This window comes from Neoarius graeffei, chromosome 10 (assembly GCF_027579695.1).
Source record: "Neoarius graeffei isolate fNeoGra1 chromosome 10, fNeoGra1.pri, whole genome shotgun sequence".
Taxonomy (NCBI): domain Eukaryota; kingdom Metazoa; phylum Chordata; class Actinopteri; order Siluriformes; family Ariidae; genus Neoarius; species Neoarius graeffei.
Window position 1 is genome coordinate 61,320,237 of NC_083578.1, and position 72,089 is coordinate 61,392,325.

Sequence of the window (72,089 nt, forward strand, 5' to 3'; positions counted from 1 at the left end):
TAGGAGCACTTGGAACCATTTCCAAAGATTTTAGATGTTGGCAAGAAACACTGGGAATCCCTGATATTACAGGGAGTATGCAAGTATCAGCTCTTTTGGGAATGGCACACATTCTCAGGAAGGTCTTAAGTCTCTAAGCTTCGGGGAGGAGCTGAGACTAGGCAAATAACACCCAGCAGTAACACCAAAGAGCTGGAGAGAATTATTTAATAATAATAATAATAATAATCATCATCATCCAAAGTCCTAGACCTGGGGGGAAAACACCTTTTGTTGCAGCACTGTTAGTTAAAAAGAAATCTGCAAATCTGACAAGGCTTTTTTAAAGAGTGTGTTGCTGTTCAACTCCATCATGATTTTCTGGAGCACTTAGAAAGAGTACTTTAGTTCAGGAGGGTAGTTGAGATTGAAGGCACACTTTAGGCCAAATACCATGACAGCAGCTAATGCAGCATTGTCCAGATTGTGCAGTACCATCTGGCCTTCCAGGACAATCCCAATGTCATCTGGTTTGTTAGTGGCATCATGTTTGACAACATATATTCCCACTGTGGTCTCCTCAATGGATCTCTGGATGAGGGCTTCATATTCTGTCTGAGTGCACAGTCACAAAAAGAACCAAATGAGATCAAATAAAAGCACATTAAATATATGCATTGGAAATATTATACTGAATGTCTGCATTAATAATATACCAGTTTCTAACCAGTTGAGTTACCTAGTATCCAGTAAACACCACAAAGTTTCTGTTTCTTCTGAGAGGTGCCTAAGGGTCTCAAAATTGCCCACATGCAAAAAAACATTTTCATTAAAATGAAAACCACCTTCAGGTTTTCAATTTAAAAAAAAAGTCAATGTCCTGCATGATTTTCTTATCAAGACTGACATTGCAATTTAGTATTTGCTGCAAGGATTTTAATGTGCATCCTGGACCAATTTCGGGTTTTTTTTATATGAAAGTATGTCCCTTTACACACTCATCCAGAAGGGTAATTTTGCACAAGGCCATCTGTCTACAGCAGAAAAAAAATAAAATAACAAAACACGTATGGAAAAATCCCCAGGGAGTCTGGAGCCAGATTTGTGACGTTACCTGCGGAACCGCCAGCAGGCTGCGAGAGCTTGCACGGTTTAAGTGCACAGCCTATGTAGACCAAGTTTAGCAGCTAGCGATTTTGCATTGAAATATGGAATTGTCACCTGAACGCAATGTTACTTCACCTTTGGATGAAGAATATAATGAGATGTCAGAATTATTTCTTACCCTGGCAACAGTCAACTTGTGAACTGCCGATTTTCTTGGTCAGTTTTCTCAGATCTGTTTTGGTCCTCGGCTTCCAGGTCCTCGGCAAGGGCTCCCATTTCTCTCTCATTGTCCGGTCTTTTGGAAAACAATGAGTACTAATCCCATCAAGATTGGTGTTGCTGCACCCTCCTATGATACATCTGTTAACCATTTTAATAATTACATGATAACATTGGGGGCGGCACGGTGGTGTAGTGGTTAGCGCTGTCGCCTCACAGCAAGAAGGTCCTGGGTTCGAGCCCCGGGGCCGGCGAGGGCCTTTCTGTGTGGAGTTTGCATGTTCTCCCCGTGTCCGCGTGGGTTTCCTCCGGGTGCTCCGGTTTCCCCCACAGTCCAAAGACATGCAGGTTAGGTTAACTGGTGACTCTAAATTGACCGTAGGTGTGAATGTGAGTGTGAATGGTTGTCTGTGTCTATGTGTCAGCCCTGTGATGACCTGGCGACTTGTCCAGGGTGTACCCCGCCTTTCGCCCGTAGTCAGCTGGGATAGGCTCCAGCTTGCCTGCGACCCTGTAGAAGGATAAAGCGGCTAGAGATAATGAGATGAGATGATAACATTGAAGAAATTTGCAGAAAAGCACCAGGTCATTTTCTCATAAACAAACCAGCGCTGACGTGGGATTCAGAGGGAGGCGTCCCGCACGTGACGTCATGAAAATCAATGTTGGCCGGGAAATCCAAATGGCAAGTTTTTTCAAAGGCAGACGAATTCGCCTCAAATGGCTTGATTTCAACTGAATTTTTCTGGTATTGCGCAAGGTAAAAAAATTGCGCAAAATGTGACCGATATTTGACCAAAGTTTAATATAAAATAGGAGAATTACATTGATCTTGCTCCTGAATTTACCCGTGATATGCACTTTAATGGGACATACTGAAAGGTGTGTTTCTATGTAAATAGAGAAGAAGCCTTTATTTGTCAAATATACTTGAGAGCACAGTGAAATTCTTTCTCTGCATTTAACTCACCTGAAGCAGTGAACACACATATACTCAGAGCAGTGAATGAAACCCGCTAGAAGGGAATAGAATACATATATACATTTAGGTCCATATATGTTTGGACACTGACACAAATTTTGGGTTTTTTTTACCTGTTTACTGAAACATATTCAAGTTATAGTTATATAATGGACATGGACATAAAGTCCAGACTTCCAGCTTTCATTTGAGGGTATCCACATTAAAATTGGATGAAGGGTTTAGGAGTTTCAGGTCCTTAACATGTGCCACCCTGTTTTTAAAGGGATCAAAAGTAATTGGACAATTGACTCAAAGGCTATTTCATGGGCAGGTGTGGGCAATTCCTTCGTTATGTCATTCTCAATTAAGCAGATAAAAGGCCTGGAGTTGATTTGAGGTGTGGTGCTTGTATTTGGAAGATTTTGCTGTGAAGAAAACATGCGGTCAGAGGAGCTCTCCATGCAGGTGAAACAAGCCATCCTTAAGCTGCGAAAACAGAAAAAAAAACATCCAAGAAATTGCTACAATATTAAGAGTGGCAAAATCTACAGTTTGGTACATCCTCAGAAAGAAAGCACTGGTGAATTCATCAATGCAAAAAGACCTGGACGCCCACAGAAGACAACAGTGGTGGATGATCACAGAATAATTTCCATGGTGAAGAGAAACCCCTTCACAACAGCCAACCAAGTGAACAACACTCTCCAGGAGGTAGGCGTATCAATATCCAAATCTACCATAAAGAGAAGACTGCATGAAAGTAAATACAGAGGGTTCACTGCATGGTGCAAGCCACTCATAAGCCTCAAGAATAAAAAGGCTAGATTGGACTTTGCTAAAAGAACATCTAAAAAAGCCAGCACAGTTCTGGAAGATCATTCTTTGGACAGATGAAACCAAGATCAACCTCAACCAGAATGATGGAAAGAAAAAAGTATGGCAAAGGTGTGGTACAGCTCATGATCCAAAGCATACCACATCATCTGTAAAACACGGCGGAGGCAGTGTGATGGCTTGGGCATGCATGGCTGCCAGTGGCACTGGGTCACTAGCGTTTATTGATGATGTGACACAGGACAGAAGCAGCCGGATGAATTCTGAGGTATTCAGAGACATACTGTGTGCTCAAATCGAGCCAAATGCAGCCAAACTGATTGGTCGGCGTTTCATAATACAGATGGACAATGACCCAAAACATAAAGCCAAAGCAACCCAGGAGTTTATTAAAGCAAAGAAGTGGAATATTCTTGAATGGCCAAGTCAATCACCTGATCTCAACCCAATTGAGCATGCATTTCACTTGTTAAAGACTAAACTTCAGACAGAAAGGCCCACAAACAAACAGCAACTGAAAACAGCTGCAGTAAAGGCCTGGCAGAGCATTAAAAAGGAGGAAACACAGCGTCTGGTGATGTCCATGAGTTCAAGACTTCAGGCAGTCATTGCCAACAAAGGGTTTTCAACCAAGTATTAGAAATGAACATTTTATTTACAATTATTTAATTTGTCCAATTACTTTTGAGCCCCTGAAATGAAGGGATTGTGTTTAAAAAAATGCTTTAGTTCCTCACATTTTTATGCAATCATTTTGTTCAACCCACTGAATTAAAGCTGAAAGTCTGAACTTCAACTGCATCTGAATTGTTTTGTTCAAAATTCATTGTGGTAATGTACAGAACGAAAATTAGAAAAATGTTGTCTCTGTCCAAATATTTATGGACCTAACTGTATGTTATTTACCAGCTGGAAGGTCTGTATCGTGAAATACCGTGACCGAGGTCTTGAAAGTACTGACCGAGGCCCTCTGGGCCGAGGTCAGTATTCAAGGCCGAGGTCACGGTATTTCACCATACAGACCGACCTTAAGCTGGTAAATAATATATTTATTTTTTTCTTTACCAAATTCTAACAGGGCGGCACGGTGGTGTAGTGGTTAGCGCTGTCGCCTCACAGCAAGAAGGTCCTGGGTTCGAACCCCGGGTCCGGCGAGGGCCTTTCTGTGTGGAGTTTGCATGTTCTCCCCGTGTCCGCGTGGGTTTCCTCCGGGTGCTCCGGTTTCCCCCACAGTCCAAAGACATGCAGGTTAGGTTAACTGGTGACTCTAAATTGACCGTAGGTGTGAATGTGAGTGTGAATGGTTGTCTGTGTCTATGTGTTGCCCTGTGATGACCTGGCGACTTGTCCAGGGTGTACCCCGCCTTTCGCCCGTAGTCAGCTGGGATAGGCTCCAGCTTGCCTGCGACCCTGTATAAGGATAAAGCGGCTAGAGATAATGAGATGAGATGAGAATGAAATTCTAACAGAAAACGAGAGCACCCGAACGGGAAAACCGAGTCGAGCCGCCATTTTGAATCCTCATTCACGGCTGAAATGCAAATTGCTTCCTCCTTGGTATACAAGTGCACTTCCATGGCAGGAAATAAACTACATTTTGCCCCTGTGTAGTCCCCTATTTATACAAATAGAAGTCATTCAGGATTCAGCCATGTTTTTGCTGGGCGTTAGCAAGTTACAGGTTTTTAGCTTTCTCCTAAAATGTTTTATTTTATTTCTTCCTCCTCAGGGTAGTAAAACTGGCTTTCGCTGTGAACACTGTCGTTATTGCTATCCATGCTGTAAAATTAATGCTATTCTCCTGAGAAATGTGAAAATAAATGTTGACAAAAATTGTTACTATGTTTGTTGTTGTTGTGAACGAGCAAGTCGCCAGAGGTCCATAACTGGGGTCTGTATCGTAGGATACGGACCCGCTCACCAGCCAATCAGAGCGTGGGATTTGATGAAAACCAGACTGCGAAAAAAATAATTAACAATTATTTGCTGAAGGTGATGTGAATACGGTGAATAATAACCAAATACCTATCCAAAAATAAACAAACAAGCAAAAATCCCTTTATTTTATTATTCCCACTTGTCGGTGAAGCCTTAGAAAAAATATTTTATCTCCTGCTTGTGACATAGCTCTCTCAAATGATTTAAAATTAAGTTTAAAATTATATAAAATGCAAAGGCATTTGAATAATACGAAAATATTTTCCTACACAGCATTCAACTTATTTTTAGACTCATTTTATTTAACCAACTGCTTTAGTGAAGCTTTACAGCGATCATTTTATTTCCTGCTCATGTAAATCTCAGCTAGCACACGAAAATGTTTATCTGAATCCGACAGATCCTGAAGCTCCTTATCTCACAGCTTAACATGACTTAATGAAGTGCTATTTACACATTTCGAGAAATGTTAACACAATATTCATCTCATCTCATTATCTCTAGCCGCTTTATCCTTCTACAGGGTCGCAGGCAAGCTGGAGCCTATCCCAGCTGACTACGGGCGAAAGGCAGGGTACACCCTGGACAAGTCGCCAGGTCATCACAGGGCTGACACATAGACACAGACAACCATTCACACTCACATTCACACCTACGGTCAATTTAGAGTCACCAGTTAACCTAACCTGCATGTCTTTGGACTGTGGGGGAAACCGGAGCACCCGGAGGAAACCCACGCGGACACAGGGAGAACATGCAAACTCCACACAGAAAGGCCCTTGCCGGCCCCGGGGCTCGAACCCAGGACCTTCTTGCTGTGAGGCGACAGCGCTAACCACTACACCACCGTGCCGCCCACAATATTCATATGAAACAATATTCATGGGCATTGGTACAGCTAATGCTAGAGAGTGGTAGATAACGTTCGCATTAACTTTGATTTGTTAATCATTAAGGTTGCTTGATGTAACCAGAGGCGATTCTAGAGTCTGTTGTGGCCCCAAGCAAAAATTTCCAGGGGGCCCTTCTGACCAGTGTTCATCACCAATATGTTATAAATAATCTGACACCAACGAAAAATGTATGAAACCAAAGTTTTTTAAATTCCAAATGTGAAAATACAATGGTAAAGAACAATAAAAACAATAAAAAACAAAATAAATAAGCCCTCGGGCCCCGACTCTCAGGGGGCCCCTGGGCCAGGGGGCCCCAAGTAGTTGCCTGCCTTGCCTGTTCACAAGCTGTGCGTCTGGATGTAACTGGCAGATAAAAACCTCGGATCAGTAAAAACAATGCGTCTAAAGTGACTACCTCTAACTCTCACCGATATTTGATAAGACTGAATTACCTTTAAGTTGTAGAAAGCTCTCCAGATCCACAGTCCAACTCGAGTCAAAACAGGAGTGAAAAGATGGCGAGCTGTAATGCCTCTGTTTTCCCAGGAGGCGGAGTTTCCAGACAAAACACAACGACTTCCTTTGTTCTTAACATGATTTAGACGTACAGATTTTACATTTCTCAAGATTAAAATATTTCTAGAAGATTAACATATGTTCAGAAGATCATGTCTTTATATACAGAAAGCATATATGTAAATCAAACAACCCTGAAAAAACTCTTCTCCCATTTTTTCAGTGTGACTCTGTATTTGTTGGTTGAAACCTATTAACTGATGGTTTGCTAGAAAGGCATTGTTATTGGGTTTTTTTTAAATATGTAATAAAAATGTTCATTTTTGAAATAGTAAGAAGTAGGAAATTAATGATGATTAACACTAAAGAGTATGTGACAAATCAAACTGGTTAAAAGAAGTGTTGCGTTTGTGTGGAAATCGAGATAAGAGATTTAAAATGTAATCTATTTTAAACAATGATAAATTGTGGTATGACTTGTATGTTTTGTTTTATCAGTAGTTTCCATGTAAACATAGTGCCATGTTTGGATACCTGTGACTTTATTTTCCACATACAGTGGATTGTTAATAATCATTCTGGTAAGAAAGAATATTATTCCACTGAACATTTAACCTTTAAGCCTGCAATAATACAATATCCACTATAACCTATTAACATGTAATTAGTACATAATGTAGTTATTTTCATTGTACCTATGTAATTTCTAAGCTAATTTAAGAAGAGAAAATAATCACATCACATCACATCACATTATCTCTAGTCGCTTTATCCTTCTACAGGGTCGCAGGCAAGCTGGAGCCTATCCCAGCTGACTACGGGCGAAAGGCGGGGTACACCCTGGACAAGTCGCCAGGTCATCACAGGGCTGACACATAGACACAGACAACCATTCACACCTACGGTCAATTTAGAGTCACCAGTTAACCTAACCTGCATGTCTTTGGACTGTGGGGGAAACCGGAGCACCCGGAGGAAACCCACGCGGACACGGGGAGAACATGCAAACTCCACACAGAAAGGCCCTCGCCGGCCCCGGGGCTCGAACCCAGGACCTTCTTGCTGTGAGGCGACAGCGCTAACCACTACACCACCATGCCGCAGAAAATAATCAAAGGAGCAGAATTTTTAATACGTGTGACTTTTATTTCAACACTTCTTGAACCATGTAATGAATAAAATGGGCATGTACACTTTATTTAATAATAATAAGAAGAAGTAGAAGAAGAAGAAGAATGAAGCATAGAGAGGCACCTGGCAACAGACTGCACACCCTGCCCAACTGGCAACCAACAATGTCACACCGAATACAGCACTACCCCCAGGTGGCAACCTCCCAAGGAAAGAGTTGGTCACCTTTAACCGGATGCAAACCGGGGTAGGCTGCTTCAATACCAACATGGACCGATGGGGTCTGCGCCCATCTGCAGCCTGCCCCTGCGGGTCACCTACGCAGACCATAGCGCACATCCTCAGTGAATGCCCCACCCTTGGCCTGCCCGCAGATGTCGACCTCACGATCCCTAAGCGGTCCATGGTGAACTGGTTGCAGCACCTTTCTTATACCTAATACAGCTGTCTTCTCATAATAATAATAATAATAATAGGGCGGCACGGTGGTGTAGTGGTTAGCGCTGTCACCTCACAGCAAGAAGGTCCGGGTTCGAGCCCCGTGGCCGGCGAGGGCCTTTCTGTGCGGAGTTTGCATGTTCTCCCCATGTCCACGTGGGTTTCCTCTGGGTGCTCCGGTTTCCCCCACAGTCCAAAGACATGCAGGTTAGGTTAACTGGTGACTCTAAATTGACCGTAGGTGTGAATGTGAGTGTGAATGGTTGTCTGTGTCTATGTGTCTGCCCTGTGATGACCTGGCGACTTGTCCAGGGTGTACCCCGCCTTTCGCCCGTAGTCAGCTGGGATAGGCTCCAGCTTGCCTGCGACCCTGTAGAAGGATAAAGCGGCTAGAGATAATGAGATGAGATGAATAATAATGAAGAAGAAGCTTCATGTCCTTTGAAGTCTATTCTACAAGTCTCTGTGACTTTGTTAGAAGGCCGAACACCTTTCTTCCAAAATATAATCCCTGAGTTGTAGTTTTAATGATGGTGGCGGTGAACACGTTGGCCAAAATTTCCCATAGATATTCATTTGGGTTAATTGACATTTTTACATGCATCACACCATTCAGTGAGATCTTGTGCCCTGTGGATGGGAGTATTATTTTCATGGAAGATACCACTCCCTTCAGGTTAAAATTGTTTTATCATAGGGTAAAGGTGATCATTCAGAAAAAAACCGTGTTAATTTGCAGTGGCGTTTCCTTCTAAGGGAAATAGTGGCTCTAAACAATGCCAGTAAAATGCCTCCACAGCATAACAGTGTATGCCACACATGTACTTGCCCAACTGTCAAGAATATGGCAAAGGAAAAAAAAAAGAAAAAAGAAAAAAAAAATCACCTGACTATATGATTTCCATTCCATATCGCTGTAGACCTACGTTCTTCCCCACTGAACTTACATTTTCTATTTGTCTTTGTGATTAGTTTTATGTATTACAGACTATACTATATAGTAGTTGGGGACAAACTATTGTTGCTGCCAGTCTGATCATGTCCTGCGTTGCCATTCTCAGTCACCTGAAGAACAGTCACTTACACCTTTTCCTCTTTCCATTTTAACTCAGGTCTGTCATGCTCCGCCCCGGACATCCACTCCGGAGATTATGGATCTCTCACGCCAGCGCCGATCCGGATCCAGGACAGGAATCCCTTCTCACCCGTATTCACTTCCTGGTTTTCACTGCTGTGTATAAATAAGCCCTCAGACTTTGCCAGAACACCTCCTTTGCTTCTTTAGTCGTTTCTATGCCTCTCTTACTGTTCATGGGTCTCTCTAGTGACTTTCTTGTTCATGGTTTTTGCACTAGCATTCTTCTGGTTCATGGTGTTTTTTGCACTAGCATTCTTCTGGTTCATGGTGTTTTTTGCACTAAGGGTTATTTCAGATTCATGGTTTCTTGCACTAAGGGTCTTTTCTTGTTCATGTTTTTTTGCACCAGTGTTTTTGTCTTTGCCGGTCATGTTTTTGTCAAGTTGTTTGTCTTATTTTGTCTGGACTGTTTTTGCCATTTGTTTTTTGTCCTGTTTGTTTACCTTTTTGCCACGCCCTTTCTTCTGTGAATTAAATCCAATTATTTATTGGATTACTGTCTGTGTTGTGTTTGTGGATCCTAACTTCACCATACCTCCACCCACCCTAACAATACGTTTTAGCCAACATGGATCCAGCGGAACTTGCCCATCTGACAACGGCCATCCAGCAGAAGAGGACTCTTCTCGAGACCCACCAACAAGACCTACAACAAATTACCCAGAACCTCGCCACCCTGTCCAACACACTCAACCTTCTCACGACACAGATGCAGCACTGTCAAGCCATGCCTACCCTTGCTCAGCCGTCTCCTACTTCAGCTCCTGCCACTGCCTTTCTCCATGAACCGAGACTTCCAGTGCCTCAGCCCTACGATGGAGAACCAGGTACTTGCAGATCGTTTTTGTCTCAATGTTCATTGACCCTAGAGCTGCAACCTCTGGCCTTCCCCACAGAACGCTCCCAGGTAGCATATACAATAACACTCCTCACTGGCAAGGCCAGAGAGTGGGGAACAGCGGTCTGGGATGCCAATGCACCCTTTTGTTCCAGTTTCAAAGATTTCTCCAAGGAGATTAGGCGAACTTTCGACTGTCCTCTGTCCGGCCAGGAGGCGGCCAGAGAGCTCATGGAGTTGTGGCAGGGGTCCCAGTCTACCTCTGATTACGCCATTGAGTTCTGGATGTTGGCGGCTTCATGCGGTTGGAACGAGAACTCCCAGATCGACACGTTCCTGCACGGCTTGTCTGACGCAATCAAGGACGAATTGGTATCGTGGGAACTGCCGTCAGACCTATCCAGCCTCATGGACCTCATCAACCGCATCGACGCTCGGATCCAGCAACAGAAGAGAGAGAAGAATTGCCCCAGACTCACCACCTCTCCACCTCCCGCCACGTCCATCGAACCCATGCAGGTAGACTGGGTTCGGGTGTCAGCGGAAGAACGCCATTGCCAGTGGAGCATGGGGGCCTGCTTCTACTGCGGTCAGCTGGGACACATCTGCCGAGTCTGCCCGCTAAAAGGATGAGCCCACCAGTGAATCAAGGGGCCCTGGTGGGCAACGCTCAGAACCAGTCCCCTGCTAATCACCTGTTACTTCCTGTCATCATTATCCATGACAACCAGCATCACCACCTCCAGGCCCTTGTCGACTCAGGGATGGACAGGAACCTGATCTGCTCCGCCACTGCCAAGCATCTGGGAATCCCGCTACTTGCTCTTGACGTCCCTCTCACTGTCCTGACACTCAATGGCACTGGCTTGACCAGCATCACCCACCTTACTGCCCTGCTTACCTGAAGGATTTCTAGTAACCACTCAGAAACCATCCAGCTTCATGTTATGAACAACCCCCACATACCCATCGTCCTAGGATTATCATGGTTAATGCAGCACAATCCCCACCTTAACTGGACTAATAACACCATCCTAGGCTGGAGTTCTTCCTGCCTGGCCTCCTGTCTGAACTTCACTCTACCTCCCGCCAAACCATCACAGCCTTCAGCCAGCGAGTTTCCCGACCTCTCACATGTGCCTCTGGAATATCTGGACCTTAAGCTAGTTTTCAGTAAGACCCGAGCAGTGTCCCTCCCTCCTCACAGACCCTACGACTGTGGTATTGACCTCCTGCCTGGGACAGTGCCACCCAAGGGACACCTCTACTCTCTTTCTCCTGCTGAAAGACAAGCCATGGAAAAGTGCATCACTGAGTCACTAGCAGCTGGGATTATCTGCCCTTCCTCCTCCCCAGCAGGGGCAGGGTTCTTCATCGAAAAGGACAAGTCACTCCGCCCCTGCATTGACTATCGGAGTCTTAACAGCATCACGGACAAGAACCGCTACCCACTACCGCTCATGACTACGGCCTTTGAACTATTCCAGGGAGCCAAGATATTTACCAAGCTAGATCTATGCAATGCATACCATCTCATCAGGATCAGGGAGGTGGACGAGTGGAAGACACCCTTTAACACCACCACTGGTCACTACGAGTACCTCGTGGTCCCTTTTGGCCTGACCAACACGCCCGCAGTCTTCCAGGCACTTGTTAACAACGTCTTAAGGGACTTCCTAAACATCTTCATTTTCATGTACCTGGATGACATCCTAATCTTCTCCCGCTCCCTGGAGGAACATCGAGGTCACATCCGGCAGGTCTTCCAGCGCCTGCTAGAGAACAAGTTGTTCGTCAAGGCAGAAAAGTGAATTTCACCAGAGCTCTGTCTCATTTCTGGGATTCATCATTTCCCCAGCAACGATCCAGATGGACCCCCTCAAGCTCGAGGCAGTTGCTGATTGGCCCACTCTATCTTTGAGACGAGAGCTCCAGCGCTTCCTAGGATTCGCCAACTTCTACAGGTGCTTCATTCGCAATTTCAGCACGGTGACCGGACGTCTCTCAGCCCTAACCTTGACCAAGACCCAACTCAAGTGGGGGGAGGAAGCAGAGAAAGCCTTTTCCATGCTCAAGCACAGGTTTACCACAGCACCCATTTCTCACCATACCCGATCCAACCAAGCAGTTTATTGTCGATGCTTCTGAGTCAGGGGTCAGAGCTATACTTTCCCAGAGGGCCAGTGATGACACAGTCCACCCATGCTCCTACTCCCATCGGCTATGATACAGTAAAACAGGCTTGCCCGAAAAGGGGTAGAGGACTATTACAGTATGTGTTCCCTATCACCTTCAATTTCACTACCATTATACAAACACAATTGCTTGACGTCTGTGATATTCATTCCCCTCTCATGTAGGACCTGTTTACACGTATATGGATATTTTTGTAAACGTACAGTAAACATCAAGCGAGCCACTCCAACATTCTCTCCCCCTTGATCTGCTCAAACTCTATGCAAAATATTGTCAATAAAACATAAAATAAGGTGTGGCAAAGAACAATATCATTTAACAAGCATACAAGGAACTTACAAAGAGCAAATAAAGGACAGCTTCTTTACTGTGATATTGGACTGGTGCAGTAGACATGTGGGAAAGGGAAAATGTGAAAAGGGATATGGGACCTACTGATTAGGGACTTGGTTACACGTATGTGGATATTTTTAAACGCTGATATTTTTTTTTACCTGTTTACATAAAAACACGGCATGTGGATAAAAATAAAAACGCCATTGTGACAGGTGTGTTTCAGAAATCTCCACTTAAAACTCCTACTTTAAAAATATCCACTTTAGGGAGCTAAAACTCTGTTTATGTGTAACAAAAGGCCCAAACAGATACGTTTACAAAAATATCCATATACGTGTAAACAGGTCCTACATGAGAGAGGAATGAATATCACAGACGTCAAGCAATTGTGTTTGTATAATGGTAGTGAAATTGAAGGTGATAGGGAACACATACTGTAATAGTCCTCTACCCCTTTTCGGGCAAGCCTGTTTTACTGTATGTTAACTAATATCAGCCAATCATCAGGCTCAGAAATGAATGAAATAATTTAAAGGAAGAGACCACCATATTTCTATAATGAAATGCATGTAATGGTTGTTAAATGCATCTTGCTGGGTTGAGACAACAAGTCGAGGGTATACAGTCCTGTGATGTTTCACACAATTCCAACCTACTACAAACAATGGCAAGTTTGGATAGCAGCTAGAAGCTAGTTGCGTTACAGCTGGATCCCTCAACACTGGAAGTTGTGAAGACCTGGCGAGTTTGCTCTGAGCATTTCACAGAGGAGGACTATAAGGAACCTGGAAAACATCTGAATGACATGGCAACACCGTCAATCCAATGCAATGGCGTGAACGCTCAACATTGTAAGTGTCCAGGGAAAACTTGGAAGAGCTTGGTCATATCTAACATTAGCCCAAAAAAATGCCACCCACTTTGCTGAGCCTAGCTACATTCTAACAACTTTGGGGGGCGCGTCTAACTGACTGGGGGCACGCACAGAGCTCAGAGAGCTACCTATCAGCCTGTCTCAGTTCAGAGAAGAACATGTTTATAGAAATACGGCGGTCTGTTCCTTTAAGGCATGTAGACATGGTCAATAAGATTATCTGAATAGTTGTGCCACGGTTAGTAGTTCCTTGACATAGTGGACCCAAGTGAAATTTCACCTGAGTGGATAGCCGAATTCCTGAACTGCCTCTTGGAAGAAGGCTAGGTTTGTTTCAGATCGATTATTGTCTGCAGCTCTCAGGTACATTATCTGTTGACAAGATGGACGCAAGTTTAGAAAAAAAAAAAGTTCAACCATAGCTTTTGACATAAACAAGCAGGTAAGCAAACACAATGTGTCTCAAATTGCCTTTTTTGTTTTCAAATTTATGTAAATACATGGCATTAATGTAAATACATGGCAAAGCCAATATTCTATGACCATACTTGGATTACCATAAAACGGCATGGATGATTGGACTTTTGTGCTGTACTCACCTTACGGGAAAAGCCATCTATGCAGCCAAAGATGACAATATTGTATCTGGGGGAACAACATGAAAAGACATGCAGTAACACTTCGCATTTTTGTAAACCAAGATACATGCTCAAAATAAATAATGTACACACACACTACAAGATGTTCAGCTTTATGTATTTGAGGATACTGTAGTAGCTAGTAAAAATGTTATTACAATAATGTTACTTGTTAAACCTAGGACAGTTAAGAACATAATACCATACTTTACTTCATGTTCTGAATTTAATGTTTGTTCTGTCTTTGTGTATGCACAAAACAGTGAGACACGTAATTTTGATTCCTTTGTATAACAATAAAGCTGACTTTCACAATTGAGTTAGCTGACTTACCTTATGAGCTTATGATTTGTGTCCATATGCACAAGGTACATAGGGCAGGGAACTGAATAAGTTCTCCTTACAACACACCCCATTTGGGTCATTCTGCATAGTGTCCCTAGACTGTCCACACAATGCATAGCAGCCTTAACACGACTCCATTGGATTCGGTACCCTTGTGCCGCCAGAGTCCCCTTGACCAGCCTGTATCCTGCATGTGGCATTGTCTCCTTTATGGCAGAAACACGCTCATCCAGCTCAGCATCTGTGCAAGTGCTGTACAGTTCTCTGACAGAAATGTTGTACTCAGACATCCTTCTGTACAATGTAGCACGACACAACCCCATCAATCCAGCTATGGTATTCAGTGGTAACCCAATGTCTAGAAGGTGCTTCAAATGATCAGGACAAATGGAGATTTTAGGTCGACCAGCTGTACTTCGGCTTTCAAATTGCACTGGTGCTACAGGGTGGTGCTGATGTTCCCTTAGCATCAGGGCATTGACCAATGCCCTCAAACAGTCAGTTATTTCCTGGGACACTGGAATATGGTGGGATATGATGTCCAGGAAAACCATTTCCTGTGTACACACAAACCGCAGGTAGTCTTCATCCATGTCTGTTTGCTGAAGAACAAGTGTGACCCTGGTCAACAGTCTGTCCAAAACATGCTGTCTCAATAATTCCTACAAAGAAAAATCAAACATAAGATGGCATGCATGCATAATCTCTAAAATTAAAGAAAATAATAAACCCCCCAAAAGCATATCCTAAAGTATTCACTCCCTAATACTCTGTTATTAAACGTACCAGCCCCCTAAGCCCTAAGTAAATGCACCTACTGTATTTATGCATTTGATTTATAATCATGTGTGGGCAATAAAGTATAGAGGAGGTTGGAACATCCCTCTTTTTATATTAAATCCAGAGAGAATAAGCTTTTATACGTTAATGGTACTCCAGAGATAGCTTTTAGAAAAGTGAATAGTTTTGGCGCCTATGAATCTATGATTACAATGTTTGCTGCATACTGTGGACTGTCTGTTTATTAGATAATGCTGTTTTTGTCTCAATCCTCAAAGCTTAAATCTGTCTGAAATCCATAAAGCCATCGATCGACTGGAAGCCATTTTCATATACGCAATCTGCATTTGGCTACGTAGACCATACATTTCCACTGTAGCCTACATAAACGTCATTTCATTTGGTTGTTTCATTTGTAGTCGACTAGCCTGCTAGCAATGTGATAGCCTGTGTGTGACAACCCTTATGGAATAACTGCACTACACTCTCTTTTTGCATTTGCGTTTTTGTGTCAACATATTGTAGGCTATTCAGTAATAGGCTACTGTACTTTTTACTGTACATTTCTTTATAAGGGAAATGAAACAAACACACATTGCCAAAAGTACTAGCGAGTCAGTAGACTACTTGCAAAGTCAGTCTAAAGTACTTAACAATCTCTGACTACTTGATCATGTCAAAATATTCGACTCACCCAGGCATTCATTTCTGTTTCCATTTCGTCCTTGAGGTTAACGTGATGTTATTGCTTCCATATTTCGCTCCATTAAAATTTTTCTGGTAGACCTCTGGTAGTACCACAGCCGCCTTGGTAGTACAGTAGTTGTTTGCAGGTAGCCGAACCGGAGTGAACTTCGGTAAAGTAGAAACACCGCCCTCTACTGGAGGGGGGTGCAAGCCTCTGGCGTGTGGACTGAGACCTTTGCGTATGCGGATCGGATTGGAAAAGTGCGAAATGAATGTCTCAAAATTACGCAAGCGGAAGTAAGGATTCATCCGCGTGTTGGGTGATCTGCAAATGCAGATTCATCACTTCACACAAAGAACGCAGGAGTCGCAAACGAAATTTCAGTATAGATTCACATGCAAAACCTGATACATGCGTGCAAATCCCAATTTACAAGTCACGAATTTTGTACTTGCGTTTGCATATTATATCATTCGCGTGGATCACGGTGTCTGCGAGTACGGATAATAAAGAAACAAAAATCTCTCCATAAAATTCCTTTCATTTGCCTTGGAGATATTGTGTTCACAAGGTTTTCGGACAGACATTTGACCTCACAGTGACCTTGACTTTAGACCTTTTGACCTCAAAATCTAATCAGTTTATCTTTGTCCCCAAATGCACAAATGGTGAAAGTTTGGTGAAATTCCTTTCATTTGCTTTGGAGATAGTGTTCACAAGGTTCTTGGACAGACATTTGACCTCACAGTGACCTTGACCTTAGACCATTTGATCTCAAAATCTATTCGTTTCATCTTTGCCCCAAAGTGCACAAATGGTGAGTTTGGTGAAATTTCTTTCATTAGTCTTTGAGATATGGTGTTCACAAAGTTTGGGGATGGACATTTGACCTCACAGTAATCTTGACCTGTGACCTTTTAACCTCAAAATCTAATCAGCTCATGTTTGTTGCCAAATGCACAAATGGTGAAAGTTTGGTGAAATTCCTTCCATTTGCCTTGGAGATAGTGTGTTCACAAGGTTTTCGGACAGACATTTGACCTCACAGTGACCTAAATCTAATCAGTTCATGTTTGCCCCAAAGTGCACAAATGGTGAAAGTTTGGTGAAATTCCTTTCATTAGTCTTTGAGATATCGTGTTCACAAGGTTTCGGGACGGACGCACACACGGACGGACACACGGACAACCCGAAAACATAATGCCTCCTGCACCTTCAGGTGGCGGAGGCATAATAAAAAATAAGTAAAAAGATAAAGAATAAAAATAAATGAAGAGTACATATGCTTCTCTTCTATAACAAAATATACCTGAGTATTATTATCTGTGCTTATCATCCCCTCAGCATAACAAAATGTAACTTAGAGCAGCTAAATTGAATAACAGTAAGACAGTGAGCAGCAAACTCCAGTCTGTCTCGGTTAAAGGTGTATACCGTATAGACAGGTGAGATGTTTATAACCTTCAGGTAGTTGGGAACCGTTCAGTCCCATTAGCAAAGGCTCTTCCTACAATGAAATACGCCGTCTTTCCTTGTTCACATGCCTTGGCCCCCAGGGGCCACAGCTGCATCCGTCTCTCTCGGACGGTCGGTGACAGGTCCTCAGCAAAGTGCAGATCCTTGTTCTGCAGGAATGTGGACTTCTTTGCAGCTTTCCAGATTGCATTGCGGTAGAAACGGTTGGTAAACTGGAGAATAATCCCTCAAGGCTTGGAGACATCTTTCCTTGGCTGGCCGAGTCAACGCACTGTATCAATTACATCAGGAAATTTCGCTTTATACTCCAGCAGGATCGTCTGACAGATGTGTATCACCTCTGTGCGGGTGTCTTGCTCCTTACACTCAGCCACTCCATACAGACGCAGGTTCCAGCGTCATGAGTAGTTCTCCAGCTCAGTTACTCATTGTTCCAGAAGAGTCACTTTTTTCTCCTTCTCGCAGGCTCAAGCATCAACTTGTGTCAGCTTCCCCTTTACCTCCCGAATCTCAGTGCAGGCAAAATCAACTGTTTTCTTAAGCCCCTCTATCTTCAATGTATTGTCAGATATCAGCTTCTCCATATTTTTTTCCAGACTATCAAGTCTGGTGTTTAAGATGTCTGAAATTTTCTGCACTATGCCCCCGCTATCCATATCCAGGGAGCACTGCGATTTCAGCTTTTTCGCTGCAGGGGGTTTGGATGGCGTTATGGCTGGTGTAATAGGAAGAGGGGGAAGCTCTGAGTCCACAGGGGAAATCACAGGTGTATCTGCCATGCAGTAGTCATGTAGGTTGTGCACACGCGGATTTTCCCTCGCTATCGGTGCCTCCATGCTGCCGTTGTGATGCACTAGCTTAGTAACATAATTAGCTGAAACTTTCTTTCTCAATGTATGTCGTTATATGGCAACAGTTCTTCACGACATAAAGTCACTACCAAGTTAACACTACGGTATGTACTCACCACTGCTCTAGGGTACCTTAAGTAATATGAGGTATAATAACTATGCTTCACTGAATTGTAAGTTTGACGGTGCTCAGCTCCCGAACAAACATGCACTCACGCCGCCATCTTGGCTCCCTAGTTGCTTTGTATATACACCATCATGGCGGACGCTCATGACATAGCACATTTTGATCACGTGGTTGCAAGCATAGACGTCCTATTATTACGTAGACAGAGCATCCAACGTAAATTCTAAAAGCGCTGACGAGACGCGGGGCCGCCATCTTGGAGTGGTGATACGCTGCACTCAGTGTAATGCACTGGCAGCGCTGGCTCACATTTTTTTGTCATACATGTAGCAATGATAAAGGATAGCGGCGGGGTTATTATTCATAGTTGGCTTCACGTTAATAGAATATCCTGATATCAAGTGAACAGACGTCGGAGATTGTTGAAGTTGAGGAAATGGTGATTAATATCCTACAAAAAATGTGTGAATACTAAATACATTAGATATAAACAGCTTAACGTTTTTCTATCGGCTACAACCACCAATCTGTTGCAATGGATAGGGTAAATTCAGGTAAAGTGGGACACTTTTTTTTAAATAAAATGCGGTTTTAACAATCTAAATCCATTATAATGATTCGAATGTGTGTACATTTTCTTTAAATAGCTTGTTAAGAACATATCAAAGGGGAAATTAATCTAGTCAGTGAATTTATAAGAGCCTTTTACATCCTTCAACACAATCTTTGTATCTTTTTAACCGTCAAACAATAACCGTTTATTGCAACACGCCTCATCTGTTATAAATAGTTGTGTATGAGGAACAATTTGTTCGCTCACTTCTCTCGAAAAGATCATCGAATGAGATGGCGAAGTGTAATCTTGTAGCATTTCCTCTACTGTTATTTACAGGTTACTTTAACCGACAAACTTTTTTTTTTTGAAACCGAGAAAAATTTGACAGGTTAACGTAGGTTAACAGCCCTACCCCTAACACAATCTAGACCTTGGGTGGCCAACCCGCGGCTCGCAAGCCGCATGCGGCTCTTTGCCCGGTGTCATGCGGCTCTTACGTTCATATCGAAGTTTGTGTTTGTGGGGTTTTTTTTATGTGCGTGTGCGCTTTGCTTGAGTTCAGTATGGTATTTTCGTCAAATGCATCTTCGCTTTGCTTGGGTATATTACGGTATTTTCAGGTCATGTCAAATGCGCATGTGCGTGAGATAATCGCTAAGTTTTTGGGCAAGGTGTATCTTGTGTCAAGTAGCCTCTCAAAATGGCAATGAAAAAATGCACAGCAAAACGAAAATATGAAGACGAACATAGGACATTTTTAACAGAGTGGGAGAGTTTATACTTTTTTGTTGAATGTAATGGCAAGCCATTCTGCCTTATATGTCAGTTGTCATTAGCTCATTTCAAAGCTTCCCACCTCCCTGAATAAGCAAGGAGCCAGATATGCAACACTAATTGAAAACCTGCACGAAAGCTTTGTAACCCGGTTCCGTGATATACAACTGAAAAGGCCACAGATTACGTTCCTCGTCGACCCATTCAATGCAGAGACGGACTGTTTGAAAGCCCCGCTTGTCACAGATGAGGCTGCGGCTGAGTTGGAGATGATCGATCTTCGTGAGGAAGACCAACTGAAACCTGTTTTGAGGGAAGGCACCATTGAGTTTTGGAAAAGTGTGCCATTGGAAAAATACCCGAATGTGAAACGGGCTGCGCTTAAGATACTGTCAATGTTTGGGTCAACATACATCTGCGAGTCTGTGTTCTCTACCATGAAACATGTGAAGTCAAAGCATCATTCTGTTCTGACTGAAACCCATGTGAAAGAACTGCTTCGAGTGGCAACGACGGAATACAAGCCAGATTTGAAGAGGATTGTTCAAGGCAAGGAATGTCAGAAGTCCCACTAAGCAACATGCATAGTAAGTGCACACAATATTGATTGTTGTAAATGACTGGCCTGTGGTATTAGTACTGACTGAAGGAGTAAATTTCTCTCATGTTGCCGTGTGACATTTACTATTAATCTGGCTGAGCAAAGGTGCGTGAGCGTGTGTGTGTGTGAGAGAGAGCGGGGGGGGGGGGGCGATGTTCATGTGCGGTCATGTGTATGGTGTGGCTTTTTTTTAGTAATGCCATGAGTCCCACTAAGCAGCATGCATAGTAAGTGCACACAATGTTCATTGTTAAAAATGACTGGCCTCAGCCTGTGGTCTTAGTACTGTAGGAGTAAATATGTTGGTGTGTGACATTTACTATTAATCTGGCTGAGCAGAGGTGTGTGTGTGAGAGAGAGAGAGAGAGAGAGAGAGAGAGAGAGAGAGAGAGAGAGGAAGGGATGGGTGATGTTCGTGTGCCCATGTGTATGATGTGGCTCTTTGTGGTAACACAGTAAAAAATGTGGCTCTTGGTCTCCAACTGGTTGGCCACCCCTGATCTAGACTGTACATTTATACCCGTTGGCGTTCACAATCATCATAATTTCTTCATCATTTATTTCGACTTTATCATATTTAATTTCATTCATGTCTATTATTGTCATACTCTTATGTATTAGACTAGTGCTACCTGATGACGATTTAAGTCTCTTAGCTCCTTCTCAGCTCTGGTAATATACTATTTAAAAACAAGAACAAATAGTACGGTAATGTTAAATCTTACTTGTGAAAAGTAATCCCCCTGCGTCTGTTTGAAATGGTTCGCTTGTTTGAGGAGGAGTACGCTGAGCACCAGCCTGGCATCTTGTCTCTTGTCTTCTTCTTCAGTCGTGTAGTATGGTGCAGTATCTCGCGCTTATCTCACCACTCCAAGATGGCGACTGTATTTCTCGCGTCAGAACAGCCAACGCTCCGTCAAGTCATCTATGGACCCTTTTCACGTGACGTCACGACAAACGCGGCCGCCATTTTGGACGTGTACTACCAGTAGTTTACCACAGCCAACATTGAGGAATGGCAGCAAAGAAAGTTTTTACTTTCAGCAAGACTTCCATCATGCCACTATATTGTTGTGCACCTGGATGTAGCAACCATCAACAAACAAGGCAAGGGTTATCATTTTATCGGATCCCGACGGAGAAGATGGATAGCGGCCATTAACAGATTGGCAGCCCTCGGCATACCAACGCTTGTGTAGTGACCACTTTGTTGGAGGTAAGACGAATAAAATTAGCCAGAAAAGGCATTACATTGCTGTTAACATTCTGTGGCGGTGAGTGTGTAACCGAATAGGCTAAAATAACCCATTGTAACCTCTTTGTTCTTCTGTAGTAGCTATTGTTGACTAGCTAATGTCAACAAGTAGCTGGTATGTTACTGTAGCAATGTTTACGTTCAGTCATTTGGATGACTGTTAAAACCTTTCAGTCTCAAGTTTTTCCTTTACTGGATTTACTAGTTTACTGTAATTATGATCCGGCAGCTATTTACACCGGATCCAGTATAAATAGCTGCCGGAGCCAACGTCCGAGGTTCCGGAGCGCGCTCCGGCTTACTCTCCCTCAAATTAAGCAGCGCGCGCCGGCTTGCTCCCGGAGTGCTCCGGCTGAGGTTCCCCTCAAATTAAGCAGCGCGCGCCGGCTTGCTCCCGGAGTGCTCCGGCCGAGGTTCCCCTCAAATTAAGCAGCGCGCGCCGGCTTGCTCCCGGAGTGCTCCGGCCGAGGTTCCGGAGCACACTCCGGCTGAGGTTTCCCTCAAATTAAGCAGCGCGCTCCGGCTTGCTCCGGAGCAAGCCGGAGCGCGCTCCGTAACCTCGGCCGGAGCACTCCTGGAGCAAGCCGGAGCGCGCTCCGGAACCTCGGCCGGAGCACTCCTGGAGCAAGCCGGAGCGCGCTCCGGAACCTCGGACGTTGGCGTGTATGTGTATGGCGATGGGTTTTTAATGACATAGGTATACAGATCATGTGGGCCGAAGTCAGGTAAAGACGAGGGCTTCGTGTACTTCCGTACGTCAGTGAACAATCCTGGTGGAAGCAGGTAAACGTCGTTCTCTAAGCCTGCTAACCTCAATTTTTGCAAATACCTCTCCCTCTGCTCGCCCTGTAAATGCCCTACGTCGCTGGATAGTGAAGGTGTTTTCTGCATCTCGCTCCTTTTTCTTTTATGTTTTTCGTTTGTCGCCTTCCTCGCATTCAAACTGATTCGAGCCGAAGTCCACTACATGTCCAAAATGGCGGTCGTGTTTACGAAGGTCACGTGACTGAAAAGGGTCTATAGACTGTTCTTCTTTTGTAATTGTGTTGGTGGTAGCTGATATTCAAGTTGAGTGTATTACTGCCACCTACTTTTTGGGTGGAGAACTACTGGTTTGAGAGTGCGCTGTTGAATTGCGTCCGTATGGGAACAACTGCATACAGACATAGTTCTGCAAAAAAGTTGTTGACAAATCTCTGTTGGGGGTGGCTGGAGGGGTGGCCAGAGATTAATGGCTCCACCCCTGGCCTCACCTGATCATTGCCTGCTCTTTGACCTTGATATTCCTTGACGATTTGGGTTTGTTTGCCTGAATACAGTGTTTCTCAACCACCGGGCCACGGCCCATTAGTGGGCCATGAAGCGCCATCTAGTGGGCAGTGAATTTTTTTTCAAGTTGAAGCTAATTTTCAATTTTTAGGGTACCATTCTTAAATGTGGGTTGCATCCGACGTCACATCCGCCTCATTAAGCTACAGTCACACTGCAGCTCACGATGCTTTGCGATGGGTTACCAATGAAAATGAGATATTTTGATGGCGACATACATGCGAGCTAAAAGTTGTGGTCACACAGCAAGTGTGTGACCACAACTTTTAGCTGGCGCAGCAGTCTGGCGCAGCTCGAGCGGCCAGGCACGCTGACAGAGTGCTTTGGGCGTGCACTTGGGACCCAGTCATTATGGAGAACACCTGATACTGATTTGAGTGCAATCACCACGCACAGATACAGAAGCTGTTTTCACAGAGGCTTTGTAAAGTATTATCACTATCACATTTGTTTCTAGCCATGTTTATAACACTGTTTAAATACTCTGCTTTCTGTTTTGCTTTTGAAAAAAAAAAACTTGTAAGATGGCTCTGGACACTTATAGTAATGCATCTATGGCTGAGGACTACAGTTAACTTGCTAACTTTAGGACTGCAGTTATCATGAACAGTTTTGCACTCAAGTTTCCATCAATGAACAGTTTATAACTTCAACAAAACAGACTTCATGTTAAAACTATAATGAATTTCCTGGTTACACAGTTATACTTTGTGACTATATAGGACACAGTTATAGAAGCAAGTTATTTATAATCACACTATCTGTTATCACCCAGATGAGTATGGGTTCCCTTTTGAGTCTGGTTCCTCTTGAGGTTACAACGTAGGTGTGAATACGCCATAAGTCTCACACTATTAGTAAGTTCTAAAACTTCTGCGTACTTTGTGAATCCATTCTCCATGCTGAAATTATTTCTGTACACCAATTTATATTTAAATAAATGTATTTTGCACATCCTAGCTGATCTCTTCTCGTTTACTGCAAAATTCAAAACAAATAGGAATAAAGAAAAACATCTCTTAACATGACTGTATTGTGTCAAAGAGTTTAGCACTGGACCACAAATCCAGACAATAGTATCCCCCCCCCCCCCCCCCCCCATTGTAAAGTATGCCAGAAAAAAATACATAAAATGAAAATAAAAGAAAATGGAATCACAGCCAAAAACCACTTGCCAGTGGTATGTATGTATGTATACATATGCATCTATTGTGTATGTATACATACAAACAAACATCACTTGGAGAGCACAATCAACATTCACGTCATCATAATGGCTTGCTTTCCTACCACTATAAAATAAAAGAGGAAAAAATGGCTTTTTCTGCAACTCCATTGAAGACAAATTTGCCAATCTGATAAGGCATGTTCATGCAAGAGGTACATTTTGGAACACAGGAAACAACCTTCTGACAACAACACATTATACATTCTATATATAAACACTGCATAAAGTATGCCTAAAGGAAGTGCAAGCGAGTTGCATAAGTGCTTGTTCAAAGTCCAGGACAATCCCATTGTCCTCTGGTTTACCTATGGCATCTCTTCTCAGCTATGAAATTAAAGACAAATAAAGGCTTGCTTTCCCAGCACAATATTTCACAGGAAAGAATGTACAAAAGAAGAAGAAGAAGAAGAGTAACAAGAAGAAAACATACTTGCTATCATTCGAAACAGCATGGAAAATTGGAGAACAGTTCTAACTGCTGGTAGGAGGTAATTAGGAGAAGTTAATATAAAACGTGAAATATTTCAGGGAGACTCTTTTTCCCCACTTTTATTCATCATTGTCATCATCATGTTGCCCTTGACACTCATTCTGAAAAAGATGAATGATGAGTACAAACTCAGTAAGAGTTGCCGACCTATCAATCATTTGTTATTTATGGATGAGCTGAGCAAAGAACAACTGGAAGAGCTGGTGGATAAAGTCCACAAATTATTTCAGGACATAAGGATGGCGTTTGGACTTGACAAATGCGCTGTTATTGAACTGAAACAAGGAAAACAGGTAGCTAGAACAGGGATTGAACTCCCAGACAATACTCAGATGAGACAGATTGATGAAGCCAGTTACATGTACCTGGGAATTCTTCAACTTAATCAAGTCCAGAACAACCAGATGAAAACAAAGATCAGGGAGGAGTATTTACGGCATATAAAGAAGTTATGTAAGTCCAAGTTGAATGGGGGGAATCTGGTGATGGGTATTAATGCTTGGGCTTTGGCAGTGGTAAGATATGGTGCTGGGATTGTTGAGTGGACAAAGGAAGAACTTGCAAATCTAGATTGGAAGACTCGAAAGATTATGTCCATGACTGGCAGTCTGCACACTAGGGGCAATCTTGCTAGATTGTATTTACTGAGAAAGGAGGGCGGTAGAGAATTGATGAATATTACTGAGTGTGTAGAGAAGGAATGTAAGAGCCTTTATGCCTACCTCAAGGATAGCAAGGAATGGATGCTGCAAGCTGCACTGGAGGAGAAAGTAACTGTCGAGACGGAATCACTAGTCGACTACCAGAAGAGGGTCTATGAGGAGAAGGTCAGCAAGTGGAAAGATAAACCATTACATGGAGAGTTTATGAAGGACATTGAAGAAGTGGCAGATTCAGAATCTTGGAGATGGTTGAGTAATGGATTTCTGAAGAAGGAAACAGAAGGAATGCTTCTTGCAGTGCAGGAGCAAGCATTAAGAACAAATGTTGTTAAATGCAATATAGACAAAACATCTGACTCCCCAATTTGTAGACTCTGTGGCCAAACCTCTGAGAGTGTGCAACATGTAGCTAATGGATGCTCGAAACCGGCTCAACAGGAGTATAAATGTCGCCATGACAAGGTTGCTCTGAGAGTTCAGTGGGAACTAAGCAGAAACCACAGGCTGCAATGTGCTGAGAAATGGTATGAACATTGACCAATGCCTTTGATTGAAAACAATGATGTGAAACTGATGTGGGACAATACCATCATAACTGATCGGAAAATTAATCATAACCATCCCGACATCGTGTTGGTTTTGAAGGAGCGCAAATGGATCATGATAGATGTGGCAGTGCTGGACAACAAAAACATCAAAACAACTGTCAATTGGAAGATAGAAAGGTACCAAGATCTTGTATTTGAAGTTCAGTGAATACATCAGGTAGAAACGATTGTGGTACCAATAGTCATAGGAGCACTTGGAACCATTTCCAAAGATTTTAGATGCTGGCAAGAAACACTGGGAATCCCTGATATTACAGGGAGTGTGCAAGTATCAGCTCTTTTGGGAATGGCACACATTCTCAAGAAGGTCCTAAGTCTCTAAGCTTCAGGGAGGAGCTGAGACTAGGCAAATAACACCCAGCAGTAACACCAAAGAGCTGGAGAGAATTATTTAATAATAATAATAATAATAATAATAATACAAAGTCCTAGACCTGGGGGAAAAAACACCTTTTGTTGCAGCACTGTTAGTTAAAAAGAAATCTGCAAATCTGACAAGGCTTTTTTAGAGAGTGTGTTGCTGTTCAACTCCTTCATGATTTTCTGGAGCACTTTGAAAGAGTACTTTAGTTCAGGAGGGTAGCTGAGATTGAAGGCACACTTTAGGCCAAATACCATGACAGCAGCTAATGTAGCATTGTCCAGATTGTGCAGTACCATCTGGCCTTCCAGGACAATCCCAATGTTGTCTGGTTTGTTGGTAGCATCATGTTTGACAACATATATTCCCACTGTGGTCTCCTCAATGGATCTCTGGATGAGGGCTTCATATTCTGTCTGAGTGCACAGTCACAAAAAGAACCAAATGAGATCAAATAAAAGCACATTAAATATATGCATTGGAAATATTATACTGAATGTCTGCATTAATAATATACCAGTTTCTAACCAGTTGAGTTACCTAGTATCCAATAAACACCACAAAGTTTCTGTTTCTTCTGAGAGGTGCCTAAGGGTCTCAAAATCGCCCACATGCAAAAAAACATTTTCTTTAAAATGACAACCATCTTCAGGTTTTCAATTAAAAAAAAAGTCAATGTCCTGCATGATTTTCTTATCAAGACTGACATTGCAATTTAGTATTTGCTGCAAGGATTTTAATGTGCATAGCCTGGACCAATTTCGGGTTTTTTTATATGAAAGTATGTCCCTTTACACACTCATCCAGAAGGGTAATTTTGCACAAGGCCATCTGTCTACAGCAGAAAAAAATAAAATAACAAAACAAATATGGAAAAATCCCAAGGGAGTCTGGAGCCAGATTTGTGACATTACCTGCGGAACCGCCAGCGCTTGCACGGTTTAAGTGCACAGCCTGTGTAGACCAAGTTTAGCAGCTAGCGATTTTGCATTGAAATATGGAATTGTCACCTGAGCGCAATGTTACTTCACCTTTGGATGAAGAATATAATGAGATGTCAGAATTATTTCTTACCCTGGCAACAGTCAACTTGTGAATTGCCGATTTTCTTGGTCAGTTTTCTCGGATCTGCTTTGGTCCTCGGCTTCCGGGTCCTCGGCAAGGGCTCCCATTTCTCTCTTATTGTCCGGTCTTTTGGAAAACAATGTGTTCTGGCCCTACCAGCAGTTCTTATGTTAAAGTATGCAGAGACTTTTATTTTGCCTATTGTTTACACCCCACACTGTAGCTGCAGGAAATCTGTAGAGAGGAGAAGAAGAAAAAGTTAGACAGCATGGTTATAAGCAGCATGGAAGTTTGTTGTTGTGCTCCCCCTTCTGTGTAGTTGTTCAAAGGCATTCTCTTTTCACAATTTTCCATATAAAGAGTCAACTTCACCCTCGGTGTCCCGGACTTATTGTGTGGAGTTGTTTAGCTTGCTGGATAGCTGAATTAGGACATTCTGTGAAGCCAGTACACAATGAGTACTAATCCCATCAAGATTGGTGTTGCTACACCCTCCTATGATACATCTGTTAACCATTTTAATAATTACATGATAACATTGAAGAAATTTGCAGAAAAGCACCAGGTCATTTTCTCATACACAAACCAGTGCTGACGTAGGATTCAGAGGGAGGCGTCCCGCACGTGAAGTCATGAAAATCAGTGTTTGCCGGGAAATCCAAATGGCAAGTTTTTTCAAAGGCAGACAAATTCGCCTCAAATGGCTTGATTTCAACTGAATTTTTCTGGTATTGCGCAAGGTAAAAAAATTGCACAAAATGCAAAATGTGACAGATATTTGACCAAAGTTTAATATAAAATAGGAGAATTACATTGATCTTGCTCCTGAATTTACCCGTGATATGCACTTTAATGGGACATACTGAAAGTTGTGTTTCTATGTAAGTAGAGAAGAAGCCTTTGTCAAATATACTTGAGAGCACAGTGAAAATCTTTCTCTGCATTTAACTCACCTGAAGCAGTGAACACACATATACTCAGAGCAGTGAATGAAACCCGCTAGAAGGGAATAGAATACATATATATGTTATTTACCAGCTGGAAGGTCCGTATCGTGAAATACCGTGACCGAGGTCTTGAAAGTACTGACCGAGGCCCTCTGGGCCGAGGTCAGTATTCAAGGCCGAGGTCACGGTATTTCACCATACAGACCGACCTTAAGCTGGTAAATAATATTTATTTTTTTCTTTACCAAATTCTAACAGAAAACGAGAGCACCCGAACGGGAAAACCGAGTCGAGCCGCCATTTTGAATCCTCATTCACGGCTGTACTGCAAATTGCTTCCTGCTTCGTATACAAGTGCATTTCCATGGCAGGAAATAAACTACATTTTGCCGCCTATGTAGTCCCCTATTTATACAAATAGAAGTCATTCAGGATTCAGCCATGTTTTTGCTAGGCGTTAGCAAGTTATAGGTTTTTAGCTTTCTCCTAAAATGTTTTCTTTTATTTCTTCCTCCTCAGGGTAGTAAAACTGACTTTCGCTGTGAACACTGTCGTTATTGCTATCCAGGCTGTAAAATTAATGCTATTCTCCTGAGAAATGTGAAAATAAATGTTGACAAAAATTGTTACTATGTTTGTTGTTGTTGTGAACGAGCGAGTTGCCAGAGGTCCGTAACTGGGGTCTGTATCGTAGGATACGGACCCGCTCGCCAGCCAAACAGAGCGCAGGATTTGATGGAAACCCGACTGCGAAAAAAGTAATTAACAATAATTTGCCAAAGGTGATGTGAATACGGTGAATAAAAACCAAATACCTATCCTAAAATAAACAAACAAGCAAAAATCCCTTTATTTTATTATTCCCACTAGTCAGTGAAGCCTTAGAAAAAATATTTTATCTCCTGCTTGTGACATAGCTCTCTCAAATGATTTAAAATTAAGTTTAAAATTATATAAAATGAAAAGGCATTTGAATAATACAAAAATATTTTCCTACACAGCATTCAACTTATTTTTAGACTCATTTTATTTAACCAACTGCTTTAGTGAAGCTTTACAGCGATCATTTTATTTCCTGCTCATGTAAATCTCAGCTAGCACACGAAAATGTTTATCTGAATCCGACAGATCCTGAAGCTCCTTATCTCACAGCTTAACATGACTTAATGAAGTGCTATTTACACATTTCGAGAAATGTTAACACAATATTCATTTGAAACAATATTCATGGGCATTGGTACAGCTAATGCTAGAGAGTGGTAGATAGCGTTAGCATTAACTTTGATTTGTTAATCATTAAGGTTGCTTGATGTAACCAGAGGCGATTCTAGAGTCTGTTGTGGCCCCAAGCAAAAATTTCCAGGGGGCCCTTCTGACCAGTGTTCATCACCAATATGTTATAAATAATCTGACACCAACGAAAAATGTATGAAACCAAAGTTTTTTAAATTCCAAATGTGAAAATACAATGATAAAGAACAATAAAACAATAAAAAACAAAATAAATAAGCCCTCAGGCCCTGACTCTTGGGGGGCCCCTGGGCCAGGGGGCCCCAAGCAGTTGCCTGCCTTGCCTGTTCACAAGCTGTGCATCTGGATGTAACTGGCAGATAAAAACCTCGGATCAGTAAAAACAATGCGTCTAAAGTGACTACCTCTAACTCTCACCGATATTTGATAAGACTGAATTACCTTTAAGTTGTAGAAAGCTCTCCAGATCCACATTCCAACTCGAGTCAAAACAGGAGTGAAAAGATGGCGAGCTGTAATGCCTCTGTTTTCCCAGGAGGCGGAGTTTCCAGACAAAACACAACGACTTCCTTTGTTCTTAACATGATTTAGACTTACAGATTTTACATCTCTCAAGATTAAAATATTTCTAGAAGAATTAGCATATGTTCAGAAGAGGAACATAAATCAATCATGTCTTTATATACAGAAAGCATATGTGTAAATCAAACAACCCTGAAAAAAACTCTTCTCCCATTTTTTCAGTGTGACTGTATTTGTTGGTTGAACCCTATTAACTGATGGTTTGCTAGAAAGGCATTGTTATTGTTTTTTTAAAAACATGTAATAAAAAAGTTCATTTTTGAAATAGTAAGAAGTAGGAAATTAATGATGATTAACACTAAAGAGTATGTGACAAATCAAACTGGTTAAAAGAAGTGTTGCGTTTGTGCGGAAATCGAGATAAGAGATTTAAAATGTAATCTATTTTAAACAATGATAAATTGTGGTATGACTTGTATGTTTTGTTTTATCAGTAGTTTCCATGTAAACATAGTGCCATGTTTGGATACCTGTGACTTTATTTTCCACATACAGTGGATTGTTAATAATCATTCTGGTAAGAAAGAATATTATTCCACTGAACATTTAACCTTTAAGCCTGCAATAGTACAATATCCACTATAACCTATTAACATGTAATTAGTGCATAATGTAGTTATTTTCATTGTACCTATGTAATTTCTAAGCTAATTTAACAAGAGATAATAATCAAAGGAGCAGAATTTTTAATACGTGTGACTTTTATTTCAACACTTCTTCTTGAACCATGTAATCAATAAAATGGGCATGTACACTTTATTTAATAATAATAATAATAATAATAATGAAGCATAGAGAGGCACCTGGCAACAGACTGCACACTCTGCCCAACTGGCAACCAACAATGTCACACCGAATACAGCACTACCCCCAGGTGGCAACCTCCCAAGGAAAGAGTTGGTCACCTTTAACCGGATGCAAACGGGTAGGCCGCTTCAAAACCAACATGAGGTCTGCGCCCATCTGCAGCCTGCCCCTGCGGGTCACCTAAGCAGACCATAACGCACATCCTCAGTGAATGCCCCACCCTTGGCCTGCCCGCAGATGTCGACCTCACAATCCCTAAGCAGTCCATGGTGAACTGGCTGCAGCACCTTTCTTATGCCTAATACAGCTGTCTTCTCATAATAATAATAATAATAATGAAGAAGAAGAAGAAGAAGAAGCTTCATGTCCTTTGAAGTCTATTCTACAAGTCTCTGTGACTTTGTTAGAAGGCCAAACACCTTTCTTCCAAAATATAATCCCTGAGTTGTTGTTTTAATGATGGTGGCGGTGAACACGTTGGCCAAAATTTCCCATAGATATTCATTTGGGTTAATTGACATAATTTTTAAATGCATCACACCATTCAGTGAGATCTTGTGTCCTGTGGATGGGAGTATTATTTTCATGGAAGATACCACTCCCTTCAGGTTAAAATTGTTTTATCATAGGATAAAGGTGATCATTCAGAAAAAAACCTTGTGTTAATTTGCAGTGGCGTTTTCTTCTAAGGGAAATAGTGGCTCTAAACAATGCCAGTAAAATGCCTCCACAGCATAACAGAGTGTATGCCACACATGTACTTGCCCAACTGTCAAGAATATGGCAAAGGAAAAAAAAATCACCTGACTATATGATTTCCATTCCATATTGCTGTAGACCTACGTTCTTCCCCACTGAACTTATATTTTCTATTTGTCTTTGTGATTAGTTTTATGTATTACAGACTATACTATATAGTACTATTTCTTTATAGTTGTTGTTTTGTTGTTTTGTATTGTTGCTGCCAGTCTGATCATGTTCTGCATTGTCATTCTCAGTCACCTTAAAAACAGTCACTTACACCTTTTCTTCTTTCCATTTTAACTCAGGTCTGTCATGCTCCGCCCCGGACATCCACTTCGGAGATTACGGATCTCTCACGCCAGCACCGATCGGGATCCAGGACAGGAATCCTTTCTCACCCGTATTCACTTCCTGGTTTTCACTGCTGTGTATAAATAAGCCGTTCTCAGACTCAGACTTTGCCAGAACATCTCCTTTGCTTCTTTAGTCATTTCTATGCCTCTCTTACTGTTCATGGGTCTCTCTAGTGACTTTCTTGTTCATGGTTTTTGCACTAGCATTCTTCTGGTTCATGCTGTTTTTTGCACTAAGGGTTATTTCAGATTCATGGTTTCTTGCACTAAGGGTCTTTTCTTGTTCATGTTTTTTTGCACCAGTGTTTTTGTCTTTGCCTGTCATGTTTTTGTCAAGTTGTTTGTCTTATTTTGTCTGGACTGTTTTTGCCATTTGTTTTTTTTGTCCTGTTTGTTTACCTTTTTGCCACGCCCTTTCTTCTGTGAATTAAATCCAATTATTTATTGGATTACTGTCTGTATTCTGTTTGTGGAGCCTAACTTCACCATACCTCTGCCCACCCTAACAGTATGTTCTAGCCAACATGGATCCAGCGGAACTTGCCCATCTGAGAACAGCCATCCAGCAGAAGGGGACTCTCCTTGAGACCCACCAACAAGACCTACAACAAATTACCCAGAACCTCACCACCCTGTCCAACGCACTCAACCTTCTCACCACACAGATGCAGCACTGTCAAGTCATGCCTACCCTTGCTCAGCCGTCTCCTACTTCAGCTCCTGCCACTGCCTTTCTCCACGAACCAAGACTTCCAGTGCCTCAGCCCTACGATGGAGAACCAGGTACTTGCAGATCGTTTTTGTCTCAATGTTCGTTGACCCTAGAGCTGCAACCTCTGGCCTTCCCCACAGAATGCTCCCGGGTAGCATATACAATAACACTCCTCACTGGCAAGGCCAGAGAGTGGGGAACAGCGGTCTGGGATGCCAATGCACCCTTTTGTTCCAGTTTCAAAGATTTCTCCAAGGAGATGAGGCGAACTTTCGACTGTAGCCTGTCCAGCCAGGAGGCGGCCAGAGAGCTCATGGAGCTGTGGCAGGGGTCCCAGTCTACCTCTGATTACACCATTGAGTTCTGGATGTTGGCGGCTTCATGCGGTTGGAATGAGAATGCCCAGATCGACGCGTTCCTGCACGGCTTGTCTGATGTCATCAAGGATGAATTGGTATCGCGGGAACTGCCGTCAGACCTATCCAGCCTCATGGACCTCATCAACCGCATTGACGCTCGGATCCAGCAATGGAAGAGAGAGAAGAATTGCCCCAGACTCACCTCCTCTCCACCTCCTGCCGCGTCCATCGAACCCATGCAGGTAGACCGGGTTCGGGTGTCAGCAGAGGAACACCATTGCCAGTGGAGCATGGGGGCCTGCTTCTACTGTGGTCAGCTGGGACACATCTGCTGAGTCTGCCTGCTAAAAGGATGAGCCCACCAGTGAATCAAGGGGCCCTAGTGGGCAATGTTCAGAACCAGTCCCCCGCTAATCATCTGTTACTTCCTGTCATCATTATCCGTGACAACCAGCATCACCACCTCCAGGCCCTCATCGACTCAGGGACGGACAGGAACCTGATCTGCTCCGCCACTGCCAAGCATCTGGGAATCCCACTACTTGCTCTTGACATCCCTCTCACTGTCCTGACACTCAATGGCACTGGCTTGACCAGCATCACCCACTTTACTGCCCTGCTTACCTGAAGGATTTCTAGTAACCACTCAGAAACCATCCAGCTTCATGTTATGAACAACCCCCACATACCCATCGTCCTAGGATTATCATGGTTAATGCAGTACAATCCCCACCTTAACTGGACTAATAACACCATCCTAGGCTGGAGTTCTTCCTGCCTGGCATCCTGTCTGAACTCCGTTCTACCTCCTGCCAAACCATCACAGCCCTCAGCCAGCGAGTTTCCCGACCTCTCTCATGTGCCTCTGGAATATCTGGACCTTAAGCTAGTTTTCAGTAAGACCCGAGCAGTGTCCCTCCCTCCTTACAGACCCTACGACTGTGATATTGACCTCCTGCCCGGGACAGTGCCACCCAAGGGACACCTCTACTCTTTCTCCTGCCAAAAGACAAGCCATGGAAAAGTGCATCACTGAGTCGCTGGGATAATTTGCCCTTCCTCCTCCCCAGCAGGGGCAGGGTTCTTCATCGAAAAGGACAAGTCACTCCGCCCCTGCATTGACTATTGGGGTCTCAACAGCATCATGGACAAGAACCGCTACCCACTACCGCTCATGACTACAGCCTTTGAACTATTCCAGGGAGCCAAGATATTCACCAAGCTAGATCTATGCAATGCATACCATCTCATCAGGATCAGGGAGGTGGACGAGTGGAAGACACCCTTTAACACCACCACTGGTCACTACGAGTACCTCGTGGTCCCTTTTGGCCTGACCAACATGCCCGCAGTCTTCCAGGCACTCATTAACGACGTCTTAAGGGACTTCCTAAACATCTTCATTTTCGTGTACCTGGATGACATCCTGATCTTCTCCCGCTCCCTGAAGGAACATCGGGGTCATGTCCGGCAGGTCTTCCAGTGCCTGCTAGAGAGCAAGTTGTTCGTCAAGGCAGAAAAGAGTGAATTTCACCAGAGCTCTGTCTCGTTTCTGGGATTCATCATTTCCCCAGCAAGGATCCAGATGGACCCCCTCAAGCTCGAGGCAGTTGCTGATTGGCCCACCCCATCTCTGAGATGAGAGCTCCAGCGCTTCCTAGGATTCGCCAACTTCTACAGGTGCTTCATTAGCAATTTCAGCACGGTGACCGGACCTCTCTCAGCCCTAACCTTGACCAAGACCCAACTCAAGTGGGGGGAGGAAGCAGAGAAAGCCTTTTCCACACTCAAGCACAGGTTTACCACAGCACCCATTTCTCACCATACCCGATCCAACCAAGCAGTTTATTGTCAATGCTTCTGAGTCAGGGGCAGAGCTATACTTTCCCAGAGGGCCAGTGATGACACGGTCCACCCATGCTCCTACTCCCGCCGGCTATCCCCAGCCAAATGGAATTACAACATCGTTTACAGAGAACTACTGGCTGTTAAACTAGCCTTGGAGGAGTGGAGGCACTGGCTCGAGGGGTCAGAGTTCCCCTTCCTAATCTGGACCGACCATAAGAATCTGGAGTACCTCAAGTCTGCCAAATGCCTTAATTCCCGTCAAGCCCGTTGGTCTCTTCTTCTCCTGGTTCAACTTCACACTTTCTTACTGCCCAGGCTCCAAGAACGGCAAACCCGACGCCCTGTCCAGGATGTTCTCCCACCAAGAGGAGTCCAAGCCACCCGAGACCATCCTTCCTCCACGCTGCCTGGTGGGAGCTGCCATTCTAGAGGTTGAGACCCTCGTGCAGAAGGCCCTGGAGCAGGACCCCAGTGAAGGTAACCCCAACAACATTCCTCCTAACCATCTGTTTGTTCCCAGTCCTGTGCAAACCCAGGTGCTGCAGTGGGGTCCTGGCTCCAAGCTGGCCTGTCATCTGGGAGCCGCCTGAACCCTGGCACTCATCCAGCTGCACTTTTGGCGGCCATCCATCAAGGAGGATGTCCAGAAGTTCGTGGCAGCCTGTGACACATGCTCCTGGAACAAGACAGCCAATCTACCCCCTGCCTGCTTGCTAAGACCTCTCCCAACTCCACATCGACCTTGGTCTCACATCGCCCTGGACTTCATCACAGGACTCCTCATCTCACGTGGCAACACATGCATTCTCACTGTCATTGACCGTTTCTCCAAGACCGTTCATTTCATCCCTCTGCCCAAGCTCCCCTCAGCCAAAGAAACCACTGAACTATTCATCCAGCACATTTTTTGTCTACATGGACTGCCCACTGACATCGTTTCTGACCGGGGTCCTCAGTTCACTGCAATTCTGGAGGTCTTTCTGCAAACTTATCAGGGCCACTTGTAGTCTCTCTTCAGGCTTCCACCCACAGACCAACAGCCAGGCAGAACAGGCGAGCCAGGCTTTGGAGGTTGCACTCAAGTGCATGGCATCCAGGGATGCTAGTTCTTGGAGTAAGTACCTACCCTGGATCGAGTATGCTCATAACAGTCTTCTTTTACCTGCCACAGGTCTCTCACCCTTCCAGTGCTCCCTAGGTTACCAACCACCACTCTTCCCCAACCAAGAGGAGAAGGTCACCGTACTCTCTGCCCAGATCTTCATATGCCACTGCAGGAGGATGTGGGCATTGGCCCGGAGAAAACTCATTCGCTCCACCCTAGCATCCAAGAGGCAGGCTGACAAACACCACTCTAAGGCATCCACTTACCAGCTGGGGCAATGAGTTGTGCTCTCCACATGCCATCTGCCACTCAGAACCATCTCCCACAAGCTGACTCCCAGGTACCTAGGACCCTTCCTCGTCAAAAAAAAATTAACCCATGTTCCGTCAGACTGGCACTACCACTCTCCATGCGATGCATCCACCTCATGTTCCACGTGTCACAGCTTAAACCTCTGGTCTCTAGTTCTTTGCTCCCACCCTCCAAACCCCTTCATCCTCCCAGGCTCATCGATGGTGGCGAAGCTTACGCGGTCAAGAAGCTGCTGAAGGTGCAGCGGCGAGGCAGAGGACTCCAGTACCTGGTGAACAGGGAAGGCTACAGTCCCGAGGAGAGAAGTTGGGTCCCCGCCAAGTTCATCTTGGACCCAACCCTCATCTCTGACTTCCACCAGCAACACCCTGACGCTCTTCCTAAAGCGCCTGGAGGCGCTCGACGGGGGGAGGAGATGTCATGCTCTGCCCTGGAGATCCACTCCAGAGATTACGGATCTCTCACACCAGTGCCAATCTGGATCCGGGACAGGAATCCCTTCTCACCTGTATTCACTTCCTGGTTTTCACTGCTGTGTATAAATGAGCTGTTCTCAGACTTTGCCAGAATGTCTCGTTTGCTTCTTTAGCTATTTCTGTGCCTCCCTTACTGTTCATGGTTCTCTCTAGTGACTTCTTTTTCTTGTTAATGGTTTTTGCACTAGCATTCTTCTGGTTCATGGTGGGGGTTTTTTTGCACTAAGGGTTATTTCAGATTCATGGTTTCTTGCACTAAGGGTCTTTTCTTGTTCATGGTTTTTTGCACCAGCATTTTTGTCTTTGCCTGTCATGTTTGTCAAGTTGTTTGTCTTATTTTGTCTGGACTATTTTTGCCGTTTGTTTACCTTTTTGCCACGCCCTTCTGTGAATTAAATCCAATTATTTATTGGATTACTGTCTGTTCTGCTTGTGGATTCTAACTTCACCATACCTCCACCAACCCTAACAAGGTCACTTGGATCTCCTCAGCATTTTTATACATGCCAATCTTATCATTCAGTTCCTCTGGCTGGAAACATCTGAACATTGTTTCTCCACTCATTTATTTAGGTTTTTACCTCTGAGTAAATCTATAGAGAATTTTTTGTTGTCTAAATTTGATAGTTACAGCATGTTAGAAACTGCAAGCCTACTTTTGTAAAAAGAATAAATCCATCCAAAGAAGAGAAATTCTAAAAATAAGGTTACATATTTTAACTAGGTGTTTGTATTAATAAGGTAATACAGATAGCAGGTGAAATTCCAGCACTAAAATAATTCACAGCCTCTGTATTGTTTTCATGCTGATAACCAAATGGATCCTTACTAGAAATTACTGATTGAAAGCTGAGAATTTATCTATTTAAATGAGTTTGAAAGAATACATGCATGTTGAATTTATGGGGATGAATTAGCATGCTCCACCAATTATATCACATTTCAGAATCAGGAACTTTATGAACTGTTTTGAGGAACCTTACAAACAATTTAACAGCAAAACCTTTCTAACCCTGCAAGTTACTGGGAGCTTCACAGACTGCTCAAGAGACCTCAGGATAAATAATACAAATATTTAAAGCTATGTTAATTGCAATGGATTTAAGACTGACTCATGCCATCTTTTATCTTAATTTTGTATAAAATCTCCTACTATACAGTCAGCTTCTCTGTGACTGCATTCCCTTTGTGTCATGTAAAACAGACAATAGGCAGATATAATTGCAGGAAGAGTGTTTATTTAAAAACAAGCAGGCAAAAAGTTCAAAGGCAGGTCGTGGAACAGGCAATGGTTGAGCAAGGCACAAACTGAATATCAGATAATCACAAAGGCAAAGTCCAAAAATACAAAAGTGAGTCAAAACCAGGAAAACAATACACTGAACAAAGGCTTGGTAAAATGAGACACTAGGACTGGGAGATTCGGGAGGATTCCCGATGGGCCGGCTCATGTCAATCTCAAATTTGGGTCGGTTGGATGGAAAAAATTATTCTGACACTTATCTAATCTTCTTGCATTCATTCTCCATTCATCTGACAGCGCAGTAGATTAGATAGGTTCTACCATCTGATGAATTCTCCCCTCCCAAATGTTTAAGTTGGTTGGGCCCACGAGTCGTCTTTTTTGGAGCGGTAAAATTAAATATAGCAACAGAATAGCACGAAGCGTCAGTCAGTGGTGATGGAGGGCAGGAAGAGGCCAGGTGGAGACGAAAAGGCCAGGGCAAAAAGAAGAAAGGCTTTGGAAGAAGATGCTGCCAAATGTGCGAAATTAACAGACCTGCGTTCCAGAGGACAGACCTCAGTTGCAGCCGGTAAAGAGAGATATGGAAATAATTTTGTAGCCTACTGTCAGTGTACGGCTATTGCGCAACGTATGCAATGTCAATTTAGCATAGTTTATTTTGTAGAGCCCAATACACACCATTAATCACAAATATCCAGTTTCAAGCTGACAATAATAAACATAATTTAGAGGTATAATTTAGTGTGTACTTCACCTCACTGTGTTAACTGTGTGCATTTCACTAATCCATGATTGGAATAAATTCAGAGACCAAATTTCCCATTAAATAGCATCTCATTAGTGGAATGTTTTTGTTGCGTCGGAGCAGCAAATCCCTTCTGACGCTACTGATAATCCCGAGGAGGCCATGACCACTGAAGGGACAGGTAGAGGATGACCTAACAGTTATTTATTTAAACTAAGATAGTTATTTGTAATGTAAAAGATAACAGAGATATATGATAAATATATGTTAAATTGTTCAGACATTCAGAAAGATGTCAGCACGATAGCCTAATTTATTATAACAAATGGAGACAAATAGCCTAAATCATTATCAATTTTACACAATCACAATATAGGCTAAATTGTGTGTGTGGGGGGGACTTCAAGCATGGTACGTTATTCAGCAAAATAGGCTAACCCTTAATGAAATGTTTTTGTAGCCTCAGAGCAGCAGATAAGCCAGTCTGATCCTGCTGGTGAACCAAGTAGGCATGGAGAGGCCAGGACTACGGAGGCAACAGGTAGAGAGAATAAAAATCAACTAAAAAAAAAACTATTTTATGTAAGAAAATGCACAGAGAACAGATGTGATAGATTCTAAATGATATCCAGTACCCAGATATTCAGAATGCTGAAAATGCTTTAAAATCAGCCCAATTGAAATAGGTAAACATTGTTTAATCAATAATTATCTCTGTCCATGATCACAGTGTATATGCCCTATATGCTATATAATACAGGTGAATCAGATGCTGAGAGGGAAGAGTCCAGTGAGACAGCAGCAGTGCAGCAGGAGGTCCCACAGATTCAGGCAGCTGCTAGTTTAGACGAGGAGACTGATTTTGATTATTTTGCTCATCCTCAAGGACAGGATCTACAAATGTTTTTCAGTTACCATCCACAGCAGCCCACAAAACTCCCTACAGTGGCTAAAGTGTTTTATAACAAGCAAGGCACCAACCGCAAATGGTTGACGTATAGTGAAAAAACACCATCACTGTATTGTTTTATCTGTTTGGCATTTGCACCCGCTGCAACTGATAATCCATTCATAAAGGGCGTTATGAAAGCATGGAAACATTCATCAGCGCATTGGAGAGCATGAGAAAAGTAAGATCCACAGGGATAGTGCTGATGCTTATGTGGGTGCATTTAAATAATTGAGTGATCAATCTCATTAAATCGGAAGGTTAATAATTAAAATTGAATCAGTCTCATTTGAATCGTTTTCAGTGAATCATTTTCATTGAATCAGTCTCATATCATTAAATCACTCATGGAATCAGTCTCATTAATCAGTCTCATTAATTAATACCATTAATTTTGGTGCTTAATAATAAATTACCAAACAGCTAAATTATGGTATATTCCAAATTATTATGATCACTTACCATATTACATAAATCATATGCACCTTTTAGAATTCTTTGGAGATTGGGGACTTCAGAGATATTGGAACACAAATAAACACAGTTTCAATAATAAATGAATTTATTATACCAAAGATAAAAATGAATAATGGCAGTTGAAATATATACAAACAGTGGGATATACTTGATGAGTGTGAGTGTGTGTGTGTGTGTGTGGGTGGGTGTGTTGTGGTGAAAACAAAAGATTAGCTTTGTGTTCTAATTAAGATGTGTTTGTGTGTGTCAGGCCTGGTGAGGCCTAGCTTGGTTGCTAGCTAAGACAAAGGAATGTTATCTAAGTAGAACAAAAGGATTAGCTCTGGTAGCTAACTCCACGTGTGTTTGTGGGGGAGGAGTTGACCACATGGCTAGGCCTATGGCCTAGCAAAAGAAAGAAGCTAGCGTGGGATGCTAACTGAGGTGTGTTTGAGCACGTGGTGAGGCCTAGATTAGCTTTGTGTTGCTAAGTGGACAAAAGAATTAGCCGTGTGGCTAGCTAAGGCCCAAGGACCCTACCTCGTGGAGTTAAAACAAAAGGTGTGTATGTGAGTGGGGGGGAGGAGGACCGCCACATGTTGGAGACAAAAGATTAGCTCTGTGTAGCTAACTCCATGTGGTGGAGGCCTTGTGATCCCTTGAGACAATACAATTAGCCCTGGAGGCTAATGGAACAAAACAATTAGCCATGTGTTTAGCTAAGGTGTTTGTGAGGCCTGTTGAGGCCTGTGACCACGTGTTTCTAAGTAACAAAGGACTAGCCGGTAGTTAACCCACTAGCTCATAACAATGCTGAATCCACTGAAATCTTGATGCAGTCAAGCTGTATAAGGAAATTAAGTATGTTAGTACGGAATAAAGAGAAGCATGCACAGCCTATCTATTAAACAATTGAGAGATTAAAACAAAACAGAACAATCAACAATTCAACACGCTGCATGTCGAACAGTGTAAACAATTAAACCGTTCGAGTTTAAATTCACACTACTTCAATAAAAGCTAATTCCTAAGACTAGTCTTTATGCCCAAAATTTGCCAGTCTTACTTAGTATCTTGCCTCTAGCAAGATTATGAAGAGATGTTCCGAGACTTTGGAGTTTCGCCATTGTGGAGCACGTGAGTCGCTTCCGTGAGGCGCAGAGAACTTCCTGGTCTGGCTCGTGATGAAAAGAAAGTCTCTGATTAAACAATGTGCACAGCTTTTGAGTTAAAAAGGATTCAGTCATTTCTTAACTTTTAATTAACTGCTTTGAGCTGCAGTCGTACCTACTGATAATGAATAAACCGGTTGTAACTCAAGCTGAGTTTAAAAATCGCGCGATCTTAGAGTCTACCGTGGCCAAAGGTAAACAAAGAAAAGCGCGAAACTCTGATTCTTGCAAGAAAGAAAAGAAAAGACGTCTTTTGGGGTTTGCTCGCGGAGCGAGCGATTCCTCCCTGTGTCCATGTTGAAATCACGGCGCCAAAAGAGGAGGAGCTAGGAGTTTCCGGGTGGTTTATGCCTTCCTGGAGGATGTGACGTAGATGATCCCGCCCACGCATGACGTAGGTCAACACGGAAGTTGGCTGATGGGAAATGTAGTTTCTTAAAGAGACGGACTGAATGTACCTACACTTACTTTCTGATGGCTAAAGGGGCAGATATAAAAAGTCTTCTGGCAGGCAAACAAATGTCTTTACATCATGAGTAGGTGAAAAAGAAGCGTCAGGTAATGGAACGCATAGTAGATGTGGTTAAAGTCATAGGAAAATGTGGCCTCAGTTACAGAGGGGATAAAGCAGAGAGTGCTTATACTCTAGAAAACGCTGCAGTAAATCATGGTAACTTTTTAGAGTTGTTCATTCTTTTGATCCGGTATGATATGTGCCTTCAGCAGCACATTAGCAGTTGTATTGAGCAAAGCAAGATACACCATGACAGTGGGGCTGGGGCAAAAGGTAGGGGTTCTCTTGTGACTCTTATATCGAAGGACATAGTCAACAAAGTTGTGGATGTTCTCAAAAATTGACAAAGAGCACAACTGCAGATGAGATTAGAGAGGCAGGCATGTTTTCGGTTCAAATTGATACTACTCAAGGTGTTTCTTCAACAGACCAGTGTGCTATCATCTTAAGATGTTTCAGGTAATTTCCCGATCCCTCCCCGTCTCTCTCTCCCGCTCATTTCCTGTCTCTACACTGTCCTATTCAATAAAGGTGAAAAAAGCCCCAAAAAAATCTTTTAAAAAAAAAAGAAAACTGGCTCCAATAGGGGCAACCAGGTGCTGGGCTAAGGATCAAGCCCTAACAAAAGTGTTTGGGTGCTTTGGTGATCCTAGGGATGCCCTCTATGTTGACCTTTGACCCTAGTCACAATCAAAGGGGATGACACTATGAAGTCAACGGTTAGGGCAAAAGCGAAGGGACACATGGAAACCCTTTTGAAATATGAGGTTATCCTCACTGCTCAGACTTTCCTCCGCATTTTCAAACACACCTCCCCTCTATCCAAGTATCTACAGACGCATGCGATGGATATTTTGTCAGCTCAGCATTTGGTTGAGGGGACAGAGGATAGCCTTAATAAATATGTCAGGGACTTTGAGGGAGTTAAAGGAGCAGCTGATGTGTTTGTGAGTTGGCCAATGAGAAACTGGAGGAGGCAGACAGTGAGCTTGTTGTGGAGACTGCACTTCCACAAAAACATGTTCGAAAAAAGAAAAGAATGCCAGGAGAGCTCCTGGAAGATGATCCAGTAGCCTCACCTGATACTGCATTTGAGGTCAAGGTCCATAATGTAATTCTGGACACTGTTGTTGACAGCATAGATAGGCAGTTTTCAGCCAATGCAACGCTTGCCTTAGATTTTGCTTGCCTGACCCTAAAAATTTTCCAGACATAAGGGCAAATGGAATCCCCAATACAGCACTCCAAGAGATTAGCAATTGTCTATTGAGGTTTGATGACAGAGTAACTATTAGTACATTGCATGGAGAACTGTATAGCCTGGCATCCCAGTGGGAGAGATTGAAAAAGTCTCCTCTGGAGGATTACCTTGTCAGGACAGGAAGAGAGGTGACACAGACAATTGAGGAGGATAGTGGGCTGTCATATGTGGAGCCAGTGTTTGAACTTGAGAGTAGGACCTGCTCTTCTTGCAAAAACTGTGCCATCTGTGTTTATCTGATCCTCTCAGTATAACCTCCTTACAGATGCTTACCATGTAATTGGGCTGGCATATAAGTTTCTGTTGACCCTTTCAAGCACTCAGGTTGCATGCGAGTGGAGCTTCTCTGCATTAAAATGCGTGAAAAATAGGCTACAAAGCTCACTGTCTCAGGAACTCTTGGAGGCCTTCATGTTAATGTACACAGAGAAGGAAATTCTCATGTCAATAGACAATGACACCGTTATTAATAAAGTTGCAGAAACCAGTGCACTGCTTAGGGGGCTTTTGTAGCCTACTAAATATGCATGTAGTCAAGCTACTTAAGAGTTTAGTGTAAATCTAAACAATAATAATAGAGCATTGGGAAGAAAAATGCAATTTTAATTTCAAATTATTTTAATTACAAATTATTGCTCCTGTACAAAGGTAAATACGTTTTCATCTTTATTACATTTTTCATTCTCATTCATCTCATTATCTCTAGCCACTTTATCCTGTTCTACAGGGTCGCAGGCAAGCTGGAGCCTATCCCAGCTGACTACGGGCAAAAGGCGGGGTACACCCTGGACAAGGCGCCAGGTCATCACAGGGCTGACACATAGACACAGACAACCATTCACACTCACATTCACACCTACGGTCAATTTAGAGTCACCAGTTAACCTAACCTGCATGTCTTTGGACTGTGGGGGAAACCGGAGCACCCGGAGGAAACCCACGCAGACACGGGGAGAACATGCAAACTCCACACAGAAAGGCCCTCGCCGGCCACTGGGCTCGAACCCGGACCTTCTTGCTGTATCACATTTTTTACCTTTTAAATATTTATCTGATTTAAATTTGAATTAAATATATTGTTTAAGTGAAATGCATTCTGTTAACTTACCAGCGTATGCCTGAACTATAATCAATAAAAAGGCATTGTAAAAGCTAGCTGCTGTTTCATTTATTCAAAGTCCTCCTCCATGGAAAAAGTGGGCCAGGTTTGGGCATGAAACTCCCGGGCTGAAAAAGGGGCCCACTCCGGCCCTGCACTAGGTACAGTGTGTATGCTCTGCAAAGTCTGTGTATTTCGAGAGTCCTTATAAGCACACACTATGATTGCATTCTGATCCAGAACAGGTGCATGATAATTAGTCTTAATGGCACTGCACGCACGTTGTGATCAGCAGCATGCACTGCATACTCAGAGTGCCAATGCACGTGGACATGGCACTTTGAAGGCTATTTTAGGCTATTTATTTTTTACATCTTGTATGGAAAGCTTGCCAGCATCTTTCTTTTCTATTTAGTGAGGTTGGTTCCCCCCTCGTAGCTGTCAACTGTGTCAAACCAGAGCGCAAACATCACTTAAAGAAACGCCTCAGAGCAATTTTACAAAAAAATTTCTGCTACCCAATATATCTTATCTTAAAAGTAATTTAGTAAACAAAACCACATTTTCCTTTTCAGTCCACGTGTCATTACTCCACATGGGATAATTTGATGAAATAGAAAGTTTCTGTTGTTATGGGATTTCATTTCACAGAAAACGTGATACTTTAAGTGCTTGATGTGATGTAGAGCTGGGAAATGTCCACACCCACCTGGATAACAAATCTCTTTCACACAGCCTGCAAACTTTATGAATTTATAGCTAGAAATTACCAGAGTGCATGGTTGTTATTAAAGGACTGTTTAACATGGGAGGGTACTGCAAGTAGTTGATTATGTCCAGTTGCAGATCAAACTTCCCCTAAACAATGTCTGCTATACATTATGCACAGTGAGTGATGTTGTCCACAAGCTGCATGGAGCAAATAGAAATTCTTGGGATTGTTGCAGCTTAAGCTTGTTTCCATGGTAATTATAAAATTATTTTTATTAACTTAAACTAAATCCACACAGGAATCGTATGTTAATCCTGAAAAAGAGGACATCTGATCACCTTACTTATGTACAACTGTCAGTAAACCTGCTGAAAAGGAATGAACTACAAACATGGACAATCTGAACTACAGTTCCCAAGAAGCACAGCGCCCTCTGTCTCCAGCCTATTGAAACTCAGCTGTCTTTCATTTCCTTAATCACCTATCCCTCTATTTAAGCTCCCCAAACAAACACGCCAGTGTGAAGTATTGTTCTGCTTGCTCAGTTCATAGCAAGCCTTGGTTCTTTCTGACTACTTCTTGTATTTCTGGCCCTTTTGCTATTTCTCTCATGTTTTCGCTCCTTATGTTGTTTGCCGATCGCCTGACCCTTGCTTGTTTACTGACTCTGATTCTAGTCTCTTGTCTTGACTTTGTTGTCAGTCTGCACCCCGCTCCTCCGCACATACATCTGTAAGCGCCTGCATTCTAACAGGATACTTCGCCTAACATTGGCTGTAGTGGAGGATGCAAAACCGACTGCTCTGAATGTGCAGGGGCGTTTGCTAGGAGAACATCAGCAGATGCTCACTGACCTCAACACTCGCTTGGCACAACTCGTAATTGTGATGTCGCAGGCCCTCCTAGCATGCCCTGAGTCTCCTTCTAGCCCTGCGCTACAACTCCCCATGCTGGAGAAGTTTGCTGGAGACGCCATTGCATGTAAAGGTTTTTTACTTTAATGTTCTATGTATTTTGCCACCATGCCTAATCTATCTGATAAGCACAAAATCACTAAGTTCCTATCCTTTCTCACTGGCAAAGCACTCTGCTAGGCAACTGCTATTTGAGGCAAAGGCAGTGAGCAGACTACATCATATGAGCAGTTCCTCTCCCTATTCAAGAGTTTTTTTGATCATGAACTGGAGGGGATTGAGGTTGGGGAGTCTCTACTCGCCAGCTCTCAAGGTTCTTGCAGTGTTGCTGAGTATGCCCTGGACTTCAGGACATTAGTGGCTGCCAGTAGATGGAACGATAAAGCCCTAAAAGCAGTTTTTTGCCAAGGTCTGCGCCCTGACATCATTAGTGAACCGGCCTGTAGAGATGAGAACCTCACTCTAGACTCCCTCATTGACTTAGCTATTCGTCTTGACCAACTGTTAAAACACTGACACTCTAGCCACGAAAGTGCCAGGTCTGTTCAGTCATCTGAGGAAAGCTCACCCATGGAAGTGTCACGCACCAGGTTAACCCATGCTGAGTGTGCTAGATGATGTAAGGAGGGTTTGTGCTTCTACTGCGGGAGCTCCAAGCATAACATCCAGCACTGTCCTATCTGTCCAGCCCCTGTAGCTCCAGCAGAAACATCAGCAAGATCTACAAGTCTGGTGAGAAAATTCAACTCAAAATCCTTTAAGATTCCAGTTTTACTAAAGGTGGCGTCCTCCCACATAAGTCCTCTCTGCTTTTGTTGATTCAGGGGCAGAGGGGAACTTTATCAGCAGTGCCATCATTCAGAGGATCAACCTGCCTACCACCCCTCTGCACAGTGCACTCAGCATTAGGACCATCGATGGAGGACCCATAGGCAGTGGTCTCGTCACCACATGCACCCATCCAGTTCAGATTCAAGTAGGAGCATTGCACAAAGAATTAATTTCCCTGTACATGACCACAACCGTTGATCATGACATATCCTTGGATATCCCTGGCTACAGCTGCACAACTCTCTGATCTCATGGCAAAGTAAGGAAATTCTACAGTGGTCACCCACGTGCTTCCAGAGCTGTCTCTCTCGTCCTCAGGTCAAACTATCTTCCACCTCAGTGGAAAGTCCTCAACCAGACTCCATGGACAACATTCCTGACTGTTATCGGGACCTTTCAGAGGTCTTCAGTAAGGGGAAGGCCTGTGGGCTACCACCACACTGGCCGTATGACTGCACGATTGACCTACTGCCAGGTATGTCGCCACCGCATGGTCGTATTTATCCTCTATCCCAGAAGGAACATGTTGCCATGGTGGAGTATATTCAGGAGGCCCTCAAGCAAGGATATATCCACTCTTCCAAGTCTCCCGCATCTGCTAGTTTCTTTTTTTTGTGGAGAAACAAGGAGGTGAACTAAGACCTTGCATCAATTACAGAGGTTTAAACCAGGTCACTGTAAAATACTCTTATCCTCTTCCCCTTGTCTCAGTGGCTCTGGAACAACTCAGATCTGCTAGGATTTTTTCTAAGCTTGACCTACGCAGCGCATATAATCTGATCAGGATAAAGAACGGAGATGAGTAGAAGACAGCCTTCAGCACTACCACTGGACACTTCGAGTGCTGGGTAATGCCTTATGGCCTTTCTTCGGTGCCCAGTGTGTTCCAGTGCCTTATCAATGATGTGCTACAGGACATGCTGGGTAGATATGCCATCGCTTACATTGATGATATCCTGATATACTCCTCAGATATAAGAAGTCACCAGGAACACATCCAAGCAGTTCTCAAATGTTTACTGGAGAACCATCTCTACGTAAAGGCTGAAAAATGTTTCATCAAAGTAAAATCTCCTTCCTTGGCTATATAATCAGCACAGAAGGAGTAAGCATGGACTCATCTAAGGTATCAGCTGTCACTTCCTGGCCGACACCCAAATCCATAAAGGACCTTCAACATTTCTTGGGCTTTGTGAACTTCTAATGCTAGTTCATTCAGGGTTTCAGCACTCTGGCGCCTCCATGAACAGTATTGCTGAAGAAGGGTTCCAAGCGCCTACAGTGGAACCCAGAGGCAGAAGAAGCCTTCAGTCAGCTCAAGCTTGCCTTCACTTCAGCTCCTATTGAGGTATTTCACTCACGTGACTAAGTCATGTGATGCTGTCATTTTGGACGGCACGGCTCGAATCAGTTTGAATGCGAGGAAGGCGACAAACGAAAAACATAAAAGAAAAAGGAGCGAGATGCAGAAAACACCTTCACTATCCAGCGACGTAGGGCATTTACAGGGCGAGCAGAGGGAGAGGTATTTGCAAAAATTGAGGTTAGCAGGCTTAGAGAACGACGTTTACCTGCTTCCACCAGGACTGTTCACTGACAGCTAAGATTTGTTCACATTTTCATTTACTTTCGGTCCTCAGGATAAACAAAATGTTATTAAATGTCATTGAAATAACTTCTTAGTCTGTTGAGACATGGCCCGTTATAAGTTTTTCCTTTACTGTATTTACTAGTTTACTGAGCGCGCTCCGGGGCTGGCCGGGGCTAGCTCGCGCTCCGGGGCTGGCCGGGGCTAGCTAGCGCTCCGGGGCTGGCCGGGGCTAGCTGGGGCTAGCTAGCGCTCCGGGGCCGGCCGGCGCTCCGGGGCCGGCCGGGGCTCCGGGGCCGGCCGGCGCTGGCCGGCGCTCTGGGGCCGGCCGGGGCTCCGGGGCCGGCCGGGGCTCCGGGGCCGGCCGGGGCCGGCCGGCGCTCCGCTCCGGCCGGGGCTCTATCTTCAGCAGAGAGGAATTATGATGCGGGGAAGAGTGAACTGCTCGCCATTAAACTGGCCCTCAAGGAGTGATGACATTGGTTAGAGGGAGAGCCCATCTACCAAGTAAATAAGATCCTCGACTCAAGACAGAGAACAGGCCAAGTTGAGTACCTGGTAGGTTGGGACTGATATGGACCTGAGGAACAAAGTTGGGTCATGGTCAAAGACAATTCTCGACCCACTTCTCAAACAAGAATTTCATGCCCAATATCCCAACAAACCAGCACCCAGAGGTAGGGGTCATCCAAGATAGAATGTAGCTCCCGGAGGTAGCTCCTTGGGGGGGGGTCTGTCAGTAAACCTGCTGAAAAGGAATGAACTACAAACATGGACAATCTAAATTACAGTTCCCAAGAAATACAGTGCCCTCTGTCTCCAGCCTATTGAAACTCTGCTGTCTCTCATTTCCTTGATCACCTATCCCTCTATTTAAGCTCCCCAAACACACCAGTGTGAAGTATTGTTCTGCCTGCTCAGTTCATACCAAGCCTTGTTTCTTTCTGATTGCTCCTTGTATTTCTGACCCTTTTGCTATTTCTCTCACATTTTCGCTCTCTGCCTTCTCTTCTGTACGTTGTTCGCTGATTGCCCAACCCTTGCTTGTTTACCGACTCTGATTCTAGTCTCTCGTCCTGGCTTTGTAGTCTGTGCCCCACTCTCCTCCGCACATACATCTGTAAGTGCCTGAATTCTAACAACACTTCTATTTTACCTTGTTTCAGTATGGGCAAAATGTTCTGACCATATTAGTAATGTGATTTTTATAAGATGAGTTTCATGGTCAATCGAGGAAAATTCACTAAACATATACAGGTACGTATGTAGTTCCATGTTGGGGTGGGGGTCTATTAATATTTAGTACTTTAATGTTATTTGTATTACTTTAATATTTGTATTACTTTGACAATCTTTAATGGTGTAACTCAGAATTTAAGTGTTTCATCTGATAATTAAAAACAGATGTGTAAATATGTTAATGATTTTTTAAGCTTTGTGTACGTGATTAAATACATTAATTACTTTGATTATACTTAATGATAAATGAAATGTTTGCAGTGAAGAGCTAGCAAGATTTCTTTGCTACAATATATGCTTTATTCTTCATTTCAGGTATATTGATCAACAAATCATACAGAGCTTGAAAAAGTACATTTTCCATTCTTTTTAAGCAAGCTGAGCCAAGCCAACACTGTTGGTCTGCCTGTTAAAGATGGTATAGTAGTTTCGGATGAAAACATCACCCAAAATCCACAGAGAGTCACCACTGCCGCCAAAACCTGTCATGCAGCCATAAGAGTTCTGGGGGGAGAGAATAGTAAATATAACACATTTAAATTGCATTCTTTGTCACTTGTATTTTATATGGAAATGTGCCATTTTTAACAAAAGAAAATACTATTGAGTTTTAAAATGTGCAGTTTGAAAAGGTGGCCTTAAATATGCTGATAATATGAAAGAGAAGTTTGTCTAAATTTACCTGACTGACGTAGGATGAAGCGGGGATGGTGAACTGGTAGGAATTAAGGGTGAAGGTAACTGAAGGCATGCTCTGGATGCTGTTGCAATTCACAGTAGCCTGCAAGGAAAGTGTGACAATTTTTAATTTAAACCCTTTTTTTTTAAACCCTGGCAGACTTATTAATTTGGTTAGACTTTAATCAAGTTTTTAAAACATTAACTCACTTCTCCATATTGGTTTACTGTGGCGCCCACCCAGCCATTAATGTTGTTGATGTCTGATGTTGGACCAACAATCAAGGAAGTGCCAGTGTCAATAATAGCCTGACATCCTCCAGTGCAAGCAACAGCCTGCCCATTGATAGAAACGCTGCAAACATTACAAAGAAGTGATATCAGTGTAAGTGTGATGATCTTTTTTTTTTTTTTTTTTTAAGCATTGGAAATGACTGGGAAGTGTGCTACTGTGTTACTGAGTAGGAGAAGGCTGTTTATTACTGCTCACTTAGTATACATGATGTATGAAATGTAAAAAATGTACAGTGAGCTCAAAGCATCTTTGATTTTTTTTTTAATGTGGTGTTGACATTTATGGTTTTGAATCTGTAGGGTTTAAATGTTTCACCTAATGCAAGCTATAACAGAGCATGACAGTGTAAATATTCAAAATGTTCTAAGCTGTTTAGCTTGTAAAATTTTCCAAAATAACATTCCTGCTTTTAATAATGGTTTGCTTTACAATTTTACTTGAACAACTAATTGTTTCATTGCTTCTGTTGAGATAAAATATAATATGACAGTAATACTGTTAACATTCCTACATCTACACACATTTGAACATTTATAAACATCGTCAGGGGGACTTGAAATTGAATGTTCTTGGAAAAAAGTTCCAAAAACAACACTGTTCAGAAAAGATTCTTTAACATCACCACACCAGGAACACCACCAACAATACCTCAGTGTAAATACTTCTATAAAACAGTGATAGAGTTTTGTATACATCATATGATTGCACTTTGGTTTACAGCCTGCCTACCTGTCCATAGTGATCTGGTAGTAGGTCTCAGAGGAAATAGGGATCCAGTAGATGTTGCCAGTGTAGTAGGAGTTGTCAATCTCACCAAACAGTACCTCACTACCCTGCTGACCGCTACAGAATTTAAATAGTCATGGTTGATGTAGATTGTCATTTTCAGACTCAAACTATAACAGTGCAATTTGGTATGTCTGAAGCTCAAACAACTTCTAAAGCTTGTCTGGATGTTGAATTGGAAAAGTCACCAGTCTAGAGCATGATTGGAAAACCGGATAACCGATAACTTTATCCCTACTGATTCTTTGTTGAACAATTTAAAATTAAAGTTGGAGACAAAAAAGTGACATACTTGCTGCTCAGGTAGACTGAGAAGAGATCCTGGGTGACCAAGCCCTGACTCATCATGTTGTCAAAGACAGGAGTGGCACCAGAAGAGGAAATGGATGGGTAGGCTAGACCCAGGATACCATCTGCCGTCATGCTAGCCATGAAGGGTGCCTCAGTCTCACTCAGTCCGAAGATCTGATTTTGCACTGAAATTCCACCAACCTACAGCACAAAACTTTAGGAGTCTCTCACTGTTGTTTATTTATTTACAACATCTAATTCTTCCTATTAGTTGCAGTATCTAATACCCTTTCAACTACAGAAATTGCCTGTATCTTACTCACTGTAAATTTCAAAGAGTATGAAATATATTTTTCCAGTGATTTACATTAGATTCAAAAGCCTGATGCTCACAATAAGAAATACAACTAATGGAAAGGTTGTCACCTTTTTGACTCACATTACACAAATCAAATCAAGCTACAAGGGCAAATCAAGGGCAGTTACAAAAAACTTGCAGCAGCCTGTAGGAAACTAAGTACGGTAGTTGAAGGCTTACATGGGATTAATATATTTTAACATTTTTAGCATGGTTTAGAGGGCAAAAGGTGGTGTCTATCTGATTTTACTTTTTGATATGGATGTTAACCTTACAGCATTATAATACTATGATTTCTAGACTTGTCTCTGTTTATCAGCTGCCCAATTAATAATTTCAGATCAATCTGATCAAATCAATAAGAGAAACTGAATACCATCACAGTGTCATAACCCAGGTATCCAGTCATGCTGCCTGTGCCATACTGAATGGACAGAGCCTGGTTGGTGCTCTGGAAAGTGCTGGAGCTTGTTGGGTTGAATTTATCGTGGTTCTCTAAAAGTCAGAGATATTTGTTAATGCAGTGAAAGTGCTAAGCTTACTGTCTGTCCAATTATGGAAAAGAATTTGCATATTACATATTGCAGTATTACTATGAGCTTAAGTTTAAGTAATATAAGTATGTTTAGTAACATTTACCTCTCTTTTTTTTCTTTCAAGCACTTATGTGGCTTGTATGCATTGACTGTTTTCTTTCCTACGTAACCCCATTGATACTTACGGCAAGCCTGGCTTGAGCAATAGACAGAAGGCACCCACAGGTTGGAAGAGCCTGAATCAAAAACCACTGTGAAGGACTGAGGAGGAGTGCCGATGGAAATCACACCATAGTAAGAGAGCTGAGATGGACAAGAACAAGTCTTGATGCACAAACTGAGAAGCCAGCATATTGCTCTTTGGACAAACACAATGGGAGATGTGCTATATTAGGTTAACTTACATCAGCATCATTGGTCATGGGCTCAAGACCGGTTTGTTGAAACTTGACCAATGGGGAGTAGGGATATTTCCTTCTGTACTCCTCCCACAGGCCTTTCTCTTGTAGGGTTTGACGTGCAGTCTTGCCCTTAATCAGAGGCACCCTGACCGTGAAAGGTTTCAGTGTTTATTTCTATCGGTCTAGCTGTTTTCAAAATTAATACAAAAGCACAACTGGCTTGATACACAAGAATAATTAACAGAGATTTAAAAATCTAAAGATCTATTTTTTTTTACAGTAGCTACATATACTATATTGCGCTAATAAAGAGCTTTGGTACTTACCTGAGGCACTCTGCAAATGCCACTAAGGCACAAAAGGCCAGGATCAGCTTCATTGTCTTAACTTGGGCTGGCATTCAATCCCTCAATATTCCACATCCAGAGCCTTCAGCCTTTATATATATATATATAGTCATATCGTGTTTCTTATCATAAACTTATTTATCAAACAGATGACAAAACACACTGCAACAAGAACGCCCATTTGTCATTGACATAGTTTCCGGAATGTTTCATATTATCTTGAACTTAATAATCTAACACCAAACACTGATATATTTTTTCCATGCTTCGTGGAAGTTAAAGTATACATTCTTATATTTATTCCGATAGGTGTAATGAATATCTTATGTTACCATGACTCTTAAAAGATTTTATTAGTTTAATTCAATCTTGATTAAATAATTAAACTTAAAAAAGGAGTTTTCATCACCCTACACAAATGTAATCATTATGCATATCTGATGTAAAAAATAGAAAGCATATAATAACAGGTGTGCATTCTAAATGCATTCTTTTGATTATTCTTTATCTACTGCAAACATAGACAGTGGCAGGACTTGTGCGATGGTCAAATGGGTCTTTGCAGTCCATATCTGTTAATAAAGTTTAACTTGCATTCAAGGACAGGAAAATTTCATAACAGAACAAATTATCATTTGCTCATTCCTATGAATACATAATTGCTTTCTTGTGCTTTAGCACCCCGTGCCCCCCCCCCCCCCCCCCAAAAAAAAAAAGACACACTGTATTTAAACATTGCTACTGCAACACCATTGGGACTCTTACTCTGAATTTGTGGGGGGTGTAAATATTTATATGTGTGTTTTTTTTCCCCCTACTCTCCTATCATGGGATATGTGTATTGTTCGATTAATAATGCTACTAATGTGTATTACTATTATTATTATTGTCTTCACTGACTGGACTGCAAGCACTTATAACTCCCACACTGTAAAAATTATAACCACATTAATTTATATGACCATATTTCTTCTCTTTAACTCCAATTGTCAAGACAAGTTTTGGATATTGAACTCTAGTTTAGACATTTTCAAAAATTAAACTTAAAGGCGTCACGCAGTGGCGATAAAAGTCACATTATTCTGCACCAGAATGCTTTCGAGATTCGAAATAAATTGACCGTCGATTTTTCAAAAGCTTCCCGCGGTTGTAATCGGTCCTTATTTGATCATGCCCATCACTTGAAATTTTCCGCATTCGCAGCGCCCCCTCTCGGTCAATGGAACAGCTGCGTGACGTCATACCAGTAACCACTCGGTGCAGTTGCAACGACGGACACACCAGAAAATAGGAGCGATGCTGAGGAAATTAGCTTTGATTTTACCGATACAGAAGAAGAAAATGGCCCACAAGTAGAGATTTTGACAGCTGAATGTCCTGGTGGTATCCAGCCTTACAGATTTGAACTGGAGTGCTCATCTTCAGAAGAAAATGAGGACAGTTCTGACAACGACAGAAACGAAGACGAGAATGAAGACCGGCGACTTGAAGACTTGTTTTGGTTGGTTTCTCTGACTAAATCACTACTTGTGTGTATTTTTAAAGACCATTTTCACTTGAATTAGAATGCTGTGTGATTAATCTATGATTATGTGTAATACTGATAGCTGTAGGGAGTGAAAGTATAGCTAGAAAGATTGAATTCTAGCAACTTGACAGCTTGCGATCTCGCGAAATGCAGTGGGCCTTCTGATACAGTAGACCCCTTGATATTCCAGTTTTCATCATTTTCCTTTTATTGCGGTTGATTTTAACTTGATATTCAGTACGTTATAGGCTGGGAGTATTGAGCTTTGTATTGTATTGTTTAGTAAACGTACAATCATCAGTAATAAGTGATAATTATTAAAGGCAGCTCTGTGGCATAAATCTTTCAATTAATCTTCTGTCATCCATTTGCTAAAATTATGTGCCACGTGTTATCAAGACAACACTTCATGTGACAAAGAAAGATATGACAAATACATAAATGTATGAAAATCATTTTGTACAATTAATGATTGATACATAGAAACACTTAAAACGTGTGTGGCAGCGGGGGCGTGGTCAAGCGCCGGTCTGTGACAAGAGGGCGGAGCCAGGGAAGGTGAGTGGCAGAATCACTACACCTGACGGTAATTAACCTGTGTTTTGTGTGTTTTCCCAGTCACCGCGCCCTATTTAAGGAGGCAGAGGGAGAGCAGAGAAGAGCTCATCCCAGGACAAGAACACAGTGTGTGTGTTTCGCTATCAGATTAAAACTGGCGGTTATACTGAAAAGTCTGGCAATAAAAAGCCTATTTGCATCTGAAGCGTTATCCTGCCGTCCTCTGTGCTCCACCCACACTTCAGAGAGCTCTACAGTGGTGCCAAAACCCGGGACAAGGTGGAGCACCAACCTCGCAGCCCCATGGAATCCTCCCCGTTCGCGGACCTGGTCCACGCCCTCGCCACGGCTCAGCAAAGCCAGCACCAGGCGCTCGTCACGCTCCGAAAAGAGCAAGAGCGGCGCTTCGAAGCCCTGGTGCTGGCCCAGCAGGAAGATCGCGAGGCGTTCCGGCATCTCCTTGCGTCGGCGGGGTCCACCAGCGCCCCGGCCGCGGGCCCGTCTCCCCTCACCGTGACCAAGATGGGCCCGCAGGACGACCCCGAGGCGTTTCTCACATTGTTCGAGCAGGTCGCCGAAGCCTCGGGGTGGCCGATGGAGCAGCGCGCGGCACGCCTCCTCCCCCTCCTGACGGGAGAGGCGCAGCTGGCCGCGCTATAGCTCCCCGCCGGCTGGCCTACGCGGACCTTCGCCGGGCCATCCTCCAGCGCGTGGGGCGCACGCCAGAACAACAGCGCCAGCGCTTCCGCGCGCTGGAGGACGGCCCGGCGAAGGTCCGCGTAGGCCAGCCGGCGGGGAGCTATAGCGCGGCCAGCTGCGCCTCTCCCGTCAGGAGGGGGAGGAGGCGCGCCGCGCGCTGCTCCATCGGCCACCCCGAGGCTTCGGCGACCTGCTCGAACAATGTGAGAAACGCCTCGGGGTCGTCCTGCGGGCCCATCTTGGTCACGGTGAGGGGAGACGGGCCCGCGGCCGGGGCGCTGGTGGACCCCGCCGACGCAAGGAGATGCCGGAACGCCTCGCGATCTTCCTGCTGGGCCAGCACCAGGGCTTCGAAGCGCCGCTCTTGCTCTTTTCAGAGCGTGACGAGCGCCTGGTGCTGGCTTTGCTGAGCCGTGGCGAGGGCGTGGACCAGGTCCGCGAACGGGGAGGATTCCATGGGGCTGCGAGGTTGGTGCTCCACCTTGTCCCGGGTTTTGGCACCACTGTAGAGCTCTCTGAAGTGTGGGTGGAGCACAGAAGACGGCAGGATAACGTTTCAGATGCAAATAGGCTTTTTATTGCCAGACTTTTCAGTATAACCGCCAGTTTTAATCTGATAGCGAAACACACACACTGTGTTCTTGGCCCGGGATGAGCTCTTCTCTGCCTCCTTAAATAGGGCGCGGTTACTGGGAAAACACACAAAACACAGGTTAATTACCGTCAGGTGTAATGATTCTGCCACTCACCTTCCCTGGCTCCGCCCTCCTGTCACAGACCGGCGCTTGACCACGCCCCCGCTGCCACAATGTGTTTTTAAAAAAATAATTTTTTTCTATCAATACCTAGCCATGACCTTGAAATCAGATCCATTGATAACAGTCACAAATAGTGTTCAGTGTTCGTTGTTACAGCCAAACACAATACACCGATTAGGCATTTTGTATCACAGAATATTAATATACATCATTTCATAGTGTTTTGAGTGTTCAAAACTATCCACAAACTGAATAAATCCACAAAATCCGCAATGTAAACAACTCTGGTAAACGCACGCTATAGAGAAAACATGGGGACAGGCCAGCATCACCCAAGGGAGGTTACTGGTATGACGTCACACATAAGTTGACCTAGTTAACGGCTGGCTGCCTAAATTTGGCTGTGAGCGTCAACTTTAAATGCTTGTAGCGGGCGCATCGTGACACTGAGATCGCGGAAAACCGAGGGGCTTGAATAACCCACCAAACCCGACATTTTGACACATGATTATAGCCTGATTGCTGAAATTACCGCACGACGCCTTTAAAGTAATACATTGTCTTGATGACTAGTGAGTTTTTTTCTGGGTTGTAATGTTTATTTAACTCATGTCTGAAAGTTATAAGTTGAAAAAGGGAAAGTTGGAGGAGGAGGAGGAGGAGGAGTGAAGCTGAGGAAATACCAGGAAATACAGAGAACCTGCAGTAATTCAGAAGTGATTCAGTGTGAGGTTTAAGGAAACCGGCAAACTTGCCATTGTTAGACAAGATGAGAAATAAATATAAGTAGAAACAATTTAAAACATTAGTCTCATCTCATTATCTCTAGGCGCTTTATCCTGTTCTACAGGGTCGCAGGCAAGCTGGAGCCTATCCCAGCTGACGATGGGCGAAAGGCGGGGTCCACCCTGGACAAGTCGTCAGGTCATCATAGGGCTGACACATAGACACAGACAACCATTCACACTCACATTCACACCTACGGTCAAGAGTCACCAGTTAACCTAACCTGCATGTCTTTGGACTGTGGGGAAAACCAGAGCAAACCCACGTGGACACGGGGAGAACATGCAAACTCCACACAGAATGGCCCTCGTCAGCCGCGGGGCTCGAACCCGGACCTTCTTGCTGTGAGGCAACAGCACTAACCGCTATACCACCGTGCCGCCCCTTAAAACATTAGTAATCTTCTTAATCTTAAAATAGCAGCAGATATGAATATAGTTGGAGTTTTCGTAACTTGAAATTGTGAGTGGAAACAGTGAGGAAGTTTGTTTATTTAACAAGATAAAGTGAGGTGGGTTTTTTTTTAATACTGGATAATCTCATCTCATCTCATTATCTCTAGCCGCTTTATCCTTCTACAGGGTCGCAGGCAAGCTGGAGCCTATCCCAGCTGACTATGGGCGAAAGGCGGGGTCCACCCTGGACAAGTCGTCAGGTCATCATAGGGCTGACACATAGACACAGACAACCATTCACACTCACATTCACACCTACGGTCAATTTAGAGTCACCAGTTAGCCTAACCTGCATGTCTTTGGACTGTGGGGAAAACCAGAGCAAACCCACGTGGACACGGGGAGAACATGCAAACTCCACACAGAATGGCCCTCGTCAGCCGCGGGGCTCGAACCCGGACCTTCTTGCTGTGAGGCAACAGCACTAACCACTATACCACCGTGCCGCCCCTTAAAACATTAGTAATCTTCTTAATCTTAAAATAGCAGCAGATATGAATATAGTTGGAGTTTTCGTAACTTGAAATTGTGAGTGGAAACAGTGAGGAAGTTTGTTTATTTAACAAGATAAAGTGAGGTGGGTTTTTTTTTAAATACTGGATAATGTAACATCGTAAGTTGTTTTAACTAAGAGCATCAACTTGAAACAACAAATGATCTTTAGTTAAATAACTTGTATAACTTACGTTTTATGTTGAAACAAAGGTCAGTGGCAGAACAACTGCACACAAGGCCCCGGGGCAAAACACCAATCAGCCCCCCCCCCCCCCCCCCCCCCCCCATGGCAAAATTGCAAACAAACTAATTAGAAGGCTTGTGGCATATAGGCCTACTCAGGCTATATCTAACAAAAAGCAGTTTTTAAGAACGTAGCCTTTGGACCTAGCCATGGTGAAATTGCAAACAAACAGAAGGCCTGCGGCATATAATCAGGCTATATTAGAACAGAACTTGCTCAATTTTTTTAATTATTATTTTATTTTTTATTTTTTATAGGCCTACATAGCTTGTATTTTCCATTCATTTTTTATTATGTTCCAAATAGACACTAAACAACAACAACAAAAAATCCAGCAATCATGAATGATACACCCTCATTGTGTAAGCACGTCTTCAAGTACAAAGCTGACACGGAAACCTGCATTCGTCATTAAAAAGGCATTCGACGTGCCTTGCGCTCCGCAAAGTCGTCGACTATTTGAGGGATGTTAAGCGCTCTTGCTCGCTCATTCTCAATTGATAAAATGGCCAATCCACAGAGTCTCTCTTGACCCATTGCGCTCCTGAGATAATTTATCAATTTTAATTTGGAGAAAGAGTGCTCTGCTGTCGCAACTGAGATGGGGAGAGTGAGAAAAAGCAAGAAGGCCGTGCACACCTCACTAAATGTAGAAGTTACTGCTGGATGATCTACTACCAGCAACCTGGCCAGGCTAAGCACAGATGTGTGTCTCGCTATCTGCTCCTTGAAACAAGCCCTAAATGACACTAGTTGACCAGGAAAGCTAGAGTCAATATCCCGACTATAGTGATCACACAGTCGACGGGCCACTTCGTATAGCTCCTCATCCTTAGCATGCTGGAGCGTATTTGGATGAATAGCCTCAAACAAATAAGCAGTCCGATTTAAACTGACAAACCTTTGTGACAGCTGCTGAATGATTACATCAAGGCATGCATAGAACACATTCACCCGAAAATAATGTTCTGCATCGGAAAGCCAACTGTCTTCGCTAAAGTGATCAAAGTGGCGCTTCACTTTTCTTCAACCTGGTGGCTACAAATTGCGTTTGACTGCCCCATTTCACAGCCAGTGCCAGAGTGGAAGCCTTTGCTTCATCAAACTGCTCCCTGTACTCCTGTAGAGTTCGTACAGCATTCTGCAATAATGCAGACGCTTTGAGGAGATCAATGGTCTTCTCCTGCAGTAACTTTGAGATGGCATTAGTGCACTCCAAAATCTTTGTCTGAAGGCTGATTAAAAATATGAACTGAAATTTAGTAATGGCCTTTTTAAGTGCATCTGCCTCATCTCGTTCATTCGTTTTCTCACTTGTAAGTGAGAGCTTGTCGAGAGCTTTAATGACGTCTCCATATCTGTACTTTAACACAACAAGCGCATCGTAGCGGGAGGACCAGCGGGTTGGGCAGAGGCGTTTCAAGGTTATGTCCCTGCACTCTGGGCTCAATAAGTCGCCAAGTAATGCCCATCTCTTAACACCATGGGCGTCGCCACCATTGAATGTGACATTTCATAATTCTTTGTTTGGACCCCCCACATTTAACATAAAATATTAGTTCACCCATCGCCGTTTCTATTGCTTCGTGAAAGAATCCATTCCACTTGATCGATAAGAGAATACACATACCACTGAAAATCCACTCTGGGTTTTCCAGGTGTTACCTACAACAACTCACCGCACGTGAGTGAAGTGAATCTCGGTGCAAGCAAAGAAATTTTGGTGCAAGGTGCAGGCTGCTCAAAAGTGGAGGAGGTGACAGCCCCGTTGCCACCTCACAATGTCTAGCTTTTGCTAAAACTTTCTTCTTTTGTTATAATGCCCTCAAAATTCACCCTAGGCCACGTTAAATTAATGTTCAACTAAACAATGAAATAAGCTTAGCCAAATGAGGTATTCTTGGTTGATGATGAATTGTTTGCAGTATTTGCTCCCTCCCCAGACACAATGGACATAAGGACATTCTTTACAAAGAAGCAGAAAGTAAGTCAAAATTTTCCCACAGGACAGGTTTTTTTTTTATCCCAATGGAAATATTAGTGCAGTTAGCTGGCTAGTCAATGTTAGATGTATCAGCTAGCTTAATGTTAGCTATCATTTAACTCAAACCCAGTAGGCCTGCCTAACTGTAATGCCAAGAATGAGGTCAAGTCTGCTCTGATGATATTTATTGATTCCCTGTTGTGATTTGAAGAACTTTTTTTGTCTGGTCTTTGCCAGTTTTCTGGAAAGTAACATGAGAAATCAGTGTATGGGGAAGGAATAGTAGAAAGGAAAGCAATGGAGAGAAATGGATGTTATTCCAGGTGGATTGTGAAGGAAAGGGGGATAAAAGTTATGAAGTGATAGAAATTGTGGTGGCACCAATGTAAGAAGGAGTTATATCTGTAAATCTATTTGTTATACTAATCTGTAAATGTTACTGTAGTACCACCATTGTATGTAGGTTGACAAAACTGCACTTGTTCATTGTGTGAAGTTCTCTTTTATGTGTCATTGCTTGACACAATGTAATTTTGTGTTATGAAGACTGCATGATGCCATGTCATTTTTGTTATGAGTATCAATAAATCGGAAAAAAGTAAAATGTACCCACTAAAGTCACTGTTGGTGGTTAACAAAATTGCACCTGTTCATTGTGTGAAGTTATTTTTTATGTGTCACCGTTGCTTGACACAGTCAGTGCGTTTACATGCACATCCAAATCGAGCTACTGTCGGTAATCGAGCTAAGGGTCCCAGCAGGGGTGCCAGAGAAATTCAATCCTACATGCACACAAGTTAATCAAGCTATTGTGTGAGGTACATTGTGCACCCGAGCCACAGGTGGCACTACACGCCCCATCGTGTTGGTACACTTCCGGGTGTCATCATGAAGAAGAGCTATTCAAGAGTATAAACAAAGTTATCAGCAGTGTTGCCAGATACTGCTGACGTTTTCCAGCCCAAAACATGTTCAAATCCGCCAAAATGCACTTAAAACCGCCCAATCTGGCAACACTGGCAGTTCCGTGTTCACAAGTTCCATGCTCAAGCTGTTAGGCTTGCTCTAACAGACTGTACGGCTACAAACTGTCCTGCGCAGTCCACTGTTTTGTAAGACAATTTATTTTGCACAATTGTATATTTTTCTAAAGTCCATTTTTTGCTTACAAAAAAATATTTTTTTTGCTTACAATTTAACTTATGTCTTAATAAACACACAAAAAGTTCAATTGTTTTGTTTTTATTAACATTCTTCAGATGTTGGACATATATACACACACAAATACAGTGACTTGTTTATGTACACAATTCACAGCTATGCAACAGCTGCTGTACAGATGTATTTGGTGATACAGTAAGTGAGCTAAATTTTAACAGTGCAAACAATGCCACAAAAAGAAAAGATTCATGCTGTTGTCATGATTCATTGTCATGCCGACCGAGGCTGTTGTGTTTCCCGCTTGTGGTCTCGTCACTCGTCACTTCCGGAAGGGGCAGTGCTGAAGTAAGTAGCTCGAATACGTAGCTCGATAGGGTATACATGCACTAAGTAGCTCAGCAGAAATCGCATAATCTAGGACGTGTAGCTCGATTCCGAATATCTCTCTGACTACCCCTCCTAGAACTGCCACCTTATTGTGGTGGAGGGGTTTGTGTGCTTGAATGATCCTAGGAGCTATGTTGTCGGGGGCATTATCCCCCTGTCAGGGTTTCCCAAGGCAGACAGGTCCTAGGTGACAGGCCAGACTAAGAGCAGTTCACCAAAACCCCTATGGAGAAAAATCTGAGGACCGTGACGTCACCCGGGATGACGCAGCTGGGGCCCCACCCTGGAGCCAGGCCCAGGGTTGGGGCTCATATGCGAGCGCTTGGTGGCCGGGCCTTTGCCCATGGGGCCCGGCCGGGCTCAGCCCGAAGAGGTGACGTGGGCCCGACCTCCTGTGGGTTCACCACCCACAGAGGTAGCAGTAGGGGACTGGTGCAATGTGGATTGGGTGGCAGTCGAAGGCAGGGGCCTCGACGACCTGATCCCCGGACACAGCGGCTGGCTGTTGGGACATGGAATGTCACTTCGCTGGGGGGGAAAGAGCCTGAGCTTGTGCGGGAGGTTGAGAGGTACCGGCTAGAGATAGTCGGGCTCACCTCCACGCACAGCTTAGGCTCTGGAACCCAGCTCCTCGAGAGGGGCTGGACTCTCCACTTCTCTGGAGTCGCCCGTGGTGAGCGGCGGCGGGCTGGTGTGGGCTTGCTTATAGCTCCCCAGCTCAGCTGCCATGTGTTGGAGTTTACCCCAGTGAAAGAGAGGGTTGCCTCTCTGCGCCTTCGGATTGGGGAGAGGGCTCTTGCTGTTGTTTGTGCCTACGGCCCAAATAGCAGTATAGAGTATCCGGCCTTCTTGGAGTCCCTGGGAGAGGTACTGAGGAGTGCTCAGACTGGGGACTCCATTGTGCTACTGGGGGACTTCAATGCTCACGTGGGCGATGACAGTGACACCTGGAGGGGCGTGGTTGGGAGGAACGGCCTCCCCGATCTGAACCTGAGTGGTGTTTTGTTATTGGACTTCTGTGCTAGTCACGGTTTGTCCATAACGAACACCATGTTCGAGCATGGGGTGTCCATAAGTGCACGTGGCACCAGGACACCTTAGGTCGGAGGTCGATGATAGACTTTGTAGTCATTTCATCTGATCTCCGGCCCTATGTCTTGGACACTCAGGTGAAGAGAGGGGCTGAGCTGTCAACTGATCACCACCTGGTGGTGAGTTGGATCCGCTGGCGGAAGAGGAAGCTGGACAGACCTGGCAGGCCCAAACGTATGGTGAGGGTCTGCTGGGAACGTCTGGCCGAGCACTCTGTTGGGGAGGTCTTTAACTCCCACCTCCGGGAGAGCTTTTCCCAGCTTCCGAGGGAGGCGGGGGACATTGAGTCTGAGTGGACCATGTTCTCTACCTCCATTGTGGACGCAGCTGTTCGGAGCTGTGGCCGCAAGGTCTCCGGTGCCTGTCGTGGCGGCAATCCCCAAACCCGGTGGTGGACACCAGAAGTAAGGGATGCTGTTAAGCTGAAGAAGGAGTCCTATCAGGCCATGTTAACCTCCAGGACTCCCGAGGCAGCTGACGGGTATCGGCAGGCCAGGCGTGCTGCAGCTCGGGCAGTTGTGGAGGCAAAAACTCGGAACTGGGAGGAGTTCGGGGAGGCCATGGAGAAGGACTATCGGTCGGCCTCGAAGAAATTCTGGCAAACCGTCCAGCGCCTCAGGAGGGGGAAGCAGTACTCTGCCAACACTGTTTACAGTGCAGGTGGGGAGCTGTTGACCTCGACTGGGGACATTGTCGGGCAGTGGAAGGAATACTTTGAGGATCTCCTCAATCCCACCGTCATGTCTTCCACTGAGGAGACTGAGGCTGATGACTCAGAGGTGGACTCGTCCATTACCCAAGCTGAAGTCACTGAGGTGGTTTGCAAGCTCCTCGGTGGCAAGGCACCGGGGGTGGATGAGATCCGCCCTGAGTATCTCAAGTCTCTGGATGTTGTGGGGCTGTCTTGGTTGACACGCCTCTGCAACATCGCGTGGCGGTCAGGGACAGTGCCTCTGGAGTGGCAGACTGGGGTGGTGGTCCCTCTTTTTAAGAAAGGGGACCGGAGAGTGTGCTCCAATTATAGGGGAATCACACTTCTCAGCCTCCCAGGGAAGGTTTACTCCAGGGTACTGGAGAGGAGAATTCGACCAATAGTCAAACCTCGGATCCAGGAGGAACAATGCGGTTTTCGTCCTGGTTGCGGAACACTGGACCAGCTCTATACCCTTCATAGGATGCTCGAGGGTTCATGGGAGTTTGCCCAACCAGTCCACATGTGCTTTGTGGATCTGGAGAAGGCATTCGACCGTGTCCCCCGTAGTATTCTGTGGGGGGGTGCTTCGGGAGTATGGGGTTCGGGGCTCTTTGCTAAGGGCTGTCCGGTCCCTGTACGAACGGAGCAGGAGTCTGGTTCGCATTGCCGGCAGTAAGTCAGACCTGTTCCCAGTGCATGTTGGACTCCGGCAGGGCTGCCCTTTGTCACCGGTTCTGTTCATAATTTTTATGGACAGAATTTCTAGGCGCAGCCAGGGGCCAGAAGGAATCCTGTTTGGGAACCACAGGATTTCATCTCTGCTTTTTGCGGATGATGTTGTCCTGTTGGCTTCTTCAAACCAGGACCTTCAGCATGCACTGGGGTGGTTTGCAGTCGAGTGTGAAGCGGCTGGGATGAGAATCAGCACCTCCAAGTCCGAGGCCATGGTTCTCGACCGGAAAAGGGTGGCTTGCCCTCTCCAGGTTGGTGGAGAAGTTCTGCCTCAAGTGGAGGAGTTTAAGTATCTCGGGATCTTGTTCACGAGTGAGGGAAGGATGGAGCGTGAGATCGACAGGCGGATCGGTGCAGCCTCCGCAGTGATGTGGTCACTTTACCGGTCCGTCGTGGTGAAGAAGGAGCTGAGCCAAAAGGCGAAGCTCTCAATTTACCGGTCGATCTACGTTCTGACTCTCACCTATGGTCATGAGCTTTGGGTAATGACCGAAAGGACAAGATCGCGGATACAAGCGGCCGAAATGAGTTTCCTTCGCAGGGTGGCTGGGCGCTCCCTTAGAGATAGGGTGAGAAGCACAGTCACTCGGGAGGAGCTCGGAGTAGAGCCGCTGCTGCTCCACATCGAGAGGAATCAGCTGAGGTGGCTCGGGCATCTTTTTCGGATGCCTCCTGGACGCCTCCCTGGGGAGGTGTTCCAGGCATGTCCCCCCGAGAGGAGGCCCCGGGGAAGACCCAGGACACGCTGGAGGGACTATGTCTCTCGGCTGGCCTGGGAACGCCTCGGTGTTCTTCCCGAGGAGCTGGCCGAGGTGTCTGGGGAAAGGAAAGTTTGGGCTTCCCTGCTTAGACTGCTGCCTCCGCGACCCGGTCCCGGATAAAGCGGAAGAAGACGAGATCTCTCTGACTAAATACACGAACACTAACACACAACAAAGTTCGCATTGCTTGTCGCATTGCTGTGATGTTTCTCTCCCTCCGGATTAAATGGACAGTGACTCGAAAATCACTGAAATACATGAATACTAAATGAACAGTTTGCTCTGATGGCGCAGTTCATGTGGCCTTTTCTGCTTTCCCGTCGGTGCGCTATCCACCGCGTTTCGCCCTTCTTTAATCCACATTTCTGCGAATTTCTCAGCAGGGAAGGAACGCATGTCTGGCCCATTGACAGCAAGGAAAAGAAGGCTGTTCAGTGTGGATACATTCATTCTGTTGCGCTCATCAGTAAGGATGTGATTCATGGCGCTAAATCCACGTTCACACTCTGATTATCTACAATGTATCTATTTGCTGGGGACATTTGTGAACATCAAAGCTGCCACTTCGGGTAATTTTGAAAGTGAGTGCAATGTAGACCATAGAAAACTGTGTCACAATATGCCTGTCATGTCAACTTTTTTTTTGGTTTGTTTGTTTTATTGACGGGGTTGTCCCCGAGGATTTTTTTTTCAGCAGAGATAAAAACCAGAGGGGGGGATGATCCCCCCCAGCAAATCGCACCCAGTATGTGTATATATATATATATATATATATATATATATATATATATATATATATATATATATATATATATATATGTCCAACATCTGAAGAATGTCAATAAAAACAAAACAATTTAACTTCTTGTGTGTTTATTAAGACATAAGTTAAATTGTAAGCAAAAAAAAATATTTTTTGTAAGCAAAAAATGGACTTTAGAAAAATATACAATTGTGCAAAATAAGTTGTCTTACAGAACAGTGGTCTGCGCAGGACAGTTTGTAGCCATACAGTCTGTTAGAGCAAGCCTAACAGCTTGAGCACGGAACTTGTGAACACGGAACTGCCAGTGTTGCCAGATTGGGCGGTTTTAAGTGCATTTTGGTGGATTTGAACATGTTTTGGGCTGGAAAACGTCAGCAGTATCTGGCAACACTGTGATAACTTTGTTTATACTCTTGAATAGCTCTTCTTCATGACGACAACCGGAAGTGTACCAACACGATGGGGCGTGTAGCACCACCTGTGGCTCGGGTGCACAATGTACCTCACACAATAGCTCGATTTTATTGTGTGCATGTAGGATTGGATTTCTCTGGCACCCCTGCTGGGACCCTTAGCTCAATTACCGACAGCAGCTCGATTTGGATGTGCATGTAAACGTACTGAGTGTGTGAAATTATGAATATTCTTATTTTTAAACATACAGTTGAGTGTCACTATTGCTTGGCCCAGTGGCATGTTGTGTTGCATCTAAAACTAAATAAAAAAGGAAACACAAGATAAAAAGTAAAATGCACCCATAAAGTCATTGTTGGTGATAAATTGTGTCACATTCATCTCATTATCTTAGGCATAGCAGTGGGTTTAAAAACAGGCTGACGAATGTATGGACTAGTTGAATGAGGACTTATTGTTGAGTCTCTAAAATAGTCATTGAATTAAGTGACTTTTGTAGGTAAAATTAGGTGTTTAACAACCTGTTAAAAATACACCAGAATCCAGGAAATGGCATCTAATTAATAAAAAATGTTATGGGGGAGGACCCCCAGACCCCCCACCAGTGTGTCCCCCCCACATTAAAAATGCTTCTGACACCCCTGCTAAACACTGTTGGCAACCACATCATAAAACTGTCTAATCTCTGGGATAGTTTTGACAGAATCATTCAGTACCAAATTCAGACAATGAGCCGCACAGTGCACGTACAAAGCAAGGGGCTCCCGCTCCGCTATTCTTGCTTGAACACCAGAATAAATTCCGCTCATGTTCGCTGCGCCATCATAACCCTGTCCACGGCATCTGGAGAGATCTAAGTCATTCCCTTCAATGCAGCTAATAATTTGGCCCTCCAGTTCAGAAGCGGATACGTTCACAGTTATCTCGAATCCAAGAAAAGACTCAACTATCCTGATTTCACAGGGGTTTTTTTTAACCATAATAAGAATCTCATCTCATCTCATTATCTCATTATGAATGAGATGAGATGATAAGAATGTGTGGCAAAAATGAGAGATATATCAACTAGTCTGTAATCATGTAAAAACTTGTAGGTTTCAAGGAATTTCCAATGAAATCGCGTAAGGCACATTTATTGGGAGGGCCTGAATGTCAAAGGGTAGGGCCCTGTACGGCTAGGGGGAGGGCCCAAGGCCCAGGGGCAATGGCCCCGCCTGCCCCCCTTTAGCTCCGCCCCTGACAAAGGTTATATTCCAGTTGAGTTTAGTCACGTTTTTAAGGCAGCAGGTGAACTTTTGTTTCTAAGCTTAACCATTTTTTTAAAAAAACATTCCATGCTTGATGTTTACCTGTGAGTCTCTCTGTTTTCCCACAAGCGTCTTGCACTTGTTCACAGTCATTTGATGGAATTTTCCTTTAACACATCCTTAAACAGCACAATGCTTGAACTGTATTCTTCTAAAAGTTTCTGCAAAATAAATCCATTTAAAGATAGTAAGTAAATGCACATTTTTGTTGTCGGACTGATTTTTAACTGATTTTAGAGTTATGCAAGCTGGAACAGTAAACAAATGTGGAGTTGTAAGGTTGTATTTGAATTATAAGGTTATCTAACAGTTCTGTGATTTTAAGATATTGCATCACACTTTGTCGGTTAAAGAAAGTACAATTTTAAACTTCATTTTATATATATATATATATATATATATATATATATATATATATATATATATATATATAAAATTATTATTATTATTATTATTATTATTATTATTATTCCTCACATATAGTTAGTTATAGTTAGAATTTCTAAAAGGAAAAAAGAAGACAGAACCTTATAATTCCAAGGTCTCAATTTATTTCTAATGTAATTTAGTGCTTAGACAGGATACAAATATTTAAAGCAGTGGGTTGTTATTTTTTTCCTTAAATAGTCAGCTGATCTTGTTGAATTAGACTCTTTTTTTTTTTTTTAAAGTACTTCTTCCACTCAAAACAATGCAAGAGCAGTCAAATATCAGGAGATAATTTCTAATCACATGCCACATTTCATTCAAAAACATAGAGCACACTTTTTATAGAGCCATACATTTATTTGAAAATATGCTCCAGATGCTGTTTGTTATATTAATTCAAACTGTGTTTCACTGCACATGGCTTATTAGGTGCCAGTGTGAACAAGTATGACATTGCATTTCTGAATCATTTAATAGTTTCCACTACTATCTGTAAAAATCATAAGAATGTATAGTCCAAAGTGCATGAACATAACAAACAAAAAACAGGGACTATGGTACTTAGATCCTTTTTTTCTTTCAAGTACTCATTTATCCTGACTCACAGCCCTCTATTTCTTTCCTCCCAATCTGTAATATATGCTTTTAAAAGTCTATACTTTTGTAATCTTTGGTACACCGGTATCTGCTGTCAGGAAATCTGGTGCAGACTAAATGAGGCAGACAAGGGCAGGTGTGATGCTGTCTCTTCCCAAGGAACGGTACCTGTGAAGACAGATATGTCATTAAGGTTGTTTCCGAAACATAAATTGTTCTTTAAAAACATGATATTTGATCATTCAAATATCCATCAGTATTTTTAGTTGTATGAATATAATGTAATATAATATAATGTAATATTATATTAATTACTATATAGTATCAACTACAATATAATATGCACTGATATCTCATTTAGATAAAATGTCTTAATGCAATACGCTATAGATTAACAGTGCATGCTGATGAAAAATAATCTCGGATTCATCGAACTAAAATGCACTGTTCTTTTCTTTGTTTCTTTATTCGCGGTGTCCCACCTTAGCTGCACAGCTACACCATCATTTGATCAATGCGGCAGAAGCAGCGAGTGATGTATAACACAGCACCCAGGACATGATCAGTATCATTTATATTTGTCAGTAACTGCTCTACAGGTGCCATTTGAGCAAACACTGCTTGTGGCTGTCCAATAATGACTGAAAGTGAGAATGTTTGTTTTGACATATCATATTCATCTTATCTTTTATGTTATTACTATAATCCTTTACTCTGACACAGCTCCCTCCTAAAGTATTTTATATCTTCCTTTCTATACGACATATGCTAACAGGTTCTGCAAACATATTCTTTTATATTATTGACACTATTCACCACTGCAACCCAGTGGAGTAATTTCATATGGATGGCCATATGGTCTTATGGTCATATGGCGCAGCAAGTGTGAAATAATATGTACTTTGTGACTAAACGGATGACACTCGTCTCCCTCAAACCCCTGTGGCGTGCACATTCGTAGGCCCCTCAGCCACAGGCTGACTGCACAGCACATCCCTACGCCACACTGGAAATCCCTGTCACATGCCTGCCACACATACAAACATACACACACAATGAGAATATGCTCATGTGAATATAGTCATACTCATTCACATCCATTATACACTTCATACTGTCATACAAATATAAAATATAATGGCTCTTTACTAGCATTTGCATATTGGTTATAAGGCTAATCGGGTCTGCAGCTCATCCGATACAACAAAATTCATCACGATCCAAAATTGGTTCTATTATGTATTTATAGCAAAGCAATAAATACAATCTGCATTTGTTTTCTATCCATCATTCTATAATCATTCTTTGACCCAAGATGAAATCAGGTTTTAATATTAGGTCTACACTGTATATATTAGAATTATGTATATTGTAGTATTTTTGTGAGATCTCCTACTAAATTCTAAAAGTGCAATCAATTTTAATGTGGATTTTTGTTTTGCTAAAATTCCCTGAATTTGTTCAGAATTGCATCAATTAAATTCAACAAATGGATAAATCTAATTATTGATTCTTTTAAAGTTACTAATATCATACCTATAAAATACAGTTTTCAGGTGTTTTCAATATAGTTCCCTAAACATGCTTCAAAATCACATCAATGAAATTCAAGAAATGACTAGAATTTGTTCTCTTAAAGATACTACTGTATATTTTAATGAGCCTTACATGCTCTTAATCAGTAGATAAAAAGCTAGTCTTTCTTACCCCAGTGATCACAGCACATCTGCCACCATTCAGAGATGCAAGGAGTACTGAGAATAAGATGAGCAGACTCATAGCAGCAGCAGCAAAGCTTTATAGCAGACACTTCAGTGCTCTTACACCCTACAGTTTTCTCTCCTCCCTGAACTCGAATGAGATTTGCAAAGCTTTGTCTTAGTTTGGCGATGCCAAGGGTCCTGCCTTAACTGTGCTTTCCTTGCCTACTTTCCTTTTCCTGTTCTCTCCAGCTTCTTAGCTCATAGATGATCCAATAAGTTCTACAATGAAATTCAGTGTTGTCTCTCTCTTTATCTTCCTTCGCCCCCATTCAGCCCCCTCCCCTACCTCCGTAGGATCCTTGTCATCTTGCTGTATATGACGCTGGACAGGTTGATGCTGATGCCATTTAGTGGTAGATGATCAATTGACTTAATGCAAGAATTTTTTTCATAGTACTTGTACATTTTTTGGTTGTTCTTGACATCAGCAATTTTAATCATGAAATCTTAGAATTGTCTGTGTTAACTGGTATATTAAGAGCTGCTTAATTATGTTTGAGTTTGAAATATAGAAACAAAACATTTCAAGTAAATTTTTTTTCTCTCCTGGTTGTCAACCTTTCAAATGATAAAGAATGAATTTTTATGTAAAAACAATCACTCTACATACAAGATCCACATGCAGTTGCCAGAGGTAAATTAATTCACTATCTTGTGTTTGTATTATCTGAGCATCAAAATTTGCAGTATACATGTCTGAGACCACCATGAGATATGTGTTTAGGTTTTAAGTAAACATATCCTTGTACATCATATAAAATCAGTGAAGATGAGTCATCAAGTGGAGTGGGCCAGAGTAACTTTTATTTCCATCTCCATGAAAGGATTCAGCTTGCAGGTAGATCAAAACAAATTAATCATTTGTTACTGCTTTTGGGAAATTTTAGCCTACAGTCACACAGTGATATGATTCCTTCTGTCATTCTTTCATTCCATCAGGGTAAGATGATTAGGTCTGTCTGACATGTATGACCACTTGTATCCAGACACTTTCTTGACCCCTGGCAGTTTGTCAGTGAAGACTTATAGGCTTTCTGTACAGTATAACCAAATTAAATTCAGACTATCCATGAGAAATCCCTGTCTGTTCATCATCGTTTTAAATCAGTGTTATATTAAGCTACAGGGTTCATTGCCTTGAAATGTAGCAGCTGCCATGTTCAAGGTTTCAATCCATTTCTCGGCCAATTATGGCACATGATATGAACCATTTGGGGCCATTAAGTCAGATTGTGCACTTTCAGTTCTGACACTGAACTGATTCAGGTCATCTTTCACGATGCTATGTGATTGCTGTATGATTTTCTATGAACTTTGCTGTAAAGAT

The 72,089-nt window shown here is 43.2% G+C and overlaps 3 protein-coding genes across 3 annotated transcripts; all 3 read right to left on the reverse strand.

Moving 5' to 3' along the window:
* Positions 1-369: 369 nt before the first annotated feature.
* On the reverse strand, positions 370-15,925 carry LOC132893536 (uncharacterized). The gene is made up of 4 exons (XM_060932729.1): positions 15,862-15,925; positions 14,376-15,049; positions 14,004-14,049; positions 370-594 (listed from the first exon to the last, which is right to left on the reverse strand). Exons 1-4 carry the CDS (start codon positions 15,883-15,885, stop codon positions 370-372), a joined length of 969 nt encoding a protein of 322 aa, XP_060788712.1. The 5' UTR covers positions 15,886-15,925.
* A 33,904-nt stretch (positions 15,926-49,829) lies between these two features.
* Positions 49,830-53,184, reverse strand: LOC132892553 (pepsin A-like). The gene is made up of 9 exons (XM_060930835.1): positions 53,132-53,184; positions 52,809-52,950; positions 52,590-52,707; positions 52,245-52,363; positions 51,512-51,711; positions 51,163-51,276; positions 50,349-50,493; positions 50,143-50,241; positions 49,830-49,964 (listed from the first exon to the last, which is right to left on the reverse strand). Exons 1-9 carry the CDS (start codon positions 53,182-53,184, stop codon positions 49,830-49,832), a joined length of 1,125 nt encoding a protein of 374 aa, XP_060786818.1.
* A 15,863-nt stretch (positions 53,185-69,047) lies between these two features.
* Positions 69,048-70,778, reverse strand: prok1 (prokineticin 1). The gene is made up of 3 exons (XM_060930836.1): positions 70,707-70,778; positions 69,901-70,026; positions 69,048-69,167 (listed from the first exon to the last, which is right to left on the reverse strand). Exons 1-3 carry the CDS (start codon positions 70,776-70,778, stop codon positions 69,048-69,050), a joined length of 318 nt encoding a protein of 105 aa, XP_060786819.1.
* Between the last annotated feature and the right edge of the window lie 1,311 nt (positions 70,779-72,089).

What these genes read in the sequence shown, in the direction of transcription:
- LOC132893536 (XM_060932729.1), bottom strand. Translation starts at nt 15,885, where the DNA reads ATGGAAACAGAAATGAATGCCTGG. An exon ending in ACAAATCATAAGCTCATAAG is followed by an intron (nt 14,050 to 14,375) that starts GTAAGTCAGCTA and finishes TTGTTCCCCCAG; the next exon opens with ATACAATATTGTCATCTTTG. An exon ending in TAGATGGCTTTTCCCGTAAG is followed by an intron (nt 595 to 14,003) that starts GTGAGTACAGCA and finishes CTGTGCACTCAG; the next exon opens with ACAGAATATGAAGCCCTCAT.
- LOC132892553 (XM_060930835.1), bottom strand. Translation starts at nt 53,184, where the DNA reads ATGAAGCTGATCCTGGCCTTTTGTGCCTTAGTGGCATTTGCAGAGTGC. An exon ending in GCATTTGCAGAGTGCCTCAG is followed by an intron (nt 52,951 to 53,131) that starts GTAAGTACCAAA and finishes TTTCACGGTCAG; the next exon opens with GGTGCCTCTGATTAAGGGCA. An exon ending in CCATGACCAATGATGCTGAT is followed by an intron (nt 52,708 to 52,808) that starts GTAAGTTAACCT and finishes TGTCCATCTCAG; the next exon opens with CTCTCTTACTATGGTGTGAT.
- prok1 (XM_060930836.1), bottom strand. Translation starts at nt 70,778, where the DNA reads ATGAGTCTGCTCATCTTATTCTCAGTACTCCTTGCATCTCTGAATGGT. An exon ending in GATGTGCTGTGATCACTGGG is followed by an intron (nt 70,027 to 70,706) that starts GTAAGAAAGACT and finishes TATGTGTGGCAG; the next exon opens with GCATGTGACAGGGATTTCCA. An exon ending in GTCATCCGTTTAGTCACAAA is followed by an intron (nt 69,168 to 69,900) that starts GTACATATTATT and finishes CTGTCTTCACAG; the next exon opens with GTACCGTTCCTTGGGAAGAG.